General features: G+C 38.1%; 1 protein-coding gene across 10 annotated transcripts; it reads left to right on the top strand.

The window, feature by feature from the left end:
- The first annotated feature begins 5,679 nt into the window (after positions 1-5,679).
- On the top strand, positions 5,680-41,045 carry LOC18421467 (neuroblastoma-amplified sequence protein). 10 transcript variants are annotated; one of them, XM_088860053.1, is made up of 12 exons: positions 5,681-6,493; positions 6,661-6,709; positions 7,260-7,433; positions 18,063-18,261; positions 18,389-18,606; positions 18,771-19,758; positions 23,150-23,622; positions 23,653-24,413; positions 34,885-35,244; positions 35,972-37,223; positions 37,888-38,153; positions 38,417-41,045. In XM_088860053.1, exons 1-12 carry the CDS (start codon positions 6,398-6,400, stop codon positions 41,018-41,020), a joined length of 7,440 nt encoding a protein of 2,479 aa, XP_088716179.1. In that variant the 5' UTR covers positions 5,681-6,397; the 3' UTR covers positions 41,021-41,045. The 10 variants fall into 10 exon arrangements, with proteins under 10 accessions (XP_006826515.2, XP_020517604.1, XP_088716179.1 ...); XM_006826452.4 differs by having other exon boundaries at positions 5,680-6,493; positions 6,664-6,709; positions 23,150-24,413; XM_020661932.2 differs by having other exon boundaries at positions 23,150-24,413.
- Positions 41,046-72,089: the final 31,044 nt, after the last annotated feature.

The raw sequence follows: 72,089 nt of genomic DNA on the forward strand, positions 1-72,089 counted from the left end.
GTGTCGAAGGAGCAGAAAGAGAAAGGAGGAGGCAGCGCCGCATGAGTGCGTGGCTAACGTCGAGTGGAAGACAAATGAGCGTCACGGCAAGCGTCATCGCCTTGTGACTAATACCGCGTGCGACCAGAGGGTAACGCCGCGGGCGTTCAACTAACCGCGTACGACCACTGACGGGGTCAACGCCTCGCCAAATCTGTCAGCGTCGTGCGGAAGTTGTCAACGTCGCGCCACACAGGTGATGCCAACTACAGCCCTTTTTCCTACTTACAGCAGCGTCAGCCACAGTAGTTCGCACCAACCCCCACGCTTATAAATCATGCCCCTCCCCCACAACCGTTTGTTTTTCAAACTCTCTTTCTCTCTCTCTAGCACTTAGCATGGAAGTGCAATGGCTGATTGGCGCAAAGGTGACCTGTGCGTGAGACTTCTAGAGCGAAGCTGTCGTGGGGGGAGCAAGGGGCTACGGGGGAACTGCGCGAGGAAGCTTAGGAGCGTCGTGACCAAGTAAGTGGATCTAGTGTCGTGCCTTGAGATTTCCATGGAGTAATGCGATATGCAGAATATGAAAATGGTATATTAAAATGCAAGGATATAGAAATACATGGAAATGAAAAGAACGAACATTTATCCATCCCAATGAGCTTGGAGAATCTGTGAAGGAAATCTTCTTGTCAACTTGCTAATTCAACTTGTAAATGGTAGGTGAAATGGTAATAACATGTGAATACTTGTGGGAAAGGGAATTTCCAGCAACTGTGAGGGCTCTTGAGTTGAGCCTTTCGCTGACTAAAGGCGCCTGAATGGGCCCAAATCGGTTTAAAATGAAAGATACACATGTCTCGTTAAAATTTACTTTTTTCATCATGATAAAATGTCACATGAATCAAAAGCCATGTCAAAAAATGCATGAACCTGCCACTGCACACCGTCGCTATAAATTTCAGCAATTGTGACTCTTTTTGGTCCACACTTTTGTCTTGGCAAATGACGTCCAAATGTTTTCATACCACCGTTGGAAATCCCTGTGAATAAACTTAAATTTGCATGTTTTGAGATTTTTAAAATTCCCTATGAATTTTGAGTTATGCTCTAAAATGCATGAACACCTCATGGCTCACTGTTTTCCAGCCACTATGACTTGTTTGGGACCAAACCTATAATCTGACCAATGAGGCTCGATTTCCTTGATAAGTGAGGCATTTAACCTTGTCATTTAGCTATTACTCGAAACATTGAATTTTTCATGATAAATGATAAGCAACTGTTACATGATAATTATGCACGTGCCATAAAATAATACGATGAGGCTTCGCCACAATGTGCCTTGTGAAATAGTGATAATAGCAATATTAATGTGATAGCTTCATGATGGAAGTTTCATGATGAGTGCCAAAATGCCATTGATGATGTCCATGTGTAAATGTTATGCTACGATTTATGTAATGATTTGTGTTAATTGTCATGCTGTTATGATGAGATAGAGAATCAGTTAGGTAGACATATTAAAATTCTTCGAACAGATAGGGGAGGTGAATATTGCTCCACCTTATTTTCTGAATTTTGTAAGGAGCATGGTATAATTCACCAAACAACTATGCCATATACACCACAATAAAATGGTGTAGCTGAAAGAAGAAATAGAACTCTAATAGACATGGTTAGGTCCATGATGAGCAATTCAAATTTATCTCCCCATTTTTGGGGTGAGGCTCTCAACACTGCAATATATATCATTAATTGTATTCCAACTAAATCTATAGACTTGACCCCATATGAATTATGGACAGGTAGGAAATCTGACCTTACTATCTTGAAAGTTTGGGGTTCTTGGACACATGTGCTTATACCACTACAAAATAGAGATAAATTACAAAGTAAAACTATAAAATGCTCTTTTATAGGCTATTCAAAAAATTCTAAAGGATATAGATTCTAACACCATGATACTAGATCATTAGTAGAGAGTCGTGACGCTCATTTCTTAGAAAATATAGATGATGAAAATATTTTAAATAAGCCTATTGACTTACATGAAATTGATAAAGATAAAGGTCTGACAGACCCTATTTCTCAGACTCCCTCTACATTTGGTGGGAATGATGCAATTGAATCAAGTATACCAGATAGGACTAAAAGAACTAGAGCCCCACCTATGACTTTAGAAGAATTTTATGTATTTGTGAATGCAGATAATTACTCTTCAATGAGTGAAGATACAATAGATGGACTGAAGCTATGGATGATGAACTTGATTCTATTAAAAAAAATCAAGTTTGGGAGTTGGTTGACCTCCCTAAAGATAGAAAAGTCATCGGTTGCAAATGAGTCCTAAAGAAAAAGCTTAATGAAAATGGATCCATTGATAAATATAAAGCTAGGTTAGTAGCTAAAGGATTTACCCAGAGGGAGGGCATATATTATGTAGAAACTTATTCTCTAATAGCTAAAATTTCATCTATTAGGATCATCCTTGCATTAGTTGCATATTATAATCTAGAATTATTTCAGATAGATGTCAAAAAAGCTTTCTTAAATGGAGAATCAAAAGAATATATATACATGAAACAATCAGAAAGATATGTAATTAAAGGCCAAGAAGACAAAGTATATAAACTTAAGAAATCTTTATATGGCCTAAAACAGTCTTCTAGGCAATGGTCTTTACTTTTCATAATGCAATCACTGAAATTAGTTATATAGCTAATAGGTTAGACCATTGTGTATATGTCTGGAGTAATGGGAGCAATTTTGTTATATTGTCACTATATGTGGATGATACTTTGATAGCCGGTAATGATATTGGCATGATTAACCATACAAAATCATGACTAAGTTCCCATTTTGAGATGAAAGTTATGGGAGAAGCCTCATATGTATTGGGCATTAAGATAACAAGAGATAAAATTTTAAGACTTCTATGTTTATCTCAAAAAAATTATTTAGAAAGTGTTTTAAAGATATTTAAGATGGAAAATTACAAGCCCATAGATACACCTGTTTGTAAAGGCTTCAAATTATCAAAGAAAATGTGTCTATTAAATGATAGTGACAAAGCTGAAATGAAAAGAATTTCATATGCTCAAGCTATAGATGCATAAATTATGCCATGTTATGTACAAGACGTGATTTGAGCCATGCATATGGTGTTATAAGTAGATTTCAGAGTAATTATAAGATGGCTCATTGACAAGCTGTAAAAAGGATACTCAGATATATTCAAAAAACTAAAAATTACAAGTTGTGCTTCCAAGCTGACAACTTAGAGGTTACTGAGTACTCTGATGCAGATTTTACAAGAAACCTAGATGATAAAAAATCAACCTCAAGAATTGTATTCATCTTTGGAGGTGGATATGTTTCTTGGTCTAGTAAGAAACAAGGTTGTGTAGCTCGGTATATTATGGAAGCCGAGTATATTGCTTGTAGCATTGTTACAACTTTTGTCGTCAGGATTAAACACTTTATAAATGATTTAAAGCTGGATATAGTCGACGGACCTGTTAATTTTTTTTGTTCTAATCAAGCTGTTATTCCATCAATTTGAAATTGAGCTTATAGTTCAAAGGGTAAGCATATTGAAATTGATTTTCATTATATTTATGATATTATTGAAAAGAATGAAATAATTGCAAGTTATTTGCCATCTTCAGATATGATTGCAAACCCCTTTAACAAAGTGATTGAGTGCAGAAATATTATCAAAGCTAGACTTAGAAATATTTAAGTTAGGAACTCCCAAATGGGATATTTTTTGATGTCTTGATCATGAGAGGAAAAACCACATTAGCGTGAAAAACCATGAAATAGCTTTGGATATTTTTTGTTATGAGATGTATAACCGCACTTGCATGAAAGCCTCATGACAAAAATATGCACATAAATGTTAAATTCATTAAGTGGTAAAGACTCTACGATATTTCAATATATCTAGCCCTCATGACCAAGTGGGAGATGTTGGTACGTGTGTGTGGTCATGGGGCCATTAAACGTCCAATATTTCTCTCTCTTATAATTTAATGCTTATTACTAAAAAATGGAGGCTTCTTAAAGAGAGAAAGTGTCGTTATCTAATGGCTAGAAAGTAACCACTCACTTCTTAAGATTATAGAGCCACATTTTCTCGGAGATTTCAGGAGGAAGCCGAACATTGGAGACCGACCTCCTCCATCCCTCTTTAAGAAGAGTTTCATGACTATAGATAAATATATAGAAATTTGCAGAGTTCTCATAGTTCTGGTAAACGCCTGATCTTTGCAATCGACAGTCTCAAGACACTACCCCTAATCCTAGGAGTGGGTCCATCTCTTCCCTCAAGTTTTTCAACAACTTTGTTATAACATGGACTTGTTAATCTTCACTCAATTGGACATATTACTTAATTTTTTATCTCTCTCTAGAAACTATAATCTATGTACCCCTTTAGCTCTATGTAGAACGCACTATGTTAGGTATTGAAGCACCTCACCCTTTTTCCTGTCAACATAACTACAAAATACTAAAGTAGGTAATTGTTTTCTTATTAAAAGAAAAAAAAATGTTGGAAAAGAAATCAAGTGGTTATTTTCAAGTTTTTTGCATAATTTTAACCAAATCAAGAATAAAAAATTGTACTAATAACTACGAAATAAATCGAAACCATGAAATCGAAGCTAAATAAAAAACCATAAAACTAAACCGAAACCAATGAAGTTTAACTAACAGAGAAATGTCCACCACTGAACTCTTTCTTAATAATGTAATATAGATATAGATAAGAGTTTTTAAAAATATATACTTTTTAAGAGGAATTCAGAACATAAGTTTTAGGTGGTTAAGATCTTTTGGCACGAAAAATGTTTTTTTTTGAGACGGATGATCATGTGTATTTTTAGTATATAAATTTTAGGTGATTTTAGATCTTAACATTGAAGTTACCATCTCAAGACCGCATCTCCCCTCTTACCCAATGGGTAATACCTATTCACCACTTCAAGCCCGTCGTACCAATGTTATCAAATTCGCATCGCTTTGGCCGAAGAAGTTGAAGCTTTCGGATTTTAAGCATAAACCGAAGCTAAGAGAAATGTAGTGTTACCGCTTCGGTTCGATTCGAGCGTTCGGGCTGCTTCGGGTTTCTTCAGGTTTGCTTCGGGCGGTTTTGGTTAGAAAAGAAATACCTATATAAAAGTATTTTTTAATTTTTATATATTTTTTAATTTTAAATTTTTTCATTATTTTTATATATTATGTATATAAATATCTAATTTATTTATTTATCTTTTTTATTTTTTTGTAATATTTATATATTATATATATAAATATCTAATTTATTTATATTAAATTAAAAAAAAAATCCAAAGTCTTCTCCCGAATCGACCGAAACACCAAATTGTTTTATTTTTTTCACCGATCCGAAAAAGACATCTAAGCTAATCTAACAACATTAGTCGTACTCTTATTTCTCGGAACACCACTACGTGTACTTTTCTCCTCTCATTTCCTCTCTCTATAGTTTTCTCTCTCTACCTCTCTCGCTCTTCCCTCCCGAACAACCAGCCTCTCTCTCTCTTCAAGCATCGCCCCGTTTGGTTAACTCATGCTCCCCAGGAACGCCTCACTTTCTCACAAGCAAAGAACAATCTCTCTCTTCCCCTCTATTTCTCTCACCCTCTCTCGTCCCACTACCCTTTTTATTTCTCTAAAGAGATGCGGTTTGTATAGAGCTCTTCCCCTCTATTTCTCGCACCCTTTCTCTTCCCAGTACCCTTTCTTTTTCTCTGAAGAGAAGCGGTTTGTAGAGAGCCTAGGCTCTAAAATATCAAATTAGAGCTTTTTGAAAAATGTGATTTTAATACTGTAAATTTTTGTGATAGCTTTAAAATATATTTTTATATTTATTTATAAGTTTCAAAAATAATGTTGATTGCCGATCAACAAAAACTTAAAATTTTTTAAAATTAATGATTTAAAAATACCTTACAAAATATACTAATTTTCAAACTTAAAATCTATTTTTTTTCCATGCCATGCATCTAGACGTCTAGATTATCGATTTAAAGATATTTAGCCATCAAAACAACATCTTCCAAAAGCGCTCCACATGAGCTTTTCCTTAAAATACACAATTATTCCCATTTTTTAATGAGAACTGTTTGAAGTTCACACCTTATACAAAACGCCATTACAAGGCCTTCCAACAACAGTGAAAGTACTTTTCTCAATTCCCCCTCCCATTTGAAGCGCCTCGTGCCCCCAATAAATCGACTCCCTCTGCAACTATCCCTCGACTCCCTCTGCAACTATCCCCCTCTCTCTCTCTCTCTCCATTCCCTGTCCGCGGAAACTGCGGAGTATGTTATCACAGGCAGACTAAATGTTATTGCCGGATATAGAGTCTCTGTAAACCTAAATATATGCAATGGGAGAAGAAGGTCTTCGTAGCCCCAGTCGGATCCTGTATGAGACCTGCTACCATGCGAGCTCACCTCCTGCACGAGATCCCTCTCATGAACAGGTGGTGCTTAATCCTCTTTTTTCTCATGTATTTTTTTTGTTTTTCTAAGGCTTGGGGAATTCGACGCACTTGATTGAATTCGCTTTTTCTTTATCTCGTTTGTGTTGAATCGAATCATCTTGCTGGTTTTCTTAAAGTTTGTTTCTTTTCTACTGTCTTTGATGTAGCAGGATGAGAATTCTAAAAAGGGGATCTTGTCATTTCTCCCATTTCAAGGTGAGTCTTTAGTTTAAAATTTTTTAATGGCAGTTTGGTTATGTTGTGAGGTTTCAGCATGAATTGATTATTGAAGAGTATTTAAAGCAATATCTCCAAGGTTAGATTGGTGAATAATGAAATTTCTAGCTAAACTGAATAAGGAATGATTTTTGGCTCAGTTTTTTTCTAATGGGATTTTAGGTTTGCTTTGAGCTTTCAATTCTACCAATTTATTAGCTTTTGACCTCAAGGATAACTTTGTGATGATGAATGCTCCAATTAAACAGAAAGGGGGACTCTGAATGGTGAACTGGAAAACATAGATGCTAAGTATTTTTCATGTTGAAGTTAAAGGCGTGGATTTTCTCTTTGGTTTATTAGTTTTGAAAGAATTGATGAGGTCGCCCTTTGTAAAGTGTATAGCTGATGATTGCAATTTATTTTGTTCTTACTTTTCTTGATGAATTTCAATGATATATTTTTTATAAAAGTGATTTATATAATAATGAGTTATTTATATAATAATGTATTTAGAGAATATTGCTTATATGTTTCTTGTGGATTGAAGGCATAAAACAACTCAAAGGGAAGTGGGATAATTATATGCAACAGAAACCATTGAAGAAAGAGAAATTTCTCATTGTGTCTTCTAAAGGTGTACGCATTGCTGTAGTTATCGGGAACAAGATTACGATCTTGTGGAAAGATGATAATTACACGGAGCCACATGGCATTTTTATTGGTAAGGGCGTGCTAGCTGCATCTGAAAATTCTCATACAATAATGCATGATCTGGAGGAAATGTGCTTGCATAGCAAAGTTAAAGTCTTCATGTTGATCCATAATTTGCATTATGACAGTTGGGAATATAAAATTGTTTGTTCAAAAACAAAAAAAAGTTAAATTGTAATGATTAATATATGGGCATGTATTTGCACGCACGATATCTAAACCCTCATTAACATTATTGTCATTCGTACTTCTCACTCCATACTTATGTGCTCTTTAACGCCTATGTTATGCTTTATACCTCAAATGCATGCGTAAGGCTTTAATACCTTTAGTTTGTTTCTTGGTACCATCATATTGTCTTTGGACAAAAAGTGTGGCATCATTGATCTTCAGGTTATGGCAGTTAATGCAGGGCTTGGTCATAGAACTCGGCCCTTGACTTGACCGAGTTATTCAGGCAAGTCCGAGTCGATGCTCCTAGTCCTCCTTGAATTTGAAAAGGTCCTAATAAAGTCTCAAAGTATCCGAATTTTTTTTGGAAAAGTAGCAAAAATTGGAAAAAAAAATGGATAAAAATTATAAAAATGATAGACAATGGGGAAAGTATATAAAAAATAGAAAGGGAACTAATTTGATGTTCTTTGGTTGTGTTCGTTGTAACTTAAAATTTGCTACTAATCTAGTGCTAATTCAAATGAATGCCATCAACTTCCACTTCACATTGAATAGTAAAGATTTAATGATTTTCTCTACAATACAAATGTCTAATAGGCACAAATTCAAAATTTCAGATATGTTTACAGTCTCAAAGAGTTGATAAAACCAATATAGGGATTTTACACTCTTGTACCAAAAGGAACATTGTGGAAATGAAAAGGACACTCCGTGTGTGCAAGAGGATCTCTCCCAAGTATCTTTAATCGCTAGAGCCGTACCTATCTCTCAGGTCCCCAACCCAAAGTCCCTAAGATGGTCTACGGCCACCATGGCTCGGTTGCTCAACAGTCCCCACTTTGGCGCCGTCTCCCACAATGTTGGCTTGGCCTCCAACGATCTCAGGCTCGCCTCTTCCTCATGTCCACAATAGCCCTCGGCATCTGGGCCCTTCTCATCCTACCGTCTATTGAGTCTCCTTTGCCACCCCGCCCCCCCCCCCCCCCGCCCCCACCTCTTTTTGTTGGATGTCATCTGGTTCATTAGCAACTTTATCTTCAAGGACCCTCTTGTTGATTGTTGGTTCTTTTCGCTCCGTTAGCTGTTCCTTTGTTGTATCCTCTTCAAATATTGATGCACTGGATAGTCTTTCAACTAGTCAACAATTCTCATAGGCCTTTTGACCCAATCAGTTCATCCTTTGAGGACCCTGTATGATGATGCACATCCCAAGGTCGCAAGTAGAAACAAGAGGGGAAGGCTGACTTTTTGAATGAGTTTATTTTTATTTTATTGCTGTTTTTCCACAGTCTCTTAGTGATTTTCAGTGTTTTAATTAAAGTTAGGAGCAGTTTAGGGACCTACGTTTTAATTTAAGTGAAGGGACTTATGGGGGATTTTTATAATGTTATAACTTAAGTGGGGTGCTTTTAATCTTTTTAATTATAATGTAATAAAAGGGCATATGGTGTGTTGGGGTTTCTAACACTTTTGGATCACAAACAGTAATAACAAGCCCTATATAAGTTTTGGAGTCACTTGTTTGTGCAAGGAAAGCTAGATTCACTCAAATCTAGCCTGTTTTAATAGTTTATTGAATTGGTTTTGCCTCTTTTCTTTATTTTCCTGCATCAAATTGGTAACGGAGCCTATGTTTTCATAAACAACACAGCTGGAAATCTACAACCAAGTCTATGGTTTGTTGATTTTAGGCTATGTTTTGCCAAATCAGTGTAGAACTTGCTGGCTTCAGCTAGGCCTTGTTGGTTCTCTGACTAGGGTTGGTGATTTTAGTGAACCGATGGTATTAAGAAGAGGTAGAGGCGGGGGCATCCATCTGGATCCACCTTGTGATGAGTGGGATCAAGAGATAGAGGATCTGAGGCAACAATTTCAAGAACTTACTAGGCGGTTTGTAAGCATCAATCATAGGTGAGATGAAGTTTTGTTCGTCCAAGATGATGTTGAGTACAACCTTTTTCACGATCGTGATCTGCGGGATAAGTGGAGTGAAGAAAAATATGATCGGAGCAATAGGCAGCACTCAAAGTTCATAGATCTAAAAATAGATACTCTTGATTTTGAAGGAAAGTCGAAGCCCGATGACTTTATAGATTGGTTGAACACCATAAAAAGGTTCCTTGATTATGTGTCAGAGAATAAAAAGGCTAAAAATTATTGCCATTAAGTTGAAGAAAAATGCTTTGATATGGTGGGAATAGCTGAGCACAAGAGCGAAAGAATGGGATATAAATAATGCATTTTGTAACGCATTATCTAGACGGTCTATTTTCAAAATTTAAAGTGTTTATAGATCTACTCGCATCTCTTTGGAGCTTGAAATTTAATAATTAGTGGTAACAATACATTTTCATGGCATGAGAAAGTTTTATGGCATCGAAACTACATCTTTCGATATTATTTGCTCGATACTTCAATAGTATTGGGTTGACACCTTATACAAACCTCGTCCTTTAAATTGGGTTGTTTTTGCCTCTTTTCTTTATTTTACTGCATCAAATATGTAATCCAAGTTGATAGGACTGTAATCCTCCTTCTCTCTCCTTTTTTGCCTCTTCCTCATGTTCAGTCGTACTACACATAGACTAGCTTGAGGAACCTCTCATTCTATCTTGAGGAACCTCTCGGTCACAACCTGTTTTTCTTGGAGCATGGGTCCACTATAATGTACTCCAATTTCTGTCACAAATTGTGATGGAACAAGTTCTGCTGAGGATCTTGATTGTGATCTCTGTAAGCTAGGGTTGTAGCCTCCATGTGTTTCCCACCATTTCACTGAAATGTGGAGGAAAAATTAGTCAAATAGGAGTATAATCACCCATACTAGTTATAATCGGATTTATGACTTGGGGAATTTGAATCCCAACCTGGTTCCAAGTGTGCTGGACCTCTTTTCGGAAGATTGGATGCTAATTTTCTATATACATTTATATAAAAACTAAAAGCAAGTTACAAGGTACACATTTTCAATTTTCAAACAACAACAAGCTATGATAGACATTGTATCACAAATTTAAAGTTTAAACAAAAGCTTACCCCTTTCAAGGCTTCAACTTGGACATCCTTATTTGGCTCTCCTTTTCGTGTAGTACTTCACCCCTACCATGATCTTAGTGCTCACTCTGACCAAGTTGGTAGGTAATATGCTGGGTTAAAGAAAAAGCTGAACGCTCCGAAAACATCGTTAGACGGTTCAAATAGATTAACACAAATCACAAGTTAAGACATGAATATAAATTAAAGCTTGAAATTGAGAGATACTTGTTGCATGGATATGGTAGTGTAGTGTACCATCCCACTTCTAATCAAATGACCCTCCATACTTTATTGTAGAATTTGCACTGGGCTTGTATGGCCAACTTTTCACTATCTAGTGCTGCATATAAGAATCTCATTATAGGCTTGACATCCAAATCGACAATCCTTAAGACGCGTATGAGTGGGGCAGTGGTAGGCTGGCAGCAACAATTTCATTGCACTTATCCCAAAATATGTGATTACTAATGTTTTTGTCAACCTCTCTTCTAGTCCGAGTCCTTGAGGTTTGTGTGGGGATGCATTAATCTGATGCCACCATCTTCTTTAATCCCATTCACTACTTCGATATTAACTCCAATATCAAGTATTAGGTTTGCAAGCCTATTGATAACATGCCTTACGAGCTCCCTGTGACTATGTTGCCTCATTAAGGATCAAGGAGTGATTGTCTGTGAATTTTGTAATCTTCTTCTTCACTTCCTTCAGTTCAAGATTGGCTTCTAACATTTGGTCTATACAATGAGCGTTGTATGGGCTCCAAACCAAACACTTCCTCTTATTCTTAGTAACTTCCTTGCTTTAACAGAGCTCTTCTACACTGATGCTTCTTGGCATCTCCATTTTGGTCTCAAACTGTGCCTCTTATTTTTTTTTGGGTAATTCAGTGGGGAAGACTGGCCCCTACCCGTTTTTTCAATAAATAGGGGAGTTACATTTTGAAGGTGTTAATTGGGGGTGTCAGGCGGTAGGAATGGATACCACGATGTGGTAACTGGGTGTGGGCATGCTACCACCACGACCCCAGCCCCATTCTTGACTGTGCCTCTTATTCCTCTTGAGAAGGTGTATAATACTCATGCCCTATCTCCTCAACTACCCTCTATCTATGTACCTTCTTTCTCTTTGCAGTTCAGATAGATCACTACATCTGCTTCGTCACTTGTGCAAGCACACTTGGACAAGGCCGCGCATTGCCTCCAATATGGGCGATGCCCTTTGTAGGCTTCCTCCTATGTGCATTCTTAATCCCCCTTACCTCTCTTGTAAAACTTCCCCGCATGTGGCCATGTTGGATCCTCCCTTGTCATCTCTTAAGCCTACAAAAGAAAGCATGCTAAATCCATAGATGCCCAACCAAGAATTCATATTCATCAAGATATAGGGAAATTTAAAATATAGAATTTCATATTCTTAAAACAAACAAAGCATGCCAATGCATAACAAAACCATAAAAAAAAGTGCACAAAAAAAAGGAAGAAGAAGAGACCATTACCAACATTATGTGGAACGTCTATAAAACCTTCTTTTTATGTGTCAAAGCTTTCAAAAAACAAGAAAAACTGAAATTTTGAGAGAAAATACCACTTTTAAAAGCATTGAAGAACAATAGAGGCATCGGAAAACCATTAAAAAAAGGGATACTCATCTCTTGGATAAAATATGTGTTGGACTTGTTACAACAAATGGGGATGTTGGAATCTGGACCTACAGTTACTCCTATAGAAGGCAATCATAAACTTCATGGGCAAAGGGGAGAGTTACTCAAACATCCTAATCAGTATCAACGAATAGTGGACAAGCTATATACCTCACAATCACTCAATCAGACATTCTTATGCGGTTAGCGTGGTTAGTGAACTTACGCATGCGCCACATAAGCCCCACCTCGATGTTGTGTACCAAATATTAACATATCTCAAGTTTGCTCTAGGGCAAGGGGTATTTTTCTCAAATCAAGGACATCCTAATGTTGCAGTTTACACAAATGCTGAAATTGATGTATTGAATGTCGTTACTAATGTTCTGAATTAAATAAAGAATGTAAAAATACTTCATTCGTTAATAATGAAATTTTTTAAAAATATATTTATTTGGGTTCTCAGAATTTTGGAATGACACTAAGTACAATTTGTAGACACCCGTACAATTTTTAAACACTGTTCATATGTTAAATAATAATAAGTATGAATAAGAAATTTACTTTAAAAAATAGAAAAATAAATATGAATAATAAATTTGAAATAGGAAAATGTTTCACTTGTAAATTAAAAAAAGAGTAATGATCCTATGAGACCCTCCCACACCCATTCGTGTAGGACCCCAAAGGATTACCATTAAATTTGGCATAGATCTCTAGAAAAGTCAAGTCCCACACCCATGTGATAACTTTTCTAGATATCTGTGCCAAATTTAATGGTGATCCTTTGGGGTCCTATACACATGGGTGTGGGAGGGTCTCATAGGATCATTACTCTTAAAAAAATAAATATGAATAATAAATTTGAAATAGGAAAATGTTTCACTTGTCCATTGGGGAAGTCTATGTTTATGTTTACAAAACATAACGATATTATTTTATGGGATTGCATATTGTAAGACCCTCAATGTTTGGAGCAAGGAGGTCCCAACTAATCCTAGCCATCAAATGTCGAATCGGACAGCTTGGTGTACATTACAAAGTTCGAGATTTTTTTTTTGGGGACTTTGAGCTTGATAAACGAGACATTATTAGCCCTCCAATTTCAATTCTAATGGACAAAAATGACTATGACGACCTTGTATAAAAAGGCAAATTATCTTACTGTATACATTTCTGTATCTTATTTTTCTTTTAAAAAATGAGATTTTGTTTGTGATATATATATTCTTGAAAATGAGATGTTTGTTTCTTCGTGATGCTCTATATTGTAATCCATGGGAATCAAATCTAACCCAATACTCCTTCCCAATTCTCTTTAAGAAGTAATCGGCAAGTTCCAGAACTAGTAGAAAAGCAAGTTGTGTAAGAATCCCTAAATTTATTTTAAAATTCACTACTTAGTTGACGCGATGTCGACTTTGCACGTGATTCCAAAAACTTGGATCAATAAAGGTGGATGTGAGATTCCATGTTGATTGAATCACAGTTTCGTGCACCTATGAAACATGGTATTTGATGTTGTGGAATCTGGATTCCAGAAAAAATTATTCAGGAATACATAAATGTGGAATCAAGATTCCTAACTCTATGAAAATAGTTTCTATGAAGATTCCTTGATGCAAAACCTGAATCAGAATTTCAAAGCCGAATTGCCATCTAAGGTGAGAGATTCTAGTAAGTATGATATCACCCTGACAAAGTCAGCCCATTATTGTTAAATCATAGGACTAAGCCCTTCTTTTGCAGATTGTTATGCCTTATTTGTTGTGTTTGGGAAGAGCGCAATATTTGTATATTCTGAAATCAAAGGGTTCAAGAGTTGGTCCTTAGGAAGATGATTAGGAATATGGTGGTTTCATTGTTGCTTCCTCTCCCTCTTCTTCTCTCTCTCTAAACACTTCTCCCTTCCTATAGCTCTACCCAATCTTGATATCACCCTGACAAAGTATGATATCAGGGTGAGAGATTCCGGTAAGTATGATATCACCCTGACAAAGTCAGCCCATTATTGTTAAATCATAGGACTAAGCCCTTCTTTCGCAGATTTTTATGCCTTATTTGTTGTGTTTGGGAAGAGAGCAATGTTTGTCTATTCTGAAATCAAAGGGTTCAAGAGTTGGTCCTTACGAAGATGATTAGGAATATGGTGGTTTCATTGTTACTTCCTCTCCCTCTTCTTCTCTTGCTCTAAACACTTCTCCCTTCCTATAGCTCTACCCAATCTTCTGCCCCCATATTTCTGCCGTCTTTCTTTCTCTGCTTTCTTCTCGCATCTCATTCTTCTTAGCTTCTGCTTTGCGCTCTCCCAATATTCCCCTCACTCACCACCCTGGCTTTTCTCAATTTTGTTTGCAGTCTAGCTCTTGCGAACTGCTTCTCTCGTCTCTTTTGCCTTTCTTTTTGTTTTCTGTTTGAACTTCTGATCCCCATTCTTTATTTGATCACCGGTTCATGTCGATCACCATATACGGGATTTGTATGCAAACTTTATATTAGTAGTAATAAAGTTAACCTTTTATCAAAAAAAAAGGTGGTTTTGCATGCTTTGATTCAACAAGAATTTTTGAGGTATTAGGGTCATTGACTTCTTGAAAGATTGGAAGCTTTTGGCCTCACCAGGTGCATCCTTGTTTCAACCCAGGACATTTTTGGTTTATATTATGTGGACTCTACTGTTTGGATGCCGTACTCCTGTTGGACATATATTGATACACATACTAATGCAGATTCCTCTAGATTCTTCTTCTTGTTTATCAACCATTGATTGCATCACTTAAGCGATTTGACCTTCCTTTGTTTCTAAGTAAATCCATATGTAGTTTGAAAATATCTATGGATTCAACATACCAATGTTTCTCTTGATATTAGGAAAACATAGTTGGATTTGGTCAATATAATCAAGACGAGACCAGATTGGTCAGTTCAGACTGGGAACTGGTATACCTACGTACCAACTGTTGGTTTAGGGTCCCTGAACTAGGGGAGCACTAAACCCATAAAAAACTTGCCTGAACCGGTCGGTTGAGACCTGTGGCCTGTTGGGACCTGTCAAATACATGTTAACTGGCCCGTTAAGACTAATTTTGACTAGATTTTGAAATATTATAATAATTTTTTTGTTGATATTTTCAGACCGGTATAGCGGTGAAATGGCTGGTCTGACCGGTTTCAACGGGACTAAGTATCCTCACTGGTTTGATGAGTTCGTGATAACATTAGATTTTGTTGACTTTTCATAATATAGCCATGTTGTTTAAGTTCTGGTTTTCAGTGTATGGGGAATCTGATGCCCTTACCCATGTCTGGCACTAATACATGTACCTGTCCCATGCAACATAGGTTTCGGTTGCTCTGGTGGGTGGCACTATTATGCTATATTTTGATGGATGTTAGTGTGGTGATTCAGGCCTGGCAGGTACAGGTGAGATTTATAAGGATGAAGAAACCAGCAAGCTTAAAGCGATTCGCTAACATTAGTGGAAGCTTGTGCGTAAGTTATAGGGATTTTCTTTTCCCTTTAAGGGTCAATTTGTAGTTAGGAGTGCGATTGTGTGAATGTCATAAGATGGACCATAAAGTGTTCTTTATTCCGTGGAGGTCCGCGCGATTTTAGTGAGATCTTTGACATTTGTGACGCAATGGATGTGACCTTTGTGCACATTCTTAGGGGAACTAACTAGGTGGTTGATACCCTTGCTAATCCAGGGGTTCTTCAAGAGTAGCTATTTTTGACATGGTCTCATTGTTGGTTTCCTTGGATGTTGCCTTAAAATCTCAATCTTATTTTTGAGTTTCTTTGCAGTATTAGTTAGGAATGAATTTTTTTTTTGATGTTTATTTAGGAATGAACTTTTTTGTTGATAATAAAAACGTTCAATTTCTTTTCATAAAAACCATACATATGTAGACGTAAAGCAAGCATCTTGGGAGCATAAGGTCTAGGTCATCTACAATGTGGTGCAGGACCAGGTTTAGTTATGAAACTGATGGTGGTAATGGTTGAGTCCTTATCATGGGATTTGATAATGCTTGTGAAGCTTTGAGAAAAATATTCTACATTCCAACATGCATGGGATTTAGATAGCAGACTTGTGAGTACAATTTATTTTGGCATATTCCAGGGCTCCTCTTCATTTGGTTTTGGTTTAAGATATTGTTAGCACTATTTTTTTGGGCTGCTATTGCCAATCTTTTTAACTTGCAGGACATTGGTCCTCTTTGATAGCATTTACATTTTTTTGTGTGATGAAGTTGCTTGATCCCCCATATAGATATATTATATCTCAGCATATTTATGAAAAAGAGGATGTTCTATCTGGCTCAATTGCTAATCATGTATTGTAGAGAGTAAATCTTTAGGTAGGAACTATAGTTCCCATGCCTGTGCTATCCAGGCTTCGGCAAGAAAGAGGCAAAGGACCAGCAGGAACATGCAATCGACTCTTTCGATGGGCGGGCCTCACCAATTATTTGGGAACCAGCTGGTTCCAACCTTTTCTTAGGTTAGTCATCTGTGAATTTTTCTTTTCTTTTTTGTCAGTCAATTCCTGGTGGGGTTAATTGTTTCTAAATCAAACTAATGGATGATAAGCTGGTTTTTGGATGCTAATCCATAGTTGTTGGAACAGTAGCAGAATTGGGATCAGGAGTGTAGAATTGTGAAAGGCTAGAAGATCCCATGGCTTGGGATCAATGGCAGGATAGGGAGCAGGATTGGGATTAGGAGTGTGGAATTGTGAAAGGCTAGAAGTTCCCATGGCTTGGGATCAGTAGCAAGATCGGGAGCAGGATTGGGATCAGCAGCATGGAATTGTGAAAGGCTAGAATATCCTATGGCTTGGGAGTGCCATTTGTACATTGTATATGTTGGGGATTGAGATCCTCAAATCTTGGGGATCTCAATCCCAACATTTTGGGGATCTCAATTGCAACCTTTTGGAGGTCTTGCTCTGAACCTTAAAAAGGACATACACTCTAGGATTTATATAAAAAGTATATATAGTTTAGGACTATATATAATTTTTAAAATTGGGATGTCTTTATCTATAGCTGGCTTGCAATGCAACTATATTAAAGATATAGTTGCACCGCTTGCTGGTTATAAATAAAGAAAATCATTGTTGGGATTCACTGGCAACTATGTACTAGTTTTGGTTGCCATCAGAGTATGAGATCCTTGTTTTATGAGGTAATAGTAGATGGAATTTGTTTGACCTTCTCCTACTAAACCAATAGTGTGTTGTTTCTTTTCTGTTTCAATTTTGATGATGCATTATTAACATCTTTTGATTATTAGCTTGCATTATTAACTGTTTTGAACGTTATCCAACGATTCTTCTTTTGTATCTTTGATGACAGTTATTAAACACTGCTTTAGTTTACTGGTCTAGCTTGGTTGGTTGATGATTTTCTCATTGTCTTACTTGGATTTTTTTTTTTGCATTGACTGTTTTCTATGCATGTGAACCCTGGCTACGTGTTCCTTGTTTAGTGCGCCTTGATGGCATGATCTCTCATTGTTTTCTTTGCTGAGGAAATTGTATGCAATAATTCCAAGAATGAAAAGTTGTATGCTCGTGAAGTATATTTCATATTTGTATCATGCTTTGCATATGAAATTGTTGTCATTGCATATGAAATTGTTGTCATTGGACATTCAAGAAATACAGTATTGGTCACATTTATGCTCTCATATTTCAGGAATCTCTTGTCCTGTTGGATATTTTTGTCTCTTACAATGTTTCAAATTGAATTCTCCAGCAACTTACTCATAATACATGCAATCAGGCCCTGATAGCACTTTAAGACATGGAGCTTGGGTGGATGATTGCTGGATTCTAGGGGTTATTGATGATCTGCATAACCTGTTCTTTATCAATTCAAATGCTGAGGTGATGACAAGGGTTACTGAAAATCAGCTTAAAATGCTGGCGCCAAGTGTTGGTCTTTTTCTGCAAGATACTTCCGATGATAAAGGCTCCTCTTTGTAAGTCTTTGTTATTGACTGAGCCATCAAAAATGCAGTTCGTTCATTGACTGCATTAAGGTTTTATGTGTTGCTTAAAAATTCTGAGACATTCAATGCCAGTTAAGGGAAATGATTCTTTATGCAGGTGCTCCTTCAACATTCTGACATCAGATGGTATCCTTCATCGTGTCGAGGTTGATCATGGGCGACATGCTTTTGTGGCCACTTTGTGTACGTCACATAGCCAACCTGCATTAAAGCAATGCCCATCAATTATATCATGCTTGGACTTCCATCCAGAACTTTCTTTGCTTGTCCTAGTTGGTCCAGCAGCAGCTTCTGGGAAGTTTAGAGGGACTGCAGGTAATTTTCACTTTTATATCATTAGTATTTGCATATCTTTGTTGCTTATCCTTGTTATACTTTTTGTCTGTGTGTGTGGGTGTGTCCTGAACAATGTGTTTCCAAAGATACATGGTTAGTGGTTTAGCTTTTATGGATTGTTTTAATTTATCCTTTTGTTTTAGGGTTACATTTCCTTTACATCTGCCAAGTGACGAGCAAAGGAGATCTGGAACCTGTCATATTCTCTACTCATTTTGAAGGTTTATTTTCTATGCCCAAGAGTCATGGAGGACCATTTATAAGTCCAAAAGTGGAAATTTCACCGCATGGACGACATATAGCTGTGCTAGATATGGGAGGAAGCTTGGGTGTTTTCAATGTGGACCACGAGCTACGTACGCTTTCCCCTATTACTTTCATGGAGCCATTGACACCTGAAGGACAAAATATGCATGATATTCTAGATTTTACCTGGTGGTCGGAACATGCTCTTATTATAGCAAAGAGGACTGGCATTGTCACAATACTTGATATCCCCCGTGGTGCAAAACTTCTCAATTGCGAACCAAGGTTTTCCATGCCTGTCTTTCAACAAGTTAGGGATTGTGTTGGGCATGCTTTTCTTCTTGACAGATATTTAGCATCTGACGAGATACAGCAGAAGATTTCATTTGAGACTGGAGAAAATAGAGCTGTTAAGGATATTGTTCAGGTTCTTGATGACAAGCATGTTGGTCTGGATGCAGCTGGATTAGGGTGGACACTGATATCATTATCAGAAAGATCAGTTTCAGAAATGTACAAAATACTGCTCAATAGGCAGCAGTATACAATGGCATTAAAATTTGCAGCTTGTCATGGGTTGGATAAAGATGACGTCCTTAAAGCACAATGGATGCAATCCGATCATGGTTCTGAAGCAATAAATGTGTTTCTATTAAAAATTGAGGATCAAAGTTTTTCCCTTTCAGAATGTATTCGTGTAATAGGACCAACCGAAGATGCTGTTAATGCTTTACTTTCTCATGGGCTTCATATTACAGAAGAGTATAAATTTGAAGAGTCTACAGATAATCAATGCAGGATGGTTTGGGATTTCAGGATGATTAGGCTTCAGTTATTGCAGTATCGAGACAGACTGGATACATTTTTGGGGATAAATATGGGCAGGTGAGTGACGTTTGTTTCTTGCTATCATTCTTTTTCGTTAGTAGTTTTGAGTGGGTTAAACTTTTTGTATACATGATAGTAGTTCTTTGAAGGACTTTTGACGTCACATTTTCTGTCTCTATGCAAACTATAACATTTGTGAATGTTGGTTAACAATTGCTTGTAAACAGTATTGTTGTTGAATGCAAAAGTTGCGACTTTGTGCTATTAGTGTTGCTTGAATAAATACCCATAAAAGTAGTGCTATTTACTTTTTAGCTTGTGCTGGTGCTGCTTATTTTAACGTGCGCTCAGGTTAGTTGTGTTTTGGTATTTAGTGTAGAGGTGGTAACACTAGTGCTTGAATTTTAATTAGGTTTTTCTAATCTTAGCATGTGCCTTTTGAATGGTTATTCGTATGAAAACTGGAACATTGATGAGTGTTGGTTAAGATTTGTCACTGATAATGCTGATTTGTGCTGCTATGTGCGGGTTGTGTCAATTTGATTTTTATTTTTATTCTTAGTTTTTGTACTCCAATTTGGATAAGGCGAAAATTTAAATTGCACAGTCGAACAAGCAACATCAAGCTTGCATTAAATACTGTAAATGAGTAGAATTGACCAAACGCTTACCTCGTTGTGGATTCGGACCGTCCTGTGTTGGTGTCCCAAACCCTCTTAGCCAACCTGATGTTTTGGATATTGGGAGGATCCCCGTATTCTCCTACGATGCCTCGCGAGAGCTGGGCTTTCGGAATGTGCCCCAACTTTCTCCCAAAAGGGGGGGTGAATTTTTCCCAATCCCCGAGTAGCCCCCAAGGTTTTTAGGTTGTTTCTCTTGGGGGCATGGAGGAGGGGTACCTAGTATCCTACACTCAAGGGCTTTGGAATGTGGGTACATTTTTCTTTATTTTGCTTGCCTAAGGGGTAATTTGGGTGCTTTTGCCTAACTAGGATTAGGGTTTGGGTGTAGAGACTTAACTAGTGTTGGGCTTAGGCTTAGGGTTTCTTTCACTCCAGGCTTTCTCTTCTAGAATTCCTGAGTGTCAAAACTCAACAAATGAATCTCCTAAAACATGAGGTGCTTATGGCCTTATGTAACAAAGGTCCCAAACATGGGTGGATTACTAACTTTCTAGGAATTGATGTTGGATTATCAATTTGCATTCCCATCCAAACTCGAACGAGCAAGGTTTGGGAGTCCTCCATTTCCATAACCCCCAAGATGCACGTTGTCAGAAAGCTTATGAAGTATAGAACAGCACGTCTGAACCCCATATCGAATCTCCACGGTGTTCTGAAAAAATTAGCCATATAAAATAACTAAAATCGCTGTTTTGGCAGAATTTTGGGCTTATTTTTTCTACAAAAATTAATTTTCAAATAGTATGCTACAGCCCCAATTCTTTAGTAAACGCGACCCAGTGACATTGGAATGTCATGAAACTTCGGAGTTGAGGTTTTCTAGTCACCTGATTTCATGTGCGAGGGTTTAAGCCCATTAGAGGCCAATTTCTAGGGGTTCCTTTGTATATTTGGTCTCTTTTCTATGCTCCACTGCCTGTATATCTGGTCCATAGATGGTCCATAGATTGTTTCTGCTATACCTTCCCTGTCCAGCATTGTTTTGAGCTGAAACTTGGGGGATATTTTTGGGGTATTGAGGACTATCTTGAGGCTCTATTTGGGGTCGGGTTGCATCCATTTTCATCACCTTTAATCATAGCCCTTTATTACACACTCCATGGTAGATTTGGGTCATAACTGACTCCAAAACCGACGGTTCTTATTCGGGAAGTCCTCTATCATACAAAACGTGGAACCCCAGAGTTTGGGCTGGAATTGCATCCGTTTGTGGGTGATTCCACCATTTTCTGTGTTTCTGGCAGATTTCTGGCATGTGTGTCACCAAATTCCTAATGGGGTTGACAACCCCACCCATTTGCGATCTGTGGGCCGTCCTTTTATTGGGAACCATCTCCGACCTTTGAAGGAGTTTTGGGATGAGATGATCCATGAATACCCGTCCTCCGGTTTCAAATGGTAATATAGCACGGGTATGTCATATGCTGTAAAATACATGCAAACAGTAAAAAACAGCATTGTTGTAGAATTTATTAGATTCACACTTTCTAGTGCGTTATAGTAACTTCTCGACATTAATATAGCTGATAGAAAGATATATACTTGAGTTAATTTTGTAGCATTATTTATGTCATCTTTGCCTTATTGTGTGTTGAATTTCAGTTTTTCAGATATATATATATATATATATATATAGGAAAAGTCTTCCCAACGGCTATAGGCAAAAATGAACAGTGATTTCGCCTACCCTCATCACCGTCCAAAGTTCATCGCACGATCACGATTTTTCGGTCGTATTTTATTTTTCATTTTTTTTCTACGAATCGGAATGATCTGAAATTTGGAGCGTGTGTACATCTTAGTGAGGCGCATCTAATAAAAAAAAAAAAAATTCGCCAAAAACAATTTGACCAAAATACCACTGAAAATTTTCTAGGGTATTTTGGTCAATTTTTTTATGTAAAATATGTTTTTGATATTTTTCGTAGATTCGACTATTTTTTATGAACACACGCTCCAAATTTCAGGTCATTCCAATTTGTAGAAAAAAAATGAAAAATGAAACACTACCGGATAATCGTGATCGTGCGATAATCTTTGGACGGTGATGAGGGTAGTCGAAATCACTGTTCATTTTCGCCTATAGGCATTTTGTAGTATCTTTCTAAATGGAAAACTCTTCCCAACACCTATAGGCGAAAATGAATAGTGATTTCACCTACCCTCATCACCATCCAAACTTCATCGCATGGTCACAGTTGTCCGGCAGTGTTTCAAGTTTCATTTTTTTTGTACAAATCCAAATTACTTGAAATTTGGAGTGCATATACATCTTAGAGAGGCGCACCTAATAAAAATATAACTTTTTTTTTTGCAAAATATAAATTGACCAAAATCCCCCCAAAAATTTATGGGGGTATTTTGGTCAATTTATATTTTGCGAATTATTTTTTTCATATTTTATTAGGTGTTCCTCACTTAGATGTACACACGCTCCAAATTTCAGATAATTCCGATTAGTAAAAAAAAAAATGAAAATTAAAACACTATCGGACAACTGTGACCGTGTGATAAAGTTTGGATGGTGATGAGGGTAGGTGAAATCACTGTTCATTTTCGCCTATAGGCGTTTTGTAGTATCTTCCTATATATATATATATATATCTTATTGCATTTGCAAATAAGATACAGATTGTATGAAGATTTTATGGATTCATTATTGTAATTACGTGGCAAAATGTATTCTCTTTTGTGATAAGGGGTCTCCATGTTATCCTGGTCTCAAACTCTTCTTGGTTCTTTGAGACTTGTATAATTTTGTGCAGGTTTTCTCGTCAGGGGTATGGCAAATTTCGCTCACTACCTCTTCATGAAGTTGCTGTTTCTCTTGCAGAAACTGGAAAGATTGGTGCCCTGAACCTCTTTTTTAAGCGCCATGCTTATTCTCTGGCTCCTTTCATTTTGGATATCTTAGCTGTGATTCCTGAAACTGTTCCAGTTCAAACCTATGGTCAGCTCCTACCTGGAAGGTCTCCTCCAAGCAACATCTCTCTTAGGGACAAAGATTGGGTTGAGTGTGAAAGAATGGTAGCGTGTATCAAAAGCTATTGCCTGGAAAAGGATAATGAAAGTAATGTCCAATTTTTCACTGAGCATATTATAAAGCTCCGTGATGGGTTTGTTTGGCCATCAGTTTTGAAGCTTTCCGAGTGGTACAGAGATAGGGCCTTACACATGGATTTAGTGAGTGGGCAGTTAGAAAATAGCCTTACTCTGGTGGAATTTGCTTGTCACAAGGGTATTGTGGAGTTGAAAGAGCTCCACAAAGATATCTCTTGTCTGTGTGAGGTCGTCTTTTCAGATGTTTATTCAGAAGAAAAAAATCGTGATATGAGCCTTATTGCTTGGCGACAATTATCTGACTATGAAAAATTCAGGATGATGATCATGGGAGTTCGAGAGGGTACTTTAGTTACACGATTACGGGAAAAAGCTATCCCATTCATGCATAACAGGTCTCGGATGAAAGTTGAAGTCTTTGAAGATGAAATGAGAGACAGTGGATCATCTTCCGTGGATTGTAACCATTCTGAGTCATTCATGGTTTTATGGTTGAAGGAGATGGCATTAGAGAATCAATTAGAAGTTTGCTTGAAAGTTATTGAAGAAGGATGTAAGGATTTCCATGTAAATGGGATTTTTACAGATGAAACAGAAGCTGTAGATGTAAGTCTATATTGCATATATTCATGCACCCTTACAGATTGCTGGAATACAATGGCATCTATCTTATCGAAACTCCCTCACACATCTATACGAGGTAAATCATCCTTTTCTGACAAGGATTTCAGTCCAAGGCATGGGATCAGAAGTTTTGGAAGAGTTTTCAGAAAGTCTGATAGAAGTAGCCAACCTTTGAGCCCAAACACTTCCAAAAATCTGAAAGGGGAAGGTTATGTAAGTTCTACCATTGGAAATGATGGAGAACAATTTGAAAGAAGTGTAGATACATCAGTGGAAAACCTAGAGAAAAGAATTAAAGTTGCTGAAGGCCATGTAGAAGCTGGCAGGCTTCTGGCTTATTACCAGGTTTTTTTTATGTCTCACCTGTTTTATAATGAATCCTTGAACATTTATTTTTATTGCTCTCTAGGTGTTTTCTTTCTTAGTTCTCAATTCATGGTAGTTGTTATGAATTTAGTCTTGTTTTTTATTTTGTGACATTTAGCTGTGCAAGATGCATTAATCATGTTTGTTAGTGCCAGATCTTCCTTACTACATAAAGCAGCTGCTAACTAATGTGATATTTTCTGAGAATATTAACTGCTTTGAATCTACTCTACAGTTTTATTTCAAGTTCATTTTGTGGTTGGATCCTGCAAATTGTCTTTTTGATTGTTAACTTTTATCATACTAAGTATCATAATGTATAATGAGATTTGCAGGTATAGTTCTTGCATTGGGATGAGCCCATACCGAACCCTAAACCCTAAACCCTAAACCCTGAACCCTAAACCCTAAACCCCAACTGCTATTCCTCAATCCCCAACCTAATTGGAAAAGGAAAACAAAATATCATTTTGAGAAAAGACAAAATCAGGTAGGCACAAATCATATGACTAATAGCATTGATCTTGAGGAACCTTCCCTTGCTAGTGAGTCTGCCAATTCCTTGATATGTGCTTGAAAGCCACTGCACAGTTCACACTTAATTCCAATATCAATTAATTTGATCAAATTGTTAGGGGTTGGAATCCATTTGGATGGTTGCTTTGATCATTCTCCTTGCTGCTAAACAATAGCTTGCTGATGGCTGCTAAAATCCATCACACACACACACACACACACTCACACACATATATTAGTGTTTTAAAATGCGGGATGCGGGTGCATCGCGACGATGAGGTCAATAAATGTAAAAATATTCTACAAAATCTAATATATTAGTGTTTTAAAATGCGGGATGCGGCCTGGATGCGGGTGCATCGTGACGATGCGGTCAATAAATGTAAAATAATTCTAAAAAATCTAAAAAAATAAGTTAATGCATTGAAAAAAATATGGAGGTGATATATGTGATAGTAGGTATTTTAGTTTAATGATTAACTCCAAACTTATTAGCTGTCGAAGATTCTGTATCCACTATCTCCAATTTTAGTGCTCAAATTCTTCACGGCCTCTAAAACCCTCTATTTCTTGTCACAAAGTCACCTAAACTTCCCCAAATCAACAATCGAAAGGTTCTAATCAATATCCAAGTATCAAACAATCCCCAAATCCAAGATCTGAATGAAAAAATTTTCTGCCTAAATTTTTTTTTTGCTCGATTTGATTCCAAAAAGCCCACGAAAGTGGCCGTAAATGATTGTTTAGGGATTTTAATACCCTCCCAAACTGTTTCCCCCAGCGTTTTAAAAAAGCCGAGTCGAACCGGACTCGCCCGGTTCGACTCGGAAATCGTGAAAGGGGACCGGATCGCCTAAAAAATCGGAAATCGTCCGGTTCTAGAGAGAACCGGACGATTTTGTACAGTGAATCGCCGATTCACTGTACGGAATCGGCGAGTCCGAACAGTGAATCGGCAAGTTCGTACGGAATTTTTTTTTTTTTTTTTTTTTGGTAATCCATGATAGATTTTTTTGTAATACTTGATCGATTTTTTTGTAATCCATGATCGAATTGTTTTTGTTTTTTTGTAATCCATGATCAAATTTTTTGGTTTTTTGTAACCTATAATAGTATTTTTTGTAATCCATGATCGAAATGTTTGTTTTCTTTTCTTGTAATCCATGATCGATTTTTTTGGTTTTTTTTTTTTTTTTGTAACCCATGATAGAATTTTTTGTAATCCGTGATCCAATGTTTTGTAATACATGATCGAAATGTTTGTTTTTTTTTTGTAATCCATGATCGAAATGTTTGTTTTTTTTTTTGTAATCCATGATTGAATTTTTTGTTTTTTGCTTTTTTTGTAACCCATGATAGAGTTTTTTGTAATCCATGATTGAATTTTTTGTAATCCATGATCGAACTGTTTTTTTCTTTTTTTGTAATCCACGATTGAATTTTTTGTTTTTTTTTGTTTGTTTTTTTTTGTAATCCATGATCGAATTTTATGTAATCCATGATCGAATTTTATGTAATCCATGATCGAATTTTATGTAATCCATGATTGAATTTTTTGAAAATTTGTGATTTTTTTTTTTAATCCATGATCGAATTTTTTTTTGTAATCCATGATAGAATTTTTTGAAAATTTGTGATTTTTTTTTAATCCATGATCGATTTTTTTGAAAATTTGTTATTTTTTTTTTTTAATCCATATTATTCAAAGAGAAAATGAGAGAGATGATGATTCTGAGGCCACCCTATCCCAGCCATATTATTCACATATCGAGTCCCAACAGCAACAGTGTAGGGATGAGCACGAAATACTCTAAATTAAATGCTGAATGGCGGTTCATGCAGGGAAAGAACATATCAATATTCGCATATTCATTCAAAAACATGAAAATTCTTAATGGAGTACCCTCATTTTTTATTGAATTCCTAAAAAACAATATTTATAATGAATTTTAATAATTTTTTCGAATTTTTTTTAAGCTTTATTCTGACCGATTCACCCGATTCCCGATCCGGATCGTCGATTCGCCGATCCGGATCGGTTTTTTGGAAGCCCGATCCGGGTCACCGATCCGTTTTTTAAACCATTGGTTTCCCCCAATTTTTGATGGTCAAAAAGACCATTTTGCCCCTCCCCAAGGGGCACAATCGAAATTTTTTTTTTTGCAGAAAACGATGCGACCAGATGCGGCTCTGATGTGGTCTAATGCGGCGCATAACTCAAAATCGCATATACGGTCTGTGTAGATGCGGTGCCCACCGCATACCACATGATGCGGCTGCATTTTAAAGCACTGACATATATATATATATATATATATTTTGATGCCGTTGACTGTTATGAACCCACATATATTAATAAACCAAAACACATATTATGAACCTCGAAATTCCTTTATCTTTACCCAACTAATAGCCTGCACTTTGATCTCAATCGAAATTGATTCTCTACTACTTCGTCTTTCAAAGTTGCGCCTTCCACTTGAACTAACTTGCACCTCCTAACAGGTGTTGTATTGGGTCTGTGTTACATATGGCCAGCCCACTTAATTCTACTTTTTCTCATTTTATCGTCTAGTGGATCCATGCCTAAGCTCGCTTGAATATATTCATTTCGAATTCTATCTCTTGTACATATCTTTCACCAAGTCAATGTATAATCTCGAGACTCCCTTCTTTTTCAACACTTGCGTAATTAAATCTCAAGGTACTTTTCTTATGTTTTTTTAAATCAATGAAGACCATGTGGAGGTCTTTTCCCTTCGCCCAAAATTTCTCAATCAGTTGCTTAAGTAGGAAAATAGCATCAATTGTTGACCTTCCTGACATAAATTGAATTGGTTTTTTGATACATTTGTTTCATGCCTTAGTCGTTGCTCAAGAACTCCCTCCCACAACTTCATAGTGTGGCTCATAAAGTTTGATCCCTTGATAGTTCGCACAATTTTATGTCTCATTTGTACATGTGAATATGTATCACAATATTTTTCCCTAATTCATCTGGTATTTTTTTTGTTCTCAACACCTTGTTGAATAGCTTGGTCAGCCAATCAATACCGATCTCCCCCATGTACTTCCAAACCTTTATCGGGATACCTCTGGTCAAGCATTTCCTATCTTCATCCTCTTCAAAACTTATTTCACTTCCGATATCCTAATCCTATGAATGTATGTATGACCTCTGCCCTCATTTAGGCCAAATGTTTCTTCTACTGTTGTGTTCTATTGTGTTCGTCTTTTACTAACTTTTGTAAATAAACTCTCTACCTTCCATTGACCTCTTCATCCACCACCAAGACCCTTTGATCCTCACTCTTAATGCATTTAATATGGTCTAGATCCCTACACTTTTTTTCTTTCATTTTTGCTAATTTGAAGGCATATTTTTCTCATTTCTTTGTTCCCAATTTACTATATAGATTATCATATATCTTAAGTTTAGCTTTATTTAGTATTTGTTTAGCACTTGTCTTTAGCATTTTTATATTCTTTTAAGTTTTGATCATTTGTATTACATTGCCAACATTTATAACGTGATTGTTTTTTGCTAGTGGCCTTCTAAACCTCGTCACTCGACTACCAAGTTTTTTTATCGGAATTTCTTTTCCCTCTAGTTTCTCCTAAAACTTCTTTTGTCACTTTCGTAATACAGTCATCCATCTCATTCCGTATAATATTGACTTCATGTTCAGAGTTCCATTTTCTTTTTTTAACTAATTTATCCCTAAATAAGACTATTTTCTCATTTTTTAAATTCCACAATATAGTTCTTGGACACCTGTTAATTTCATCCCATCTCTTCCATCTCTTTATGTAAACGTCCATAACCACAGGCCTATGTTGCGTAGTCAAACTCTCTCCTAGGATAACCTTACAATCGTTGCATGATGGTCAATCTACCTTCTTAACTAGAAAGAAGTCTATTTGGTTTTATGATCAACTTTTATAGGTTATTAAGTGTTCATCTTTCTGTTTAAAGTAAGTGTTTGCTATTGTTAGGTTGCAGGCCATGGTAAAATCTTGAATAACTTCACCCATCTAATTCTATTTGCAACCCTTTCATATCCTCTACTATACTTCCTTACATGACCATTTAAATCCCCTCCTAAAAGGGCCGCCCTCTATTTTGTATGTTTTAGACTAGTCCATCCAAGTCCTCCCAAAATTGTCTCTTAATTTTATCCTCTAGTCTTACTTGTAGTGCATAAGCACTAATTATGTTAATTATCTGTTCCCCTAATACAAGTTTAATTAATAGGAGCCTATCACCTACTCTCTTGACATTAACTACTTTATCTTTTAAATCTTTGTCTACTATTATACCTACGCCATTTCTAAAGTTTATATCTATGTACTTCCTTAGCTTTTTTCCCTTTCCACTTGGTTTCTTGTAGACAACCTATGTTTACTCTCCTTTGTTTTATTGTATCCACTAACTCTATCCTCTTAGTTGTAAGTGCTCCTACATTCTATGTGGCTAGACGAATACTATTCTCTTTAAACTAGCTTCTTTACCTGCGCTCATCCAAAATGTTGTGGGAACCTTTGTCTATTTTTCAGCAACTGGGTGGCACTGCGGCACGTTCCCCATACTAGATGTTCATCCCAATCTAGGATCTCACTCTAGCACTCCAGAAAAGGGAACTCCAAGGGATCTAGATTTTTAATTTCGGGATCACGATGTTCACTTTCTAGGGATCTCTCGTAGCTGCTCAAAGGGGCAACAAGAGGACAAGAAAATTCATTTGGATCATAATTATGATTATACTCTCTCTCTCTCTCTCATGGTTTTGGAGGTCATAAAGTGTAAAATCATAAATAAATCAAATTTTAACAATAAAGAATAAAAAAGAATCAGGCTTGGGTCAAGACGGTCAAGGCTTTGTTTTCATAGCCTAATGTTTCAAGTTCCATTCCTATGTAACCTTGTCAAAAGAAAAAAAAACCAACAATAAATAATAAACTATCATATCCCTTGTCATGTTGTCACTTATCCTAATATGCCTCATCATAATTTTTATTGTATTTTGTGGGATTATCGTTACATAATCTATACCTCAAAGACATATAAAAATATTATAATATTAACATAACTTTATTCATAAATAATAATCTGTTATTGCCAAATTTTGTGCTCATTTTAACTATTTTTGTACGATTATTTGATTTTTAAATTTTTGAAAAAATTCGTAGATTTTTAAAATATTTATTTATTAGTAGGCAATTGTACCGAATGCACTTCTAACCTAGGGTCTTCTAGCATGTGATGATCTGTCACTCCCACTGTTTTCTGATAACTGTTAACTTTTATATTGATAGAAGAGATAGATACAAAATGGCAAAGGTAAATTCAGGAGTACCTTAAGTACACAGAACTCCTGGTAAAAAGAAATAGGGTTATAAAATAATCCCCTTACACAGTATTCAGGAAATGTAAAAAGAAAGTAGAGAGAAAAATGGGGTTATAAAATTATCCCCTTACACAGTATTCGGGAAATGTACAAAGAGAGTAGGGAGAGTAGATCACAAAAAATTCCAAGCCAAGAAAGATGAGCGTGTTCTGTAGCCGACCCGAAACCAACTGTGGTATGGCCTATTGTTCAATATGGGCCTTGGCTCCGTCCTTGGCCAGCAGGTCTACGAACCCGTTTGATGTCCGCGAGATATGCATTCATAAGACAGGTGTAATCCGTCACTCCCACTTCCACTTCCAAAAACTATGAAACAATCTACCTTCAAAAATCTCGGACCAATCTGTGTGCCAAGTTATAATGTTACGGCTGCATCGGCTCAAATAAATCTTCCAATATGTATCTTATGGTCAACGATCGATACGCCCTTTTCTGAGCAAATTTTATGGATATCAATTATCAATATAAGAAAAGGAAAGCAGCTAAGGTTGGTGTGCACTTCTTTTAAGCTGAAGAATAACAATTCATTAAAACTAAGCAGGGATTCCACCATGTAGGCATAACATTCTTGGACTCCATCTCTCCACCCAACAATAAAAAATACAATATCCTCCAATGACCTTTCGCCATATTGCCTGAGTCCACATCTAAAAGTAATATCCGTTTGTTTCTAAAATACGAATCTAGCTCATTTCGCTGTGAAGTGAAATGAGCTAGATGTCGAGGGCTCTAAAAGGGTAAGGGGTGATATGGTTTAAGTGGAAGGCTCTAAAAGGACAAGTGAAAGGCTCAAAATGATATGGATGGAAGTAATGTGAAGAGATATGGTGAATTATAGTCTCATTGAGGGTATGGTCCTTGATAGAGCAAAATGGCGAAACCAATATTCCAAAAATGTCGAGCGGCGCCGAAGTGGCTGGGGGTTATGGCCATCCAACGCCTAGAGCTTCTTGGGAACAAAGGTAGGAGTTACCTGATCTAACTGTTCTAGGTCCAACAACTAGTTGCTCTCATCATCATTATCAAAGACTCAAACCCCAGCCCTTAACTCCGCTGTTGTGCCTCGTTTTTTTTTTTTTTTACCTTTTTACTAAATTTATAGAATCTGTAATCTCCTCCCTAATCGCGAACGTCCCCCTGATACCGGTAAGATATTTCTTGAACCGGTTTATACACCCCTTGGTTTCTCTTTCACAATAATTGCTTCTTATACAATTTTTATTTAGAGGATTCTGGTTATAACTATATTTCCAGCCTGGATTACCACTTCTAGTGCAACCCGTATTTGGAAATAACAAAGGCATTCTCAAATACAAAGTATTTTCACTAACCTGGATTCCTCGATCTTCAATCTTCCACCTTTGAGTTGTTTCTTGATCTCAAATGGTTCTCGAAATCCCTCTAATAGGCTTCTAAAATCTACAAAATCAAATCCAAACCAAAAGGATGACATTTGGAACGATTTTTTACGACTTTGAATTACCCGATCGATCTTACAACAATGTAAAAATGTGCATTTTTTTTTTTCACTCCAAAATATAAAAAAAGGGGGTTTAGGTCTAAAAAAAAAAAGTCTAAGAAGAGGAATGGAGGGAGGATTCTTTGCTTAAACAGCTCATTTAGCTATGTGGGAAGCGCCCAACTGAATTTGGGAAGCCGTTGAAAGGGCTAGAATTGCCAAGCAAATTCTTATGAGATGAGCTTCTAGCCATCTGATATAGTTAATTTAGTCAACACTTCTATTTGCATTGTAAGAGAGGCCCCATTCTGGTCTTAGGTGACACACAATTGGTGTGATAGAGTGTCGCAATTTATGGATTATTCATAGTTACTAGAATCTCTCACCCAAGTGGCAATTCCACTTTGGAGTCCTGATTTGGCGATTCCATCAAGGAATCTTTTGGGAACCCATTTTTGTAGAGTCAAGAATCTCGATTCCACATTTATTAAATCTCAATTTGATTGTTTTAGAATCCAGATTTCACAACATCAAATAATGTAGTTCGTAAATGGACAAAACTGTGATTCAATCAATCTGCAATCTTGCGTCCATTTTAATATAATCTCCATTCGATTTTTTGTAATTATGTAAAAAGTGGATGTCACGTCAACAAGTAGTATGTTGTAAAATAAATTGGGAAAGGTTTCTATACTTCCCCTACAACATTGAAGATATATGCTTCCCTTCCCATCCAGCCATCCAATTTTGATCAAGTGAGCCAATCACCATTGATCTTAGATCCGACGCCTCAAAGTATTTTGTTTTTAGTTTTTTTTTCTACAAATTGTATGAATATGAATTTTGATACGTGTCATCTTCTCATTGGGGCGCACTTAAAAAAAATGTTAAAAAGAATTTTTTGATAAAATATATGATCACAATATCCTTTGAAATTTTCAGGGGTATTTTGGTCATTTTATTTTATTTAGAATATTTTTTTTTATATTTTTTGCAAGTGTGAGTTTATGAGAGGATTGGACGCCCAAAACTTGGAGTCAAAATAATTTGTATAAAAAATTAAAAATAAAATGGTGTAGAGACGTGACATTGTGATTGAGGTCATCTTAGCCATCCATTCAAAATGGACGGTTGGATAAAGGGAAGTATATAAATTTTATGTTGTAGGGGAAGCATAGAAAGCTTGCCCAACAAATTAGGGATTCTTACACAACTTGTTTTACTACTATTACTAGAACTTTCTGACTACTTCTTAAAGAGAAATAGGAAAGATTATTGGGTTCTATTTGATTCCCACATATTACAACATAGAGCATCACAAAGACACAAATGAAGTCTCATTTCAAGTATTTATATAAAAAACAAAATCTGATTTTCAAGTATAAATAAAATAATATTTGTATGTTTTGTAATCACAAACACGACTTCCCTAGTGGACTATTGAAACATTATTCTATTTCAAATTTATTATTATTTAATTATGATTGGTGTTTAAGAACGCTATGGGTGTCTGCGAACTGTACGTAACATTATTCCTAAATTCTGAGAACCTGGAATAAATATGTTGTCTTTTCAAGTTCATTATTTACAAATCAAGTATTTTACGTTCTTTATTCAATCCACAACCTCAATAAGGCCATTCAATACATTAATTTATTATCATGTGAACCCTTATCCAGGTCTTTAAGACCGTTGAGGATCTTGATTCTAAATACTCAGGGAACCTTGGCTAAGCATATTGATTCCAACACTAAGGGATTCTTGCTTAAGTATGTTCTAGAATCTCGAACCTTTTGTCCCATGAAACTCCTTTCCTGTTCTGTTGTGGTTCCAAGTGGTTGGTTGCATGATTCCATAAAGGTATTAGTCTTGATTCCGATTAGGTTGAAACTCAATTTTAACAAGTTTTTGAATCTTGATTCCAATTGGGTCGGTACGCAATTCTAAAATGCTAGGAATCTGGATTTCATTTGGGTTGGATTATTTTCCCAGAAAATAGAAATCTAAATTCTTGCAATACACATTGTATAGACGGTGGCTCCAACAATGGGAATCTTCTAGCCGCCCTTGATTCCTCTGTTCCGATTCTTAAGATGATTATGAATCTCAGGTGTTTCCAACAACTATGGGATGCTTATAAAAACATTTTCTAACTAACATAGAGGGGGGGCAGGGGGAAGGGAGGGGTGGGCAGGAGGGGGGTTTTTTTTTTTTTGGGTTTGTTTATTTATTTATTTTGTTTTTTGGGGTGGGGAGCATGGGACATGTGGCCGAGAGAGAGATCTACCAGGAGTTTATTTGGCCATCTCTCTCTCTCTCTCTCTCTTCACGACCTTCTCTTCAATCAACTACGGCCATAAAAATACACGGTTGACTGGGGCCTCAACCCAAGCAACTCTTTGTCTATGGTTTAGGTCGGGTCGCCACCTCTGCAACCTTGGGTTCCACCTTCCTTAGCTATAACGAAATTAAAGACTGCAAGATAATATGTTGAACTAATTTTTTTTAACTATAAATCAGAAAATTTAAAGAATCAGAAAAAACGGAAAGAGTATTTTTTTGCAGTAACAATACTCGGGCGAGTACTGTACAGGTGCCCATACCCCATATTTGGGCAGCACTACTCTCCTTAGCAGGGTGGCAAGGCATATTAACTCGGCAAAATTTTTAAAACACGGTTATAGATATTTTTAACTTGTTCAATACTGCACTTATGACTTGTTGCTCTGTTTATGACTCTTTGGTGAATCTGGATACTTCAGAAGGAGTACAATTCCATCGACTGCTATAGGATCTCAATCCTAGCAACTTGTCCAAGGTTCTTGTAGCAAGATTGCAGCTATCTCCTTTCCAAGCTGTTTTCCTTAAAACTAAACTAATCCAAACTTCTATTTGAACTCCATATATCTCTGGCCTTTAGAGGAATACGTGCTTTGAGGACGTTCATATGCTTGTAGTTCTGATTTGATCAGATTTCATTTGATTTGCTGAGTTATTTGATAACTATGGTATTTCCGTTGGAGTTTTGCCTGCCTCTAATATGGACAATGTTTTTCTATTTTCACAGGTGGCTAAGCCAATTCGTTACTTTCTTGAAGCTCATTCAGATGCAAAGGGCATAAAACAGCTTATTCGACTTATTCTGTCGAAATTTGGGCGTCGACAACCAGGTAGATCCGATAATGATTGGGCAAATATGTGGCGTGATATGCAGTGCCTCCAGGAGAAGGCATTTCCATTTTTGGATGTTGAGTACATGCTCACTGAGTTCTGTGGAGGCCTTTTAAAAGCAGGGAAGTTTTCCCTTGCAAGGAACTACCTAAAGGGCACTGGTAGCAATGCTTTGGCAGCAGATAAGGCAGAGAAGCTAGTTATTCAAGCAGCTAGAGAATACCTTTTCTCGGCATCGAGTTTTGATTGTTCAGAAGTGAGTATGAACATGGCCTTTGTGGTTTTCTGGTTGGAGAATGGAGGTCTATAACGTTTAATTACATAAAGAAAACATGCAAATTTGTTAGTAATATCCTCATAAGACCTGTGATGATTATTCTCTTGTTTGTTTTGAAGGAAAGGGCATGGATTTGGCCTTTATTCATTATGGAAAGCGTGTGGCTTCTGTAACTCATTCTCTATGGTCATGTTAGTAAAAAATGCAATGTACCGTTCAGTTTTAGAAATTTTTGGCATCTGTTTTAAACCATCACCAATTCTTGTTTTGATGCAGACAGTCATGTTGCGGTGTATGCAGCATTTAGCATGTATCCAGGGATCTTTGTTTTTATGTATGTCTCTATATGCATGTGTGTTTTCTTTGCATTTTCTCATGTGTCTATAAACTTTATCATGAGTTTTTACTAATGCGGTCAATTTCCTGCTAAAAACATCAGGCTGTGTATGTATTTTTCCAAAGCTACCTGCTAGCGGTTGCTGTTTGTCTGTTTTGCATGTAATGTGAACAGGCAGCATAGGTAATAATCCCCAAAAAGTAAAAAATAGAAGGTTAAAGTCATAAGCATGGGTGTACATGTTTGAGTTTACCAAGGGTTAGGCATACACTCAAGTTTATGCACGTGTTACAAATTTGCTTATTGTGAAACTCTTTTGGATGTCGTGTTCATTTTTATCTGATTTGCTACATCCTGCTGTCTTTGAAGATATGGAAGGCCAAGGAGTGCTTAAATCTCTTTCCAAACAGCAAAACTGTGAAGGCTGAAGCTGATATTATTGATGCACTTACTATAAAACTTCCAAATCTAGGAGTGACTCTGCTGCCTATGCAGTTTCGGCAGATCAGGGATCCTATGGAGATTATTAGAATGGTAATTACAAGTCAAAGTGGGGCCTATCTCAATGTGGATGAACTCATAGAAATTGCCAAGCTCTTTGGTTTAAATTCTTCAGATGATATAGCAGCAGTAGAAGAAGCTGTGTCAAGAGAGGCTGCAGTTGCAGGTGATCTTCAGCTGGCTTTTGATCTTTGTCTTGCTTTGGCAAGAAAAGGATATGGTTCTGTGTGGGATTTGTGTGCTGCAATTGGAAGGGGGCTTGCTATTGATGACGTGGATATAAAATCTCGAAAGGAGCTCCTAGGTTTTGCATTGTGCCATTGTGATGATGAATCAGTTGGGGAAATTCTGCATGCATGGAAAGAATTAGACATGCAGAGTCAAAGTGAGAAATTAGTAATGTTGTCAGGGACTGAACCCGCTAACTTTTCTGTTCCAGGCTCGTCATTAATGTCCTTTCCTTTCCAGAATATCCAAGGTAATATTGAGCCCAGAGATTTATCTGAACTGGTTGCCAGGAGTGATTCCCATGCTGATATTATGCAGTTTCTAGACAAAATCAGAGGCTTACTCTCCGCTGTTGCAAAAACTGCTTCATGTGAAAGTGAGTGTTCTTGGGACTCAATAGTGAAAGAAAATGGAAAGATTCTTAGCTTCGCTGCTTTGCAACTACCTTGGTTGCTTGAGTTGTGTGGGAGTAAAATAAACATTATGGAGAGAGCGGATAATGGAAGAATGAATCTTGATGGAAACCAAAACCGAAATGTAAGAATGCAAGCCCTGGCAACCATCATGTGCTGGCTGGCGAACAATGATGTTGCTCTGAGTGATCATCTGATCACTTCTTATGCAAAAGAAGTAATACTAGCACCTAACACTGGAGAAAATGATATTCTTGGGTGTTCGTATTTGTTAAATCTCTTGGATGCCTTCCGTGGAGTGGCGGTTATAGAAGAGCAACTGCATATAAGAAACGGGTATCAAGAAGTTTCCAGCATCATGAACATGGGGATGACATATAGTTCCTTGCACAATTTTGGCTTTGAATGTGGGGACCCTGAACAGAGAAGACAGCTACTTATCAATAAATTCCTAGAGAAGCAGATGTCTTTCAATTCAGGTAATCCACTTTCCTGTAGAATTCATGTTCTTCATGCTATATTTTGAGCTTATGGTTTTCACCGTGCAATGGATGTTGGTAATCTTTAATTGAATCAAGCGATGAGAGCCTGTGAATTGTTGTAAGATGTCGAATGTGATTTTGTTTATTGATTTTCACTTAAAAAATCTATTTGGATGTTACTCATATTTTTGCATTAAGTGAGTGCAGGAACATCAATTACAAGATAGAAAGATCTGGTAATATTGGATATAAGTGACACATGAATATTTGAATTTCATTTTCAAATAACTATAGTGACTTTGTGCTACAAAACTTCTAATGCCTTAGTAATTTGTCTAATGATTTAGGAATGTGCACTTAATCTGAAGAATGAAGCATCCAAATGTTTACATGCTCCCATGATTGTGGTCATTTAGACATGCCAGAAAAAATTATCATTTTAGCGTCTGTGGTTAGTGAATGAAAGAATGTGTATGTCACTGACACCTTGCCTTGTCTTTGCGCCTGTTTTTGGTTGCTTGTGAGATGTAATGTTTGGCCTGCTTTCAAACATATACATGTTAGAATGTGTGTACGCATGTCTTTTTCCATTGTAAGTGTCATCTCTTACTTTTTTTCCATCTAAGCTGTTATGCCATAATTGTTATCAAATGCCAACTAGATATGCTGGATGGGATCGATAATGCCCAATCTACATTTTGGAGAGAGTGGAAATCAAAATTAGAAGAGCAGAAGAGATTAGCTGATCGGTCAAAAGCTTTGGAAGAAGCAATACCAGGAGTTGAAACTACACGCTTCTTATCTGGAGACATGAACTACATTCAGAGCATTGTTTACTCCTTTGTTGAATCCGTGAGGCAAGAAAAGAAACCGGTTTTAAAAAAAGCCATTAAGATTGCTGCTGAGTATGGCCTCAAGCAGAATGAGGTACTACTCTTACCCATAGCCGCTGTAGATGATACCTGCTTGAGTTATCTAGAATTATAATTCTATGGTCCATGTTATTGTCCCTTTCCATTGGGTTCCTACCATCCATTGAAATGACCGATGCTGATGAAGAGAATGGTAAAACACCTCATAAGGACATGACCCTAATAATGGGTCCATTGATGGCCCCGTTGACTTTGATTTTCCATAGTTATGTTCCCTTCCGTTGTATGTTCTCATCTTATTGCTGCTCCTTGCTGCAGGTGCTTCTTACGTATCTTGGTTCTGCTCTCGTGTCTGAGGTTTGGTCAAATGATGATATTGCTGCTGAAATTTCAGATTACCAGAATGAACTGCTCAAGGATCCAGAGGGAGTTATTAGAATGATATCTACAAGTGTATACCCTCTGATTGATGGGATAAACAAGCTACGCCTTGCCTACCTTTACAGTATTCTCTCTGACTGCCATCTTCAGCTGAATAAGACTGCAGGCCTACAATATTTGCAGAAATGTGGAATGGAGTTATATCAATTTTGCAAGGTCCTTGAACAAGAATGCCAAAGGGTTTCCTTCATCGAAAATTTGAACTTTAAGAATATAGCTGGATTGGATAACCTAGTTTATGACCATTTCAATGAACAAGTTCTTAGTCATGTTTCTCAAACAAATGTGGAGGCTCTGGCAAAAATGGTTCAGAACCTTGTTGGTATTCATGAACACCTTTCAGAAACCAAGGGTCTTATCACATGGAAGGCAGTTTACAAGCAGTACATTATGAGTCTGTTGAAAGGACATTCAGACATAGATAATGGAGTGGTAGATGATCATCCCTTTAACAGTGATGATTTTAGGGTTACTATTGGTGAGCTTGAGAGCAAGTATGACTCTTGCAGGGTTTATTTAGAAGGGATTTCAGAAGGAGATTTGTTAGAAATCATGACAAGGTTCTATGAGTTGAGCCTTCCTCCTAACCCTGGGATGTTATCAACTGAATCGACTGGACTGGAATGTCTCATTTTGCTACTGACTTTGTGGGTTCGTTTGGCAGATGACATATTGGAGATTGCATCTCATAATGAATTGGAAAGAGATTGCATATTATTTTGCTTGGCAACTTTGTCAGAATGTTTGAAGTCTTTTAGTGGTTTGGTTATAGAGGGTAGAATTTCAGCTCACCGTGGGTGGGAAACTGTTTCCCTGTTTGATAAAACTGGTCTTTTGAGTGCTTTGACAACTGACCGATTCGGTTATTGCAGAGCCATGGTTTATGCTGGCTGTGAGTTCTCAACCATCTTCAAAGTATTTTTTGAAGTACTCCCTTGTGCTCCAACCTCCTCATTCATGTATGAATCTAATCTTCAGGGTTTTGAGCTTCATGATTTTTATTTAAATGTCATGGAATCAATTTTCTCTGAATTAGGGAGCAGTGAAGTTTCCCAAACACGGTTGGCTAATCTGTTATCTTCTCTTAGCAAGATGGAAGACACTGGTGTAAGTGATTGTGTCGTGAATTTACAGAAGGTGAGATCGATGGTGTGGGAAAGGCTGAATTCTTTTGCTGAGAATATGCAGCTGCCAAGTCAAACACGTGTATATGCTTTGGAGCTCTTGCAATGTATCACTGGAAGACATGTTGTACGATCCAAGTTTCAACCATGGGAAGGGTGGGATGAAACATTATTCTCAGAAGGCATCGATATTTCTGAGCAACGTAAAGAAGGTGGTGTGCCAAGCAGGTTAAGAACTTCTTTGGTTGCCCTCAAATCAACTGATCTAACTTCAGCTGCCTGGCCTGGTGTAGAAATAACCCCAGATGATCTCATGACAACGGATTCAGCTTTCTCCATTTTCATGCGCCTCTCTACCAGTTCAGCCTTGTCATCACATATGAACACTTTGCAAGCTCTTCTTGAAGAGTGGGAAGGGCTCTTTACACCTATGGATTTGCCTTGTTCAAGTATAGATGTAAAGGATAGTGCAATATCCACCGATTCCCATGATGGGTGGAATGGGGATGAGTGGGATGAAGGGTGGGACACTTTCCATGATGAGCCATTGGAGAGACTAGGCCAAAGGGTACCATCAGTTTGTGTCAATCCTCTTCATGCTTGCTGGTTTGTCATCCTTGAGAAGCTCTCTGTGCAGTCTCAGTTTTCAGAGGCAATGAAATTGCTCGATCATTCAGTGTGCAAGCAAAAAGGTATATTGATAGCTGAGGATGAGGCCCATAAATTAAGCCAGTTTTTACTGGGCATCAGTTGTGTCGTAGCCATCAAGATTATGCTGCTACTTCCCTATGAAACCATTTGGTACCAGTGCTTAACTGTGCTTGAGGCCAAGCTCAAAGATGGCAGTGTCTTGCTTGACAACTTAAGCAGGGACTACGAGCTATTAACAATTATGCTCACATCAGGAATCCTTTCGGTTGTAGCTCTTGATTTGACTTATGGCACCACTTTTTCGTGCATGTGTTACTTGACCGGGAGTCTCTCGCGTATTTATCAAGAGGGTCAGTTATCTATGTTAAAGAATAAGAGGACTGAAGAGCATTCCTGCCTCCTTTTCTGTGGGCTACTCTTCCCTTGTTTCATTGCGGAGCTTGTTAGAGCCAAGCAATATTTAGTAGCCGGAGCATTTGTGCTGCAATTTATGCATGTGCACCCTTCTCTTTGTCTTGTCAATGTTGCAGAGGCCAGCCTTTGTAAGTATTTGGAAGGACAGATTCAAACCCAAGAGAACAATTCATCTAAACTTGACGATTTGTGCTCGTCGAACACTATAGGGAACACGGTTTCCACATTAAGGGGTAAACTCAAGGGCCTGCTTCGAGATGCTTTATCTTCTCTTTCTGCTGATATGAAATGAAAGAGAGTATATATTTCCTGTTTTACTTGCTATTCCTTTATATTTTGTCTCATCTCTTTTGTCATTGATTTCACTTGAGTGTCCTAAAAATTTGTTGGTTATTCTTCTTTGTATTTCAAACTTATTTCTTGAAAATTTTGGGACCTTGCTTATTTAAATTACTCGGAACGTTTAGAAGGACAGATTCAAACCCAAGCGAACAATTCATCTAAACTTGACGATTTGTGCTTGTCGAACTCTATAGGGAACACGATTTCCACATTCTGGGGTAAACTCAAGGGCCTGCTTCGAGATGCTTTATCTTCTCTTTCTGCTGATATGAAATGAAAGAGAGTATATATTTCCTGTTTTACTTGCTATTCCTTTTTATTTTGCCTCATCTCTTTTGTCATTGATTTCACTCGGGTGTCCTGAAAATTTGTTGGTTCTTCTTCTTAGTATTTCAAACTTATTTCTTGAAAATTTTGGGACCTTGCTTATTTAAATTACTCGGAAGGTTTAGATACTCTGTTATCAGAGCTTCAGATGGTCCTCCAGCTCTGATAATTCAAAGGAATCTCTTTGGGCTTTTTAAGGGCGTTGGTTTAAGATATCACCCTTCAAAAAATAAAGTAAAAGAGAAGGGAAAATATTTGGCGACAACTACATTGGTTTTTTTTTTTTTTAAAAAATATTGGATCCCTGTAGATTCTGAAATGATTTTAATCTAGCTAAAAACTAAGGCATCCAAAACTTAACGAACTTTAAATTGCCAAATTCACAGTATAGACTATTAAAAACAGCATCGCATTGTTGAAGCAATTTATCAGTAATTATTAAATAACACACACTCAGCTTAAATCTGTCATAAAATCGCCCGATCAGCCACCATGAAAATAAGGCGAAATAATGAAGTCAAAATATTCTGCGCTGCCGCCGTGGAAGCATATCCTCCATTTATTCCTTTGTGTAAACCCCTATGTAGTGATCCCTTTAGGAGCACAAATTTTTGGCAGGTTTCCTCAACCCGGTGACATGCTTCGAAATGAAACTCCAAATGCACTATCCATATGAGACTCTGATGGTTAGTTCCAAGCGTTAAAAGAAATCAAAATCAAAATTCTTATTTTAAAAGAGAGCCTCTTGTGATTCTTCAGTGGATCTCAAAATTTCGAATTACCCTTAATTTACTATGTGATTTTGGTTTTTGTAAGAAATATTAATTTTTATAGTACTTTTTTCATACGTAAATATTACTAAAAGATAAGAGGTATTTTTGTTATTTTCATAAGGGATAAAATTGAAATCTTTATTGAAGGACAAGTGTATTTTACAATATTTTTACTAAAGGACAAGTGTATTTTGCAAATGAAGTTCGAAGGTACGAACTTTAAAAATGCTATTATCCCTTCTAAAAACTTTTAAATTTACTCGTAGTGATTAAGTTAATCAGTAAAATAAATTATCAAAAAAAATAATGATTAATAATTTTTAAAAACAAATAATTATTTTTGAGATTATTTACAAAGAGACCATTTACCTTTTGTACAAGGTGGTCACAATTATTCTTGTCTCTTAAATTTCAAAATGAGTGGTTGTAAGAGTGTCATTGATTAAACACAGTTTTAAAAAAAGATTCTTGGACTTCTTGACTCGCCTTAAGCCATCCAATTTGACATCTAAAGAGTGGGAATAGTTGTGGCCACCTTGTACATAAAATTAATGGTCTCTTGAAAGGCCGATGTATCACAAATAATATCCTTATGCAAATGAGCTCATATCTCTTTGCCACAGGAACTCTGCTAGAGCCAAACTGTGTTTGCTAGACTTGCGTAATACTTATGATAGAGTTTCATGGTCTTTATTACTGCACGATTGTATGTTTTGGGGTTTTCAAATACTTTTATTGGATGGATTCGTATGTGTATCTCCACTCATTTTTTATCAGTTCTGCATAATGACTCCCCTATAGGGTTTCTTTGGGTAAAAAGAGGTCTTAGACAATGAGACCCTTTATCCCCCTATCTATTTTTGCTAGTAATGGATTTTCTCAGTACACTGTTGGATCATGCTATGTTGCAAGGGTGTCTCATCTTGTCTATGTTGATGATGCTATGATTTTTTGTAATGCTTATACTACTGTTATTGGGGCTATGAAATCTATTCTCTCTGTTTTTGTAGTAACAATAGAGTAGAAATTCAATATTGCAAAAAGAAAAGCCTTCTTTTTTGGGGTTTCGCAAGGTACTAAAACTCGGATTATGAAGGAGCTTGGTCTTGGTGAAGGGCCAGTGGGATACCTAGGTTTGCCTTTATTTCATAGTAATTTAAAGCACAGTCATTGTCACAGTTTGGTTGGCAGGGTTATTGGTAAAATATGCACTTGGCAGGCCCTATCTCTTTCTTATATAGGACGGCTACAATTGTTGAAATCAATGCTAAGTGCATCAACTATCTTCTGGAGTCTTTCATTTCTTCTACCAAAGAGAACTTGCAATATGATTAAACGACTGCAAAGGAATTTCCTATGGGCAGGCATGGCTGAGAAGAAAGGTTCACATCTTGTCAAATGCAAAACAGTTTGCCTCCCTCAAGACGAGGGGGGGCTTGGGGTGCACGATATTAGTGATTACAATATTACAAGGATGATGAAAGTAGCTTGGCGTATTTTGGTAGATTTTTCCTCCTTGCTAGCTCGTTTTTGTAAGCGCAGATACTACAAAAATTGTTCCATATGGGAGACCATCAAGAAGAGATGCTGTTCTCATGCGTGGAGGGGTATTCAATTAGGATTATCTCACTTGAAGAAAAATGTTCGATGGATTATTTGAGATGGCCGGCTTATGGATTTCTGGGTGGATCCTTGGTTTCAGAAAAATCAATATGGGATTCCTATGGTGTCGATGTCCCTACGGATCTAGGGGTTGTTCTTAAGTCCAAGGTGTTAGATTATATAGTGGGCTCTTCTGAGGTTTGGGTCCTTCCATTGCCTACATTTGCCCATGTTGTTACCATATGGAAAGTGGTTGAGAGCTTTATGATTCCTTTGCAACTACATAAGGACTTTCTTGGATGGATTTATTTTGCAAGTGGTTAATTCTTGGTTAAAGGAGCGTGAGTCTTTATTCATCGTCAGGGAGATTCTCAGCCTATGTTAAGGAAACTAGGGTCTTTTAAATGTCACACCAGACCTAAATGGTTTTCATGACTGGCCCTTCATCACAGATAAAATGGTTTTCATGACTGGCCCTTCATCACAGATAATCTTCTATATATTTGCTGCAGTAGCATGATATTGTCCATGCACTTTCTGTATGTCCCTTTTATAAAAACAGTGATGATAGTTTATGTTATTTGTTGTTTCATTGTCATTTCTCACTTAATATATGGAGAACAATTGTATGGAGGTGTGGTAAGCACTTTATCTTGGGCTCTTCTATTCCTATCATGGTGAAAAACTGATTAGCCTTTAGATTCTAGTTAGATAGTATTTTCAATATCTGGTCTTCTATCCTTTTCACAACTATCTGGTTTTTATGGGCGGAATGGAACCAGAGAGTTTTTTAATCGAAGATTGCAAGAAGAGAACAATTAATCAAACATATTACCTCTCATATCAGGGACTTAGCAGAAGATATAGTATGAGTCTTTCACTTATCAGAAATGGCAATCATTGGAAATTTACAAATCACATGGTGCCAACAGAAATCAAAATCCATCATTCTAGTTGCATGTTCTTTTCCTAGCCCCGGCATTTTAATCTAAATATTGGTGGTGCTTCCTTGCAAAACCCTGTTCTAGTAGGTGATGGAGGTGTTATCAAAAGTAGTGATGAGGCTTTTTTTGCTACGTTTGCCAAACCCTTCGGTATCGCCTATAATAATTTTATTAAATTCTTTGCTTTGGAAGAAGGTTTGACTCTCGCTAGCTAGATGAATTTCTTTTCTCTTCAAATTGAAAGTGATTCATCTTTTCTCGTGGATGTTTTGATTGATCACTGGCATTCCCCATGGGTTTACATACAGTTATAACCAATGTGCAAAGATGCATAAACTTAAAAATTTTCAGTAACTTACAAAGCCCTGATCATGAAATCTTGGAGGCGCGGTAAAAAAATTATCTCAGACACATCTATGTCAAAATTGCTTAGGCGGATTAAAGTTAGACGGTTCATTGAATGTCTAGCTATCCCTATTTCTTACCTCTATTTAGATGTTATGGGAGGAACAAAATCATCGAGTTTTTTAGGGGAACGTTTGCAGACAGGTGCACTTGCTCAGGAGGGTTACCTCTCATGTTAGTGAGTTGGTGGATGCTAAAGCCTAGTCCTTTTATTTATCAAATATAGCAATCGTTGATAACTTTTAGATCATATGGAGACAACATCAAATCAAGTAACACATACCGATTGCATGGTATTTTCCTAGTCCTAATCATTTCAAATTGAATGTTGATGGTACTTCACTTCAAAACTCTTGGATAGCAGGTAATGAAGGCGTAATTAGAAGTGATGATGGATCCTTTATCACAGTATTTAGTAATCCCTTTGGTATAATATCAAATAACTACGCTGAGTTTCTTGACTTGCAAGCTAGCGTTGACTTGGCCATCTAGCTCAAATGTTTCTTCATGCAGATAGAGAACAACTCATTATTGTTAGTTAATACAATCCATGATCCATGCAAAGCTCAATGGGCATTATATGTTGTTGTTGCTAACTGCTTATATAAACTTTATGATCATGCTCGGTTCCTTATCCATGTTTATCGTGAAGCTAACATGGTGGTAGCTTTACTTGCCAAGACAACTATAGCTTTCTCAGATGCCACTATTTGGTGATCTAGACTGCCGGATTTCCCTTCTCTTGGATTACTTAAATGATGTGACACAACTTCTCTATTCTAGGGCTGTAAAATTATGAGTTGTAATTTCCTTTATTATTAATGAAAATCGGGTGAAGGGCCTTCTCCCCTACTAATTACCCCAGAAAATGAAATCATATCCACATAGACTCCTTGATGAAGACAAATTCTCCTTAAAATATATATTAAAAACAATACATAGATCTTACTATTGGTCCAACAAGAGTTCTACTCACAAAACCTACTTAGATTGACAATAATATGAATTACATGACCTCCAAAAAAGATAAAAAATAAAAAATAAAAGATAAAAAAAATTCAATAACATCCATGAAACTTCTAATGACATATATAATCACTTAAAATAAGCCTACAACCTAATATCAATCTCCAAAATATATACATAAAACCATAAGTGTGCAAATAGATATGTCGTTTTGATAACAAATATATCATTTGTAGTATTTCGATCATTGACCTCCATTAGAAAAAACAAATTCAATAACATTTATGCAACTTCAAATGACATATACAATCACTTAAAATCAACCTACAACCTAAAGTCAATATCCAAAAATACATAAAAATTAAAACTATGTGTGCAAATTGATCTCTCGTTTAGATAACCAATATATCATTTGTAATTTCGATCATTAGAGCAATGACCCATATGATGTGTGTATTTTCTAATATTTTATTTTCTCTCTTTAAATTGAATTTTCCACTGATTTTCTTTGGGAGGAGAGAGGTCAGAGGAAAGGAGGAAGAGAACGGTGTGGTGGAGCAAATGAGTGAAAGAGGAAAAGAGAGAGAGAGTAGGGGTGGCATGACCTAGACCTGATCTGAGATCCAGTGGATATACCCAACATGGGTCCGGGTATGGGTCCATGTTTTGGACCCGCGAGTAGGGTCTGGGTCCGCTAAATGATACCCGAACATTCCCTGGTACAGGTACGGGTATATGGCTATACCCGATTCAGTGGGTAACCAAATCCTTATTTATTATATATAATTTAGCCTTAGTTTTATTACTATACATGATTTAACTTTTTAAACCAACGTTAAGTTCCCCCGCCTTTTCTATAGAGCTTACAATCATAAATTCCCCCGCCCCTCTTCGATGTGGGATTAATCCACGACAATAAGAGAGAGAGATGAGTTGGTCTATTTGAGAGAGATGCATATTTCCTTTGTTTATGCTAAAAAGGGAAAGAGAGAGATGACTTGGTGTGTGCCAGTCTGGTGCCAGCCAATTAAGAGACTAAGAATGTTAGAGAGATTTTACGTTGAGTTGGTGCATGCCAGCCTGGTATTGCTTGTCTTTATTATAGCATAATTTAAATGTACTTTTAAATTAAGAGAGAGAAATGACGTTAGAGAGATAAAGGGGTGGGTGAGATTAATCCCACATCGAAGAGGTGAATCGATTTACATGGGTGTAAGAACTATAAAAGTGGTTGGCGAGTTTAAAATCAATTACATAAGAGAAGCTTGTTGGGTATGGGTATGGGTCCCGAGTCCTTAGTACTATCTCGAGTATAGGTCCGGATTTAGTAGGACCCGACCCGTACCCGACCTCTTGCCACCCCTACGAGAGAGAGAGAGAGGGAGAGAGAGAGAGAGAGAGAGAGAGAGAGACCATATGTTGGCAGGGCATCCTTGAGGTGATGCTTATTCTCACCAAGACATCTCACCCTTTGATGGTTTCCCATCAGGGACCATGAGAGTCCCTTGATGTAGTGAACTAGCAGGTACTTATTCACCTATAAAATGCTAAGTCCCAAATGGAGAAAGGCACATATATTGCTCTGCAATTTTCTACCGTATCCTTTTTCCTTTTCTCTAAAAATTTTCCAAGCAAGGGTCTCTTTGGGAAGTTCTTCTGGAAATTCTTCTTCCAGGGTACCCCCCCTCAAGGCTCTCGCTACGACTGGCTCCAGGATATCTCAAGGCACAGGGAGAGAGAATTGGCTAGGGTGAGGATGTGGGGTTTTTGTGGCCATTAAATGCCTTATAAGAGTTTTTAATTAAATATTTGATATAGTAAAACATAAACTTAGTAGGAGTATGCGAGATCGATATTAGGTAAATGCTATTTGCCAATACTGAGACTTGGCTTGATGTGTTAGGCTAGTTGAGTTGGAAAACGCTTGTTATCAGGGCATGGAATGAAAGCCAAAAAAGATTTTATGGGTTATACCCTTGATGAGGTAAGAGTTGCCTAGGGTGTGTAATCCAAAGAACCGTGTGACTCTTGTGTATGATGTTTGACTTTTAGAGATGAGGACCGAAGGCTCATCACTGAACCATCACATGGTATGTACATATAATAGTCGTATCAGGAAAGTTAGTCACCATTGAAGATGAAACATGTACATGTGTGAGAGAGTACCCCTATGGACCATAGATTGAAAGTGTCCCCTTGCCTATTGGCTAACTTTCATAACCCAATCATGAACCCCTGCAGTGGTCAATGGGTCATGATCATTGCTGAGTCAGTTTGTAAAAGCAAGTGTGGATTAAAGTCCACAATAGAAGATGAAATGCTTGAGTAATAGTTTAATTCTTATACCTAAACATATTGGATTCTCTTCAAAATTATTTGTTTTTAATTATTTTGATGTTAAATGATTTTTATATTGATTAATTAGATTTTTATGAGTATCTAGATATTTTATTTTTACAAAGTGATTTATAAAATAAGAAATATTCAAATATCAGCATTTAAATAACCAAAGAGAAATAAAGTTTATTTCTCGTATTCTAAAAATGAATTTTATATTTTTATAAATTATATTTGATATGGGGGCCCACTATATGTCTTGATGGGATGTGCATGTGGGACCTACTTGGAGCCTCTAGATGATCATGTCACCCCTTACCTATTGGCTGACTTTGATATCCTAATCATGGACAACAACAGTGATTTGTGGGTCATGGGAATTGCTGGGTGAGTTTGTAAAATTAAGTGTAGATTATAGTATAGTAGAAGATGTAGTGCTTCAGCAATATTATAATTCCTAGACCTAGATGAATCTGATTCCCATCAAAATTATCTGGTTTTAATTTTTTTAATATCAAATAATTTTTAGATTGATTATTTGAATTTTTATACATCTTGAGATATTTTATTTTTACAAAATGGATTTATAAAATAAAAATATTAAAGTTTCAGTATTTAAATAATCAGAGAAAAATAAAGTTTATTTCCCATATTCTAGAAAGCAATTTATATTTTTATAAATCATATTTAATATGGGGGCCCATCATAAATCTTTTTCGGATGTGTGTGTGGGGCGCACTTGGAGCCGCTAGATGATCATGCCACCCCTCTTGGATATGTTCTTTGATGGTCATATCTAGTTAATTAAGATAATTAAAGAACATATGCTTTATGGATTTCCTAGATATATAAGAAGATTAGATATCTAAAAAGGATATGACTGAATACAAATATTTATACAAAGGCAAACATTTTCTAGTATTTTCATATCTTTAATATTTGACGTGATAAGGTTTGGGAAGCTGAAGGATAATGTTCTAGTTCTTTTCTATGAATCATGATGGTTGATCTAAGGATTTGATGACTAAGATTTCTCATCCCACAGGTCTCCTATGATGAATGGTATGGACCTAATATGTATAAGGATGATTATCCCTAAACAAACCCAAACTCCTTGGAAACTTTATAAATATGCCCCCTCTCTCCCTCAAATCTTTACACATCTCAACTCTCTCTTCTCTTTCTCTTACGGTGGCGTGCCGCCCCCTAGGGTTCTCTCTCTCTCATTTAAAGATCTTATCTCTCTAGTTACGAGAGATAGGGGGCACACCCATCTTAATAGATCAAGAAGGGGCATGCCCCACTCATATGGTCTATGACATGGAGGCCTCGTTCCACATTGTTCCATGCTCTCAGATTTAGTTAAGGTTCGTAACCAACACTTTCTCGTATTTAGTAAATTTGAGATAAACTATTAATCCCGTGTGCCATTAGAGGAGGAAAGCTAGTGTGGGGTGTTCTAAGTTCAGTTGAGCTAATATTTTGGCATCTTTATTTTGTGCTTTGCAACCTATCGATTTCTTGTGTTTTCTTATTTCCATAGTATTATGTTATGCTTGTTTATTGAATAAAAGAAAGTCATAATTAGTAGAAGTAAGTGAAAACCACTTTTGGTTGTTTATTTTGAGTTGAATTTGTTACAAGTATAAATGTTCTAGTCGGTGTGAAAAACAAAAATTAAAAACTATATATGCCATGTAAGTTCACAGTGTCCAACTTTCATTAGTATCACAACAAAGGTCTCTTGCTGCCCATAGGAATTTTTATTTCTTTTATTAAAATTTTTTATTTACTTTGGGTAAAGAAATATGGCTGCACACACTTTTATCTCAGAGATCCTGAAGACAGAAAGATTCGATGGAACAAATTACTCCTCATGGAAGCGCAAGATTGGCTATATTGGAAGGTTTAGATGTGATATTCACTAAGCATCGTCCTTGCCATCCTAGAAGTGATTCATCTCAAGCTACAAGAGATGCATACGCTTCATGGAAGCATAAAGATATGCTTGTTAAGCATATCTTACTTTCCTTTATGATTGACTCATATGCATATGAGTTTGAGCCAATTAAAATAGCAAAAGGCACGCACGAGAGGCTTGAGAAGGAATATGGAAACTCTATTCATATGAGGTAATCAATGGCTATAAAAACATACAATGAATAAAAAATGGTCGTAGTTACAAAGATATTGGAACATGTGCATACTTTTCGTGCACTTGTTCGAAAGTTGGAGGCTACTGGCATGCGACCCTTAAAACTAATGCAAGTGGTTCACATGGTGAACTCTCTCCCTAATTCTTGGGAGACAACTTGACAAATGGCTCCTAGATTGGAAAAGCTCATCACATAGCTAAAAGGCGAGGAAGAAAGGAGGAACACGTGCTATGCACCGGCTCCAAAAGACAACGATACACATGGTAAAATCTCAACTTAGCCTTATAAGTGGAAGGGTAAGAATACAAATAAGAAGAAAGGAGAGGAAAAGAATAAAGAGAGAGACAATAAGGGAAAAAGAGAGACGAGAACTTGCTTCATATGTAAAAAAGTGGGCCGCATCGAAATATTGTTGGTTTAACAGAAACCCTAGGGGTAATAAGGAAATTACATATGTGGTCTTTGAAACATTGCTAGCCAATCCAAAGGGAATATCTTGGTGTCTTGACTCGAGAGCTACAGCTCACGTGATAAAAACCAAAGATGACATCCATACCTTAACTCTCATGGGGTTGGGTGAGCAACACATTTATGTAAGGTAATCAAAAGGCTGAGAATTTGAGAGCTGGCGATTATGTGCTTGAAATGAAGAATGAAAGTCTTTATCCTAAAACAAACACTCTATTATCCTGTGATGTGGAAGTGCTTAGTTTTGGTTCCTAGCATGGCTAAAGCCGGTTTTATCACCACCTTCTTTGAAGATCAAGTAGTTGTGAAAAACCACAATGATATTAGTATATTCGGTCAACTTGTGAATGGTCTCTACGCTATTGTATTAAAAGTAGATATTGCTTATGCCTCATCTTTGAATGATTTGGATGTTTTTTTATTATTTATACCACTAGGGCACATAAGTTTAATAGAATGGAAAGATTAAGGAAAAATGGAATCCTTTCAATTTATAGAGGAGACTTATGACTTATCAAAAATATGTGAATCGTATGTGCAAGGAAAACTAACAAGGAAAAATTCCACCAGAGCACAAAGAACTTCTAGTGTATTAGAAATCATTCATAATGACATTTTTGGTCCTATGAATGTGGCTACCAAAAGCCGCAAAAAGTATTTCACCACTTTTATTGATGACCACTTGTAATATAGCCACTTGACTTGATGAATGCAAAATCAAAAGCGTTAGATAAATTCAAGAAATACAAAGCCGAGGTAGAAAACCAAACAAATCTGAAAATTAAAGTCCTAAGGACTGATAATGGTGGTGAATACTCTTTCGAACTCTTTAATGACTTGTGTGTAGAGCATGACATTATCCATCAATACACCATGCCCTACACACTAGACCAAAATGGAGTTACCGAGAAACGAAATAAGGCCTTGGTAGAAATGGTGAGAAGTATGATGGGACACCAAATTGCTCCCTAGACTTTTGGGGAGAAGTAGTATTAATAGCAGGTTATATCCTGAACTAGACTCCTACTAAAGCTACTCCTCTTACTCCTCACGAGATATTAACTGGTCGTACTCCATCTCTTGATCACCTTAGAGTATGGTCGTACTCCATCGCTTGATCACCTTAGAGTATGGGGTTGCTCGACCCATGTCATAATCTCATAGAAAAATAGGACAAAGCTAGATCCTAAAACTATCAAATCTATGTTCATCGACTAACTTGACCACAGTAAGGGGTATCATTTCTTCAACCTTGAAAATGGGGTGGTTATTGAGAGCCGGGATGCCCACTTCTTTGAGGATGAGTTCCTTGAAGCAAAAGTAAGTCATAAGAAAGCCGAGCTCTTTGAGATGGCTGGTGACAAGGTTGAGTATCGAGAACCTGAGCCAGAGCCCTAACCTAGAAGAAGCGACTGAGTCACTAGACCACCTCAATATCTTGAAAATTTTGTCTACTTAGGGGAACACAATGTAAGGGTTAGGGATAAGCCAGATCATGACCCTTCAACTTACCAAGAAGCCATAACCTGTTCTGAAAAGAACAATTGGATAGAAGCCCTGAAAGATGAATACTCTTCCATAAATCAAAACCATGTTTAGGAAGTAATACCTCTGCCTCAAGACCGTAAGGAAATATGATGTAAATGGATTTTGAAGAAAAAATGAACTCAGAGGGGAAATTAGAAAAATACAAATCCACGTTTGTAGCCAAGGGATTCACCCAAAAGGGAGGGGTAGACTATGAGGAAACCTTCTCTCTAATTGTGAAGTTTTCATTCATTAGAATTCTGATAGCCATAACAGCCCACTTTGACTTTGAAGTCCATCAGATGGATATAAAGAGAACTTTCCTAATTGAAGATTTAGAAGAGGAAATCTATATGAAACAACCCAAGGGTTTTGAAGAAAAAGCAAAGGGAAACCTTGTGTGTAAATTTAAGAAATTTCTCTATAGCCTAAAACAAACATCGTGTCTGTGGTATATCAAGTTTCAATAGACCTTATCTTTGACAGGGTTCTCCTCAAATGATGAAGATTACTGCATCCATAAAAAGGTCAGTGGGAGTGACGTTGTGTTCATTTCCTTATATGTGGATAATATGCTAATTGTTAGTAGCTCAATTGCCCTCGTGTTGGAAACAAAGCAATTCCTTATGTAACAATTTGATATGAATGATCTAGGGGAAGCTTCATATATGTTGTGCATAAAAATAATAAGAAATATAAAAGAAATAACAATTCAACTTTCCCAAGGAACTTATCGTAAAAGAATATTGAAAAAGTTTGAAATGAACAAATGCAAACCCACGACGACCCCGATAGATAAGAGAACAAAACTAAGCAATCAAATGTGCCTTAGTGAAGATGAAGAAAAGAAAGCAGGAGCAACAAGATCCCTTATGTATGCCATAACAGGAACAATGTGTGACTTGTCCATTATCATTAGCATGATTAGCTGATTCCAATGCAACCATGGGCTTGAGCATTGGATGGCGGTTAAGAGACTTCTGAGATACTTAAAAAGGGACTGAGAGTGACATGCTTATATATTGGGAAGGTACAAAAATCGCTATTCAAGGATATTCAAGGAGATCTTGATGATGCTATGTCTACATTTGGATATGTCTTCATATTTGGAGGAGCTCTATGGAGTCAGAGTATGTGGCATATTGCATGGCAGCCAAGGAGGCTGTAATGGATTAAGAAATTTCTTAATTGGCTTGGGTTTTAGCCCATACAACATGAGTGCATGATAATCTTTAGTGGAAACATGGCTTCCATTTGTGTTTCCAAAGAGTCACAATTCCATAAGAAGTCCAAACACATAAAGCCTTGCTTCTACGATTTGTGCAATGAGGTGTAGTGTGGAGAGTTCGAGATTAGTTACATACCTATAGAGGTAATAATTGTAGACCCTCGTACGACGGGCCTAATTGCAAATGTTTTTGTAAAACATGTGAGAGAGATTAGAATGAGAGAAAGTGAGGAAGAGAGATTGTAAAGCCTTCAAAGGACAAGTGTGAGATATTGAGTTTCTGTGGCTATAAAGGCCTTATAAGAGCTTCTAATTTAATATTTGATATAGTGGAACAAAAACTCAGTAGGAGTATGGTTGTGCTGGACCAAGATTAGGCAAATGTTATTTGTTGATTCTCAGACTTGGCTTGACGTGTTAGCCCAGTCGAGTTGAAAAACCCCTGTTACTTGGGCATGAAATAAAAATCGAAGAGGGTTTTATGGATTATTCCATGATGAGGTCGAAGTTGCCCAGGGTGTGTGAGCCAAGGCATTGTATGATTGTTGTGTGTGATAGCTGACCTTTAGAGAGGAGGGCCAAAGCCTCATCACTGAATCATAACACATGTACATATAATAGCCGTTTCAAGAAAGCTAGTCACCGTTGAGGGTGAAGCATGTACATGTGCTAGAGATTACCCCTATGCACTATAGAGTTGTGGTTGCATCAGGTCTACGTGACTTTGGACTCGTCTCTAGGGGATAACCTGTCATGAACCACTTCAGTGGTTAGTGGGTTTGGAGAACTGTTGCGTCAGTTTCAGAAGGAAAATGTGAACTAGAGTGCACGTTACAAGATGGAGTGCTTGAGTAATATTATAATTCCTAAATCTAGATGGATCTGATTCCCTTCAAAATTATTGGTTTTAATTATTTTGATGTTAAATCATTTTTGGATTGATTATTTGAATTTTTATGAGTCTTTAGATATTTTATTTTTACCAAATAATTTTATAAAATAAGAAATATTCAAACTTTAATATTTAAATAATCAAGGAAAAATTAAGTTTATTTCTCATATTTTAAAAATCAATTTTGTAGAGGGTGAGGAGGGAGTTGGAGGAGAGTGAATACCGATGACAAATTTAGAGGGACCATATGGTGAGGGTCCTGAAATTGTTTCGCTCTACTTTAGAGGGAACATATGGTGAGGGTCCTAAAACTGTTTCGCTCTACTTTAGAGGGACCATATGGTGGTTCGACGTGGAAAAGAAAAAATATAAACATGGTAAAAAATGAAGGAGAAACTAATTGCATGTTTTCTTCCTTTTGATTACAATATGTGTAATAAAGGTTTCATCATCTACAACAAAACGTAGACCAAAATGTGTTAGAGTACACTAAGGAATTCTACCAACTCTTAAGCCAAGCTCATGTTTCGGAAAGTGAAGAACAATTAGTAGCTAGATATGTTAGTGGGTTAAAACCTATGTTACAAGATGAGCTTGCATTGCTACGCATATGAGACATGAATGAAGCCTAACAAATGGCCTTAAAAACTGAACAAAAATTGAAAAGGCTTTCTTGTCGATTAGAGCGAGGAAACCTATCAAGGGTTTCCAAGGATAAAATTAATATAGGCACGCAAGAAAATTCGAGCTTTCAAAAACCTCAAGTAGGGAACCAATTGAATGCAACCAGCTCAAAGGTTGCAATTAGAAACCTTTACAACATTTGTTTTAGGTGGGGAGAGATGGGCCATAGATCTTTTAAATGTCCAAAGAATAAACTACATCTTCTAGACCCTATGGGAGGGGACAAAGAAGATGAAGTTGATGAACCGATGTTTGATGACGACAAGGATGACCATTCTTCCCCCTGGAATGAGCTCCATGATGAAAGAGATAGTTTGGGGGATTAGGCGTGTCCTGACAACCCCTAAAAGTAAATCTATTGAAGACTGGTTATGAACAAACATCTGACGAATCAAGTGCACTGCTTTTGGCAAGGTATGTACCCTAATCATTAGCTCTTAGGTCTTGTGAAAACATAGTTTCTACTGAGATGATAGAAAAACTAAAACTTAAGACCGAAAAGCACCCATATCCTTATAAAATTAGGTGGTTTAAAAACAGCGATGAAGTTCAAGTTGATAGAAGGTGCTCGGTTCAATTCAGTGTAGGGAACCAATATCAGGATAAAATGTGGTGTGATGTTCTTCCTGATGCATTCCAACTCATTCTAGGAGGGCCATGGAAATATGAACTTGGTGCGGTACATGAAGGCCAACAAAACACTTACTCCTTCTTTAAAGATGGAGTTAAGGTACGTCTTTGTCCCTTACGAGATTCTCCTACCCCTCAAATTATCACAGACAAAAATGTCAACCTGTTATCTTTTAAAGCTTTTATGAAAGCAAAAGAGGATGAATTAATTTATGTAATAGTAACCGCAAGACAAAAAGAAGAAGATGATCGCAAACCTGAAGGTGTGAAAGCCTACTTGATGAATTTGCTGATGTGACCCCTGAAGAGTTACGAAAGTGTCTACCTCCAATGTGGGATATCCAAAATCTGATTGACCTAGTGCCAGGTGTAAGCCTCCCTAACTTACAGCACTACTGAATGAGCCCTGCTAAGCATCAAGAGCTTTAGAAGCAGGTTGATGAGCTCCTTAGCAAGGGATTTATCCAAGAAAGTATAAGCCCTCTCGTCATTCTTGAGTCGTCAACAAGATCACCATCAAATATTGGTTTCTAATTCCACGACTTGATGATATGCTCAATGAGCTAACATGTTAAATTTTTTCTCAAAAATATCCTACGTAATAGATATCATCAAATTCTAATCCTCCCAGGAGATGAGTGGAAGATGGCCTTCAAAATAAAAGTTGAACTCTATGAGTGGTTGGTAATACCATTCGGGCTGTCGAATGCTCCCAGCACATTTATGAGGCTAATGGTACAGGTCATGTGTCCCTTTTTGGGAAAATTTATGATTGTATATTTTGATGACATATTGATCTAAAACAAGAATGAAGAATCTCATAGAGAACACCTAATAAAGGTATTTCAAGCCTTACGAGGAGCAAAGTTATATGTCAATTTGATGAAATGCTCGTTTATGACAAATTGTGTAGTATTCTTAAACTATATAGCATCTATTTTAGGGTGTTTTTGGACACTTGTATCCTCAATGCGAATAAAGAGGAAGCCAATCGCGACCTAGGCCCGTAGGTACCAAAATGCCTAAAGACCACGAAAGCACTGTTAAAATAAACTCTGATCTGGAACGAATTTTTTAATGACGTTGGATGGGTCCCAGAAAGCATGTGGAGGTAGCATGTGACTCTCCAAGTACACCCACCAAGTTTTGTCGTGATCCATCGAAGTTAAGGTGGATCAGACGCAAAACTAGTTTTCAAGTTCGACCTCTAACATGTTGAAACGACCCCTTATAACTATAGCCCTATCACTAGAGCCTCATATGAGCACTAAACCACTTACGTTGGATTCAAAAGGTCCATATATCAAATTTTCGCTCAGTCGGATGCTTCTGGACCATTTTGCAGCTAACTTACCCAAAAAGGTAGGTTACACACTATTATGGTGCACTCTCGGTGAACCTGTTTCCATTTATGGAAATTGTCTTATGATTTTTGGATCAACTTCAAAAGGCCATAACTTCTCCATTGTAAGTCAGATAGAGCCCAAATTTCAAGAGGTTCGTTGTCTCGTCGACACACACGTTTTAATATATGGTACAACTCATGAGATGACCCGAGACGGAAGATATCATAGAGAGAAGTTGCTCAAGAAAAATCATGTGTTGCAGATTTTTGCAAGATGGAGATCCCTTCAATCAAACGGTCATATCACGAAGCCCCGACCTCGGATTGACTTGAAAAGGGATCCATTGTGACCGTGACATCGCAGGCTGCTATTTAAAGTAAACATCATATGTGGTAAATAACTAAAAGGGCTGTATTTTCAAGTGGCAAGAAGGGGTATTTTTCGGCCATTGGAATCCATATTTCGGCAACTTCCCCAATTTGGAAAGTGGTGGTCCGGTCATCAAATCGAGCCATTCTCATCACAAAACGATCATGGCAGCTTCCCTATCATTCTACGATAGAAAGATCGAGCCAAAGCATCAAGGAATGGATCAAATCTAAGATCGCAAATTTCCCATAGTTTGTCGAATATTTTCAAGAGCTCAATACTTCGATTCGAGGATCAAGTAATATGTCAAAACGATCACCTCACCGAGACCATCACTATCGCGACATTCTTTTGGCCGGAGGGTTGTCGAAAAGGCTCGAAATGGGCCCCGGAAGACCACCATAGCCTGTGGCCCCTTTTTGGGGACCACCTTGCCATTTCCAAGATTGTGGGTAGGGGCAAAATGGGTATTTTTTCCCGAAAATGGGACTTAAATTTAAATAAAGAAAAATGTGATTTTTTGCAATTAGGGCTAGTTTTGAGCATCCAACCTTTCTCTCTCTTCCCCCCTCTCTTTCCCTCTCTCTCCTCTCTTCTCTCGCTCTCTCTCTCTCTTTCCCTCTCTTTATATCTCGTTTAACTGGGCCGGTGGCTAAGCTGTCGGCCAGACTCCTTCTCTCTTTCCCTCTTCTTCTCTCTCTTTCTTTTTCTCTCTCTATTGCTCTATTTCTCCCTTTCTCTCCCTCCTTCTCCCTCGCCTAACTGGGTCTGTGGCTAAGCCGTCGGCCCGCCACTCCCTCTCATTCTCTCTCCCTCTCTCTCTCTCTCTTCCTTTCTCTCTTCTTCTATTCAATCTCTTCTCTCTTTCTTCTCCTTCTCTCCTTTATCTATACTTTTGTAGACACCCCATTTTAAATCTGGAAAATTCTATGGTTTCCTGAACCCTTAGAACCATAATATCTTAGAAAATCTAAATCCATAGTCCACATAGCCTACCTTGTGACCCAAAATCAATCTGCCTACCCAGAACGTTGTAGATACCCTGTTTTGACCCAGAATTTTGCAGACGCCCTGTTTTCCCAAAAAAATCATTAAAAATAGTAAAAAAAATTCCTTTTTGACCCAAAATTTATTTGAGAGCTTCACTAGAGGCTGAGGAATACACCTGAAGTGGAATTTTTGAATTTAGACCATTTTTGGTTGAGAGACACTAGGAGGTCGTCCAACTTAGACTGGGCAAAACGAGTGGGTCACCCAAACTTGGGTAGCACTATTAATGTCGCCCGGGTGACACCACTAGTTTCGCTCAACCGTTTTTGGCCCAAAACAAAAATTTCTTTCCGGGGGTTGATTTCCTACCTTTTTGTGTAATTTTTACCATATTTCGCCCAAATTCAAACCCAAAAAATTGGAAATTTTGGCTGGAGGATCTGTTGGTTATGGAAAGATGCCCTTCCCAACAGATCCTTGGTCTTTATAAACCAGTTTTCATGGCCATTCAAGGGGGACTTTTAGTTGGGAGAAAGATTGAAACCCTAATCTGAAAACCCCAACCCTAAGCCTGAGAAACCTTTTCAGGGCACAACAACCCTAGTTCTAAACCATCCTAAGAGCACAACAACCATTTTCAAAGATCTGCTAGTCAACATCCGAATTAAAGAGGCAAAGAGGATGCTGGTTCTGATCCGGGCGAGCCCTACTGTGAGAAGGCTTGAGAGTTCCGGGCTATCCGGCCCTATTTGTTATTGTTTTCTTCCCCTTTCTTTCTTCTTCTTCATATTGGTTTGATTTTATTTTTATTTGTTTTCTTTGAAATCATGTTGTTAATGTCTTGGATCATGGTGGCTCTACCACAGATATGAGAGTGGATTTGCTCGTTTTCGGGCAGATCTAGCCTCATATTTGAATTCGATTTTTTCTCATTATCTCTACCATCATTATTTTCATTAGTTTAAGGTGTCAATATCTAAGAGATCTTTATCAAAAGATCTGTTTGATTTTCATCGTAAACAGTTTGGCACCCACCGTGGGGCATTTCGAGCTTGATCCAAGCGCCAAATTACGATTTTTATGCACTATTTTTCACTGATTTCCATCACAAAAAAGTTCGAAAAGCTGGCTGTGACCAGGACCTAGGGTTTTGATCCTGCGAAACCCCGTTTTTCTTGGGTGACACACGCCCGGGAGACACCACTAGTGTCGCCCAGGTCCAGGGCGACACGCCTCCTGTCGCCCAAACCTAGAAGTTTCAGCATCTTCTGAAACTTTGATTTCTTGTTCCAAGGACTCTCTTGTGACTGTTCAAAAAATTTCAGATCAAAATAAAATTTTAAAAAATATAAAAAAATATTTTTCTTAATACTAGTCTGTTCTATCTATGTTTTTCTGTTTTATCTTATTTAAATTTATTTAAGCAGAAATATTATATTTACTTCTTGTGGAAGTTTATTGTAACATTATTTCATCAGAAAAAATAAAAAAAATATAAAAAATACTTTTTTTTGGGGGCGACTCTCACCCAGCCTGCAAGGGCGACCCACCAGTGTCTCCCAGTTGCAGTGGTTCCATAAAATTCCTAGGACCCTATAGACCTCTTCCAGAGGTTTTTGGCTTCTTGTTCACCAATATTTGGCTAAAAATAAAAAATTTAAAAAATCAAAAACGTATTTTGCTTCAGATAGGTCTGTCCTGTCCTTGGCTTTTTGATTTTATTTTAGTTTGTTAATTTTGATTGAAATCATGTTTTCCCTACTTTCACCATGCTTAGTTTAACTGTGTTTCATCAAAGTTAAAAAGATTAAAAAAAAAAAAAGAAAAAACATTGAGGGTTGCTTGCACACTCTCTGAACTGTGTCCCATTCGAGTCACCCTCGACTCGGGCTGTGCTTGACTTAGCACAGATTGTTCTTAGTCTCACTGTTTTAATTTTACCTTCTTAGGGGTTTCTTACCCCACCATCTATACTGTGCTTTGAGTGAGCTTCACCTCGAAATGCGCATTGCTAGGCACGATTATTGAAAGCATTTGCTTTATTTCTTCATTGCATTGTGTGCTTGAAAATTATTTTTGATTGCATGCTTCTTTACACACTCCAATACACACTGGACCGGGAATTCTTGGGAAGCCAACAAACAAATATTTCGAAAACCCCTAAAATCTACATTAACGGTGTGAGGGGAACCTAGCTTGAGAGTCGAGGTAGTTGGGATTCGCGTAACTTTAACTGTGAGCACCCCTCCGTAATCCTTTGCCTCAAAGCAACCCTACATATAGTAGGACATGTTGAAAATCCTATAACAGGAGGCCAGGACCTATGTGGGGACTTATATCAGCCTAGCTGAATTTCAATAGTTAGGAACCCACTCTCAAGCCAAGCTTACCTATAATCTAGGTCAAAAATTTTTCATGTGCTCTGCTTGCTTATTTATATTGGTTAATCTTAGATCTTAGTCCGGACCTGCTTTTGGTCCGAGCTGAACCCTCTGAGTCCAAGCCCAGGTTTGTACCCAACTTAGCCCAGATCCGAGCCAGGTTTCACCTTGGTCCGAACTTAAGTCCCCTCTCGGTTAGAGCCGAAGGCTCGTGCCTAGTTTATCTTTGATCCAGTCCAGGTCCATACCTGATTGATCATCAAAACTCTCTGGGTCCAAGTTCAAGATTATACCCAGCCTAGCCCAAGTCTGAACTAGATTTCGCCTTGGTCCGAACTTAGGCCCCTTGTTGGTTCGAGCCGAAGGCTCGTTCCTAGTTCATCTTTGATCCAGTCCTGGTCCATACCTGATCTGATCATCAAAATTCTCTGGGTTCAAGTTCAGGCTTATACCCAACTTAGTCCAGGTCCGAACCAGGTTCACACCTTGGATCGAACCTAAGCCCCCTCTCGGTCCGAGCCAAAGACTCGTTCCTAGTTTATCTATGATCCAATCCGGGTTCATACCTGGTCTGATCATCAAAATTCTCTAGGCTCAAGTTCAGGTTTACACCTAGCTTAGCCCAGGTATGAACCAGGTTCACACCCAGGTCTGAACCTAGACCCACTCTTGGTTCGAGCCGAGACTCGTACCCATCTAGTCTAGATCTTGGTTTAGGTTCTAACATAGGTCTAAGCATAAAGTCGCCATTAGAGATAGACTAGGCTTACCCTAGTTCAGGGTCTAAACCAAAACGCATTGAGTCTAGCTAGTCTAGATTCCAGTTTAGTCTTTACCTAGGTCTCAGTTAAGGTTTTGCCCCTAGAGTCACGCTAGGTTTGCCCTAAGTCATCAAGTCAAGCTCTTACCTAAGTCTAGATTCTAGAACCCCACAAAAAGCAATCACCATTTTAGTCACTCAAGGTGACTATGATGATCACTCCACGGCCGACTCCAAGCCTAACCTGCCCAAACATAGGGACCAATATGCTGCGATCCCTTGGGATTATCGACAGAACTTAGGTCAATCCATTGTCCAACGCCCAGGTCTTCAATTAAAGGTAGAATCCCAAGGGTCCTCTCCTACTCCTGAATTCTGTGTGGCTCGAAATGTTGGCTCCACCCGAAAAACTTTGAATAGTCAGGAGGTCCAACCGGGTGTCATCCTACAAGGGCTTTTAGGCAACAAAAGTAGGAGTCGAGTGATGGAAGATGTTCATGTAGTATCAAACGCCAATTCTCATAACTCAAACCAAGATAACCTTGGGGCTCAACAATCTCAAAACAAAGACCCACCTAGGTTTAGGGGATCTAACCCAACCTCGAGCCACCATAGTACAGCTCATGATATCCTGAACACTGTACGAAGCAAAGGTATCAATCTAGACCTACCCTTAGGCGAGATGGGCATCTAAGCTTCCCTTAAAAGTCTAGTTGACCTAGGTTACACTAGACATGCCCCAGTTCATGGGTCGATCCCAACCAACTTAGTGGTATAGGTCAACCCCTAACACAACCGATCAGTCGATTCTTCAATCGGTCCCTCTAGTTCATATGGTCCAACAAACCGTGCAATTTCCACAACCAATGGTGACACCTATGGCTTAGTACACCCCTCCAGCACAAATATATCAAACTACGCCGGTGACTGCGGCTCATCAATCTCAGGCCCATGCAGGCTAACATGTACCCCAAGTATCGACTCTTCAGTCTATGCTTGGGAACCCACCGACCGATGGGCCTATTGTCATGCCAAATACCTAACACGAAGGCACCATAAAAGCAATGCACGATATGATTGTAAGAATGGGCATGCATGAAATTCTACCTCCGAAGGCCTATGTTCATGAAACCCTTGGAGGCATGGAAGACCTTCCCCTGGGATTTGTCTTCCCAGAATTTGGAAACAAGTTCAATGGGAAGAGCGATCTAGACACTCACATCAATGTGTACCTCCTCTCCATTCGAGCTTTGCGAGACAGACCTAACCAGCTGAAGGCCATATTTTCGCAAACATTGACCGGCGAGGCCTTGAACTGACATCAGAGAACAATGTCCGCTCGACCACACATCACTCCAGATGAAATATTCAACCTATTCGTCTATCACTATCTTATGCCAAGACCTCTCTCCTTGGGGGAGCTCAGTGCAACGAAACAAAACCCAGGAGAATCCTTCGAGGATTTCATCGGTCGATTCCGTGAGGCGGTGATGCAAGTCATAGAATGTCCACTTACGGACCCAGCCAAGATCTCCATAGTCTTAGAGAACGTCGCTCCTAAATACAAGACCTTTGTCAGCCAAGGTCTTATCCCCCACTCTTTCGACTCCATGATTGAGCGGGTGGCACGACATGAAAGAGCCAGAGGGACACCCCTCAGCACCGGGCTCGACAATAAACTAATAATAGCTCCCAAAAGTAAGAACAAAAACAATAACAAGGAGAATGCTTCTAGTCAAGTTAATGAGATTGTTGTTAAGGGACTGCCTCAAGGTTGAGCTGCTCAACGCAACAATCAGAGCCAAAACCAAAGGGGTCAACTTAGAGCAAACGCTCAAAATAATAACCAAAGGTGAGAGGATAATTTCACCCCTCTCAAAGACCCAATAGAAAAGGTGCTAGAATTACTCCTGGCTAGAAATATGCTTTATCTCCGGCCACCATTTGAACCACCATTTCAAGTCACAGATAAGAGCAAGTGGTGCAAATGGCATCAAAACCATGCTCATGATACTCAAAACTGCTTGTATTTGAAACAGGTGATTCAAAGGTTAATCAATAGAGGGGACATCACTGTCGCTATTAGAAATCAACCTATTGAAGAGCCTAATCAAAAGATGGGTATCTTCACAAGTCCTCTACCAAAAAATATGGTCACAACGACCGAAAATTCGGGGGCTCAAGACAACTCAAAAGAGAATGTCGTCATTCACATGGTTGAGAGTGGAGACGAAGAAGATGATTATAGTCAATTCATATTTGCTTCTGATCATCACTTTCAAGAATCTGAAGAAGATCTTTTGAGCCTTCTAAGAGGAAACTCTTCATCTTCAAACCTTGATAACCTTCCCTAATGGGACCAATATGGTAAAGATGATATGCTAGAGATTGATATGGTCAGGATCAGTGAAAAGTGATCATCTTCCAAACAAGGGCCAACACCCCAAAGTCTCCCATTACTCTCAGTATGGCTGACCCTATCGAGCTTCAGGCTGGCGAGGTTGATTCCCTAACCTGAAGATGCCGAGTGTTCAATTGATGGTCGATAGTCTCGACGAAAGACTGAGAAACACCTTAAAAGCCAAATAACCAGCAGGGGTCGTAGATCATGAACTGAATAAAGAAATTCAAGGGTCCGCAACCACCTTCGATCTACCGGCTCATCTCGGTAAGATCCAGACTCAAATCTCCATCTTGGAATTGCTTGCCAATTCACCAGCACACAGAGCCCAGATCGAAAAGGTTCTCGTTAAGACACATATCCCGAGCAACACACAACTAGATGAGTTGTGCGAATTGATCAACCAACTGATGGCACCAACGTCAATCGTGTTCACGGACGATGACATCCTAGCTAGCTTCAACTGCTTTCATGTCCAACCTCTGTACATCATTGTTTTCATGAAAGGATACGTGATACAGAGAGTTCTTATTGATAATGAGGAATCCTTAAACATATGTCCTATGAGAATAGTGAAGCAGATAGGTAAAGCCCAGATGACTTTGAGCCATGTCAACTAACTATCACCGCATACGACGGGACCAAGAGACAAGCTAAAGGTATACTGCTTCTCACACTCAAGATCGGCTCTACACTCCATCAATGCCTCAAATTTTTGACTAAAAACGGCGTCACAAAAGTATGTGCTGAACCCCCTTCTTTTATCAATCCTAATATAGGTAACGGGAAGCTAGCTGTAGGGGTCGAGCTTGGAGAAATCTCACTCACTGCCTTTGAGCAAGCCGATTGTGCCACCTTACGCCTAGAGGCCGACGACCATATTCCACAATTTTGCAAACTTCTACATTGATGGAGGACATTATCCAATGTCAACATCGATATGGTTTCGGGTCCCTCGAAGCTTGTCACACGCTCCTCTCCCAAGACTTCCAACCAGGCCAAGGCTTGGGGAGTCAAGGGCAAGGCGTAACGGAGGAAATTTCTGAATCACTCAAGCGAAAACTAAAAACAGGGATCGAAGAGGTCTCGGGTGTTCTCTCACCTTATTTTAAAGTTGGATGAAGCCTTTAAGCTATTCATGTTTTGTATCTGGAGGCATTCAAAGCCTTGATCCTCTTGATGCCTGACCTTCAAAATGGCCAAAGGTGATCCTTGATTCCCCAATGGTCGGGAACTCTTCTTCCACACCTCATCACACACAATTACTGGGAATTGAAGACCTTTTTGCTGACCTGGATTTGAATGTATGCACAATTGGCTCTGACATAGCCAAGCGTGCTCATCCACCTATACAAACCCAAGAACAGAATTGGTCAATCATTCCTCTATCTTGAGAATCGCAGGAAGCATACCAGCGGCACCTTCAAGTTTCGGTGCTAAAAAACAGACAGGCACAGGGTGGCCACCTAACCACCCCTACGCGTCTAGTCCCAAACATTTCTCTCACGAGTCGCATAAGGGACACCTCTTGTGTTATTTCAAAATCTGCTGAAAATTCAAAACATGATAAAATTGATAATAATGAAAAATAATTTTAAAAAATGGCGAACACTAAAGATAGCCCAATAACGATGCACAATACTCGAGAGCCAAGAGTCTGAAGAAATCCCTCAACTTGAGGAACTCATTTCCCATGTTGAGCAATTCAAGAAGAGGTTCGATGGTGACCCAATAACTATCATCGAAGAGACGATCGATGTAAACCTAGGAACTGAGAAGGACCCAAGGTTGACCAAGATTGGAACCTCTCTATCTCCTGAGGAGTGGGAAAATATGATTTCCTCTCTCAAAGAATATTACAATGTCTTCTCCTGGTCATATGGCGATATGCCAGGATGAGATCCCACATTGATGCAACATCACCTAATATTCAACGAAGGAGCAAAGCTTGTAAGGCAGAAACTCTGATGTCAAAAGACCCACCTTGAGCTCAAAATCAAAGAAGAAATCGATAAATTTCTCTAGGCAAAATTCATTACCCTTGTCGATTACTCAGAATGGTTGGCCAACATAGTGGTCATACTCAAGAAAGACAGGAAGATCCTAGTGTATGTCAACTATAGAGATCTCAACATGGCATGTCTCAAAGACAATTTCTTGTTACCAAATATAGATGTCTTGGTCGATAACACCGCGGGGCACGAGATGTTGTCATTCATGAACGACTTCTCGAGTTACAACTAGATCCTCATGGCAGAAGAAGATCAGACCAAGACATCATTCATAACACAATGGGGAACTTACTGCTATTGTGTCATGCCCTTTGGCCTAAAAAATGTTGGGGCACCTTATCAATGGGCAATGACTAGCATCTTCCAGGACTTGATGCATACCATCATGGAAGACTATGTCGACGACATTCTAGTCAAGTTGAAGGCCAGGTCTAATCATCTCACCAACCTGAAAACCATTTTCGAAAGACTCTGGAAACATCAACTCAAACTTAATCCACAGAACTGTGCCTTTAGGGTTGAATCTGGTAAATTACTAGGCTTTATAGTAAACTAAAGGGGCATTGAGGTGGACCTGTACAAAATACGAGCCATCACTAAAATGCCCCCTCCCCAGAACATCAGAGAAATTCGTGGGCTTCAAGGTCGCATACAAGCCATTAGGCATTTTATTTCATAACTGGCAGACATGTGCACGTCGTTCAATAGGCTCCTTAAGAAAGATACCCCATTCATATGGGATAATGAATGCTAAAAAGCGTTCGATCAAATCAAGTACTACCTCACTAAAGCTCCCATTCTTAGTCCTCCTAGTCCAGATAAACCCCTGTTCTTATACATATCTGTGAAAGACAAGACTATGGAGGCAATGTTAGGATAATACGAACCTTGGAAAAGAATGAACCATTTACTACATCAGGAAAACTATGGTGGAATACGAGACAAGATACATGGATGTGGAGAAGCACTGGTTGACGCTTGTGTGGGCCATGCAGAAGTTAAGACACTATGTCTTATCTCATGTAGTCAGTCTCATGTAAAACATTGACTCGCTCAAGTACCTATTGGAAAGACAAGTCCTTAACGGACATTTGGCGAAGTGGAGAATGCTATTGAGCGAGCTCGAGATTGAATATGTCACTCAAAAATCGGTCAAAGGACAAGCCATTGCTGACTACTTGGCTGAACAAGCCTTACCAGATAAAACTCCCATCAACACGGATCTCCCTAATGAAAACTCTTCACAATCATGGAATCAATTTAGGAGCTCGAGAACACTATGGGAATGAAAATCCAACAAATATGAGTGATTGGTGGCTCCATACTCATCATAAATCAAGTTCAAGGGATTTGGAAGGTGAAAGAAGAAAAGATCAAACCTATTAAGAAAAGGTGCAAACGATAATCCCATATTTTAAGAAAATAACCTTTTAGCATGTAATTAGGGAAAATAATCGGTTCGTCGACACCCTTGCGACCTTGCTTCAATGGTTGATATTCCTTCAGAAATCACCAAACTGCCATTCTACATAAGGAACAAAGATGACCCTTCCCCGCCAAGGATCGAAAAATAAATAGAGCAAAGAAAATAAGAATGATGGGGAAGTGTATCTCGTGCGCTAGTTAAGGAAAAACCATGGTTTGACGATGTTCTGTCCCTGTTGAAAGATGGGTTATACCCAAAAGGAGCTATAAAAAAAGATAAAGAATCCCTTCAAATGTTTTCTATGGGATTCTTAGTAAGAGGTGATCTCATGTTAAAGAAATCCTTCAATGACATCATTCTACGGTGTCTCGATCAGCCAGAAATTGACCAAGTACTGACAGAGTTACACAATGAAGGAGGTCATTTTGGGGCAGCCGCCTTAGCTCAGAAAATCAAGCTCCAAGGCTATTACTGGACCACCATAACTGAAGATTGTTGGAAGTTCGTTAAGAGGCATCCAAAATGTCAACTTTTTAAAGACCTCATCCATGCACTGTCCGTACCACTCAACTCAACACTGCTCGTATGGCCCTTTGCCATTTGGGGTTGATATCATCAGAATGATCTCACCAAAAGCCTCAAACGGCCACCGTTTTATATTCACGGCTACAGAGTACTTCACAAAATGGGTACAGGCAGCATCATTTGTAAAAATTGAATGACAACATGTTGCCCGTTTCATAAAGAACAACATTGTATTCATATTTGGTGTTCCTGAGTCAATCATTACTGACAATGGATCCAACTTCAAAAATGAAAAGGTCACTAAGGTGTGCAAAAAGTTTGGGATAACGTAAAAATTCTCAACACCTTACTACCCTAACGGAAACGAACATGTAGAGGCCACGAACAAAGACTTCTCAAGGTCATAGATAGAATAATAGAAGGTGATAGAGATTGACACAAAAAGCTAAATGACGTGCTATGGGTCTACCGGACAACTGAGAAGACTCCTATTGGCATGACCTCATACTCATTGGTATATGGTATGGAAGCAGTGTTACCCATTGAAGTTGAGATACTGTCTCTCGAAATGCTTATTCACAAAAACGTAGATGAGGAACAAAAGATCGAAGTATGAATCGCTGCCCTCGTTGCTTTGGATGAAAGATGACTATGAGCAACACAAAATATCGTTGCTTACTAGTGTAGAATCGAGAGGGCATACTAAAGAAAAGTTGTTCCTCGATAATTCAGAGAAGGGGACATGGTACTCAAGAAAATCTTCCACACTCTTGTAAATCTAAACCCTTGAGGAAAGTTCAAACCTAATTGGGAGGGGCCATTTGTGGTTACCTTGTGCACGCAGGCAATTCTTACAAGAGAAAAAATCAAGAGGAGTACAAACTCAACGACCCTATTAATGCGACGTATCTCAAAAAATACTATTCATAACGGGCTCAAAAGCATGCTGAAAACCGAAAAAGGCATCACAAAGAAAAAAATAAATAAAGGACATGGTGAAACCGGAAAAGGTATCATGGGTAAAGAAAAAAAACAAAACAAAAAAATCTCCGATTCAAAATACTCAAGTACAAACAAGCACCTGCGAGTTACAACAATATTGCACAAGCAAAATACTCAAGTACAAACAGGTACTTTCAAGTTCCAACAATACTACACAAGCAGACCCTGAGGACGAAGACTCCTAAATCCTGCAGGTTCCCAAGAGAACCAACTCAGAAAGATATGAGAGGGTGATATGAATAGAAAACCGAAGTGACTTTGACGAACCCCAGAAGAACATCAAGACTTCTCCAAGATGGAGGCCCGACAAGAATCCAGAGAACTCTTCCTGGACCCACAAAGCACATGATGAAAGCTCCAATGTAAAAGGACAATTTCGAGATGTTTGAGTTCTCACGATCCCACAAGGAAATCCTTTCATCATTTTTGGGTAAAACATAATAAAGAAAATGACCACCAAAGGGGCCATAGTTGGCAAAACTGTAAGGCTCGTCCCTTTTGAAAATGCTTTTTCAATTTGATTATTAAAACCGTCCATTTCTAAAACCCTTTTAGAAAGGATTTCCTCGATCACTACAAGAGGTTAAACTGTTATTCGTCTGGCCTCGTTCTCGAAGCCAACTTCCTACGTCTATTATGAAAGCTCAAAACTAGCAAGACACTCCCTGGTTGTATGAGTATAAATACCAACTACTACATATCGGAGATAGGTGAACCTCACCGATGATGACATTGGCTAGTTTGGGAGCATGTTCTTTCTCAGCTAGATCCCCTAAGGCAAAATGAGGCAAGCTGATCCCTGTGTGTGCGACATAAAAACCCTACAACTAGGGGACTGAATGTGTAGGAATTCAGAATGAAAAGTGTGTGCAAAGAAAGTGTTCCACTATGCTTCGGCAAATAAAATCGCACACTTACTGATGAACAAGAACCCCACAACAGGGGCAAGTTGAAAAAGGCCTCCCAATAGGGGCAGCAACAAGGAGTAAATAAAAAAAAAGGATTTCACAATTCCATAAGATCAATCAAAATGGGAAACAAAATTTAGGATATCTCAAAACTTTGATTTTATTCATACATTGAAATAGGCTTATTACAGGTGTTCACACCCTCAAACTTAGTCATATGACTGAAATTTCTACTGTCCCAATGGACTTCAATAAAAAAAAAAAACTGAAAATGAGAATAATTACAAGATCAACTTATTCATGCCAAAAAAAAAAAAGTAGAGAAATTGCTTGGGCTATTCAGTCTTTGACTTTTGATCAACATCCTTCTCCTTGAGTTTCGCCACGAAGGCCGCCCATCAATCCAATTCAACTTCAGCATCTTTCAAACTGATGTCAAGCACATTTTCATTGGATTTAACTTGCTTATTTGAAGAAGAGGCATCATCTTCTTGAGAAAGCATGGTATCCTGAGCAGGAGTAGAAGGTTCGCCACGAAGTCTCGAAGATTTGGGGCATAGTGAAAGAGGATATGCACGTTCCCTCCAGGAATCGTAGTTAGAAGTGATGTGGGCTTGTCTTACTTGACCAGCCCTTCGTTAGAAGAAGACTTCTTCCCCTTCCACGACAAACCTGCCTTGACCAAAAGGATGGAAGAGTGCCGTCGAAGAGGAAAAATAGGGCGGCGATCGATAGCCTCCCCTGAAGAAGTATAATGCTGAATATGACAAAACTGACGAAGTACCCTTTGAGAGAAATACCCCTCTGTGAAGTACTGCCCCGCCAAAAACAGGGGCACATTCTCAAGACTCTTGATCATCCAATCAAAGGACGATAACTCGTCCAAAACCTGTCGATATACCAAACCTAGAGCGAGTGGTATCGCTGGCATATACCAAACCTAGAGCGACAGACACAGCTGTTGTGGATCGAGGGGGATAGACAATAGCGATGTGTTTATGGGCCTAAATTTGCAAAAACCAGGAGCCAAAAACACCCCCAACAGATCACAGAACAAAAACCCAGAACCCCGGAACCATCTGGGGCAAGATGACCAGGGCGACACTACTGGTGTCGCTCGGCCTGTGTGGGCGACACCACCTGTGTCGCCCAACTCAAATCGTCTTGGATTGAGCCGGGCTTTTTCAGTGAGCATATGTTGCAAGAATATGGGATCCAAGGGCCAAAACCAGAGGAAAAGTTGAGTTGCAGGGACAAAAATAAAGCAAAATGAGTTCGAAAATATACCTGCAAAATCAACATACTGCCCTCGATAAATTGGTCACCTCGCGTGACCTGATCATGAGGACCCCAATAAATGCCCGCCAACACGGCAAGAACAATGGTGTAACCTACTCGCTCCCAGAAGGCATGGGCTAAAGGAACAAGAGGACTGCGAACCGTCTTATGACCACTCGAAAAAAGAGTGGAGCCCAACAACACAAAAAGGAAAATACTAATCAGTTTGGTGGCTCGAGACCGCTCCCAATTTCAGACCAGCAACTCCATATCACCTCACTGACAGTGTGAAGAGTAGGCAGCCCCCAACAGCCGCGCACTAATGATGAAATGATTGTCGGTGGCATTAGAAGGTTGATACGCAATCCCATCCAAGCTCAAGCCAGAAACCCTGACAATTTCCTCTTAAGTTGGCGTTGTCTCGCCCATAGGAAGGAAGAAGGTGTTCGTTTAATAGTTGAATCTATCAGCAAGAGCCTCGAGGAGCGAAACGTTCACATGGAAAGTGGCCATGTTAAGGATGCCTATCATCGAAACTGAAGCCAGAAGATCGAAATTTGGAGGTCGGTGGTCTAGGCGACACGCCTGGTGTCGCCAAGTCCATACCCAGGCTAGGTGACACACCTAGAGTCGCCCACAAAAATTTTGAAAAATCTCATCCCAACATTTTCCAAATAAATTT

Source organism: Amborella trichopoda, chromosome 2 (genome assembly GCF_054954075.1).
Source record: "Amborella trichopoda isolate Santa Cruz 75 chromosome 2, AtrichopodaSantaCruz75HAP2 v2.0, whole genome shotgun sequence".
Taxonomy (NCBI): domain Eukaryota; kingdom Viridiplantae; phylum Streptophyta; class Magnoliopsida; order Amborellales; family Amborellaceae; genus Amborella; species Amborella trichopoda.

Excerpts from the sequence above, each read along its gene's own strand:
- LOC18421467 (XM_020661932.2), top strand. The coding sequence starts at position 6,398 with ATGGGAGAAGAAGGTCTTCGTAGCCCCAGTCGGATCCTGTATGAGACC. Across the intron at positions 18,607-18,770 it reads GAAGTTTAGAGGGACTGCAG|GGTTACATTTCCTTTACATC; the intron begins GTAATTTTCACT and ends CTTTTGTTTTAG. Across the intron at positions 19,759-23,149 it reads TTGGGGATAAATATGGGCAG|GTTTTCTCGTCAGGGGTATG; the intron begins GTGAGTGACGTT and ends AATTTTGTGCAG.